Here is a 72,089-nt window from a genome sequence, read left to right on the forward strand (position 1 = left end):
CCAAGGTGGGTGGACTGCTTGAGCCCAGGAGTTTAAGACCAGCCTGAACAACATGGTGAAACCCTGTCTCTACAAAAATTACAAAAATTAATGGGGGCATGGTTGTGTGCACCTGTAGTCCCAGCTAGCCTGGAGGCTGAGGTGGGAGGATCACTTGAGCCTTGAGAGCTTGAGGCGGCAGTGAGCTGTGATTGCACCACTATACTCCAGCTTGGGTGACAGAGCAAGACCCAACCTCAAAAAATAAAATAAGATAAAATAAAAAACCCAAGAGAAAGAAAAGTTAGATTTTCGTGAAGTTCACTGATCTAAGGTAACCATTCTTCATCAATGTGGCTATGGCAAAATATGACAGAATAAGGGGAGCTAGATTTCAGTCTCAGGATGGAGACTTTTTTTCTTAGTTTCAGAGATATGGTCTAAGGAATATCGTTGAAACGTGTCTGAAGGGAAAAAAATCTAGCTTTCCTGGACTTTAAAAAAAAAATGCTTGTTTTTCTTCAAAGTTGATAGAGAAGCATTTGTCGAGGGCTCACTATGTGAATGTGGTCCTAAGTCCCGAGAAAAAGACAGACAAGATTTTATTGACATTTATTATTTATTTTTTGAATTTTCAAACTCCTGAAAATACAGAGAAAGACAGTTTTAAATTAAATTTTAAATTAAATTAAATTAATGCAGTACTCTTCATGCTGCCAAAGTAGGGCATTGTAATAGAAGACGTAATGATCGCAAAATGTGAAATGTAGTTCAAAGTACGTCCCTACTCCTTTTAAATTCCTTGTGGTTGGGAACTTACTTCTCTGCTTACCTTGAACTGCTTAATCTGCCAAAATTGAACAAGCCAAAGCATTTAGGCATGGTTAAGGTACGGAAAATTCAAAATTTGGATAAACTCTGAGGCAGATGGAAGAAATAAGTGCCAGCCCTACCACCTGCCTCAGCCCTTTCCTGTTTGGGTTCATACTTTTCCCGCAGGCCTGGCTTACTGATTCATGGCTTATTTTTTCCCTATAGTATATGTTAAGTCAGTTTCTTCTATACCATAAATCACCCCAAAGGAGCAAGGCAGTTTGCTTTGGAAACCAAATGAATATTCTCAGGTCACTTGCTGTCTTGTGAAACATTTGTAACCATATTTTGGAGTATGGAATTATTGAGGGAAATGAAAGTAGTTAGAGGTGACATGCCTAGTTTGACTTGGAGAATCACTAACATTTTTCCTTCTTTGTAGCCTTGTGGTAGGAAGGTGAATTAAGCAGAAGGAGGAGAGGAGAGAAATGGTGTTGAAAGGGCTATTTCTCAGATGAGTTGGAGGTGGTGGGGGAGATATTGGGAATATTGAAAACCAAAGTCAATTTCAGATCAAAATTCCTTCTACCTACAAGGGTCTGAGGTTTCTGAAGTGGGCTAATTGACAATAGCCATCATTTTGTGATAGCCAGGTCAGGCTTCGAGACTGATTGATCTGCCAAGCATTTTAGATATGGGCCACTGACTCAGAAATTGCACAAAGAATGATTGCAGCAGTGAGTAGTTACAAGTTCATGCAGTTGCAGAATTCTCTTGACGAGAGTACTCTTGAAGCACTCTGATGTGTTCTTTGTGCAGCCTTTGATTGAATACCATTGAATGCCACCTGACGGAGAGAAAAGAGGTAAGGAAATTTCTTGGGAGGTACAACCTATGTGGCCTCAGATGCTAATAGGTTAAAAAGAATACTAAGCAAAACTTTAGTTTTATCAAGATACGAATCTAGCATTTCCACCATTAAGAATGGTTCATTTCATTATTTTACCTTTAAGAACTCCCATTTAGACTATTGTAGTTGGATACATTGCATACGCAAGATTTGAAACCATAAAACAAAAAAGCTTTCAAACTCAGATTGTAAAAGCCATGCAGTTGCCATTGACTATGTAGAATTTCTGAAGTGCAAGCTGTTTTGAAGCTTCCTGATAATCATCCCCCAGTTTTATCCAGGTTGTGAGTTATTCAAAGGGCTGAATGTACAGAAGGATCCTTTAGATGTGTTAAGCACCTCTCAGAAATGGAGGCGTATGTATGACCTCACTTAATTCCTTCCTTGATTAAAGAAGTAATGCATGATCACTGTAGAAAACACAAAAAATGCACACAAGAACAAAATAAGCGACAGTAACATCCTGTAATTCTACCACCCCAGTTTCAGTTGTAGGTAGGAGGACAAAAGGAGCTATTCCCCAAAGACAGCAAAACGTGATGACTGGAAACTTGGACAAAATGGTGGGTTTTCAGCTGGGGATGATTTTGCTCTCCCTTTCCCAGCACATCGGGTAATACCCAGAGACATTGTTATTGTCAGAACTGGTTGGGGCGGCAGGGTGGGGTTGGAGGTGCTCTTGGCATCTGGTGGGTAAAAGCTATGATGCTGCTGTACATCCTACAATACAAAAGACTGCCCTCCATTACAAAGAATTCACCTGCCCAAAATGTCAATAGTGCAAAAGTTGAGAAACCCTATTGATAAAACTATCAAAAGCATGAGGATCAGTTGTTTGTCTTGCATTAGTGTAAATGGCAAATTTCCCAAATTAGGAAACTGCTCTTCCGAACACCGTAGTCGTTCCAGGCCTTCGACCCATCAAGAACTATTGTTAATATTTTGTTGAATAAGCTTCCAGGCTCTTTCTTATACATAGAGTATTTTAATCCTAATTCTGGTGTCCGTCTGGCTAGATGACTCTCTGGCCACATTCAGGAAGAGAAGAGCCAACATCTCATGGGCCCAGGGAGTCTGGATATCTTTCCCATTCCATAAAGAAGGGGATGTGACTAGCAGAGGGGAGAACTGACCTTGGAGAGGGGACCTAAACTAGAAAGACTGAACAGAACCCAAGTAACCCTCTTACTACCAAAACGCCTTGCGATGTGACCCCATGATTCTCATCCTCTCTCCAAACTAATTTTGATCTCCTCTAATTTTTGTTCTTCCCTTCCAATTCCACAGAAAAATTTAGAGTTTTGTTTTGTGGATTTTTATTCACCAGTGGTATACTGAACGTACTTGTTGGCAACTGAATTTTTTCCCACTCAATATGTTTAGAGATTCCTTCATGTTAACAAGGGGATCTGGTTCATTTTGAGTGTTGCATAGCACTCCATGACCTGCATATAACACAGTTGAATGAATAGTTCCCTATAGATGAACGTTTAGGTCATTTCTTTTTTTATTTTTCTGAGATGGTGTTTCGCTCTTGTTGCCCAGGCTGGAGTGCAATGGCACGATCCTGGCTCACCGCAACCTCCACCTCCCGGGTTCAAGCAATTCTCCTGCCTCAGCTCCCCAGGTAGCTGGGATTACAGGCATGTGCCACCATACCTGGTTAATTTTGTATTTTTAGTAGAGATGGGATTTCTCCATGTTGGTCAGACTGGTCTCGAACTCCCCACTTCAGGTGATCTGCCCGCCTTGGTTTCCCAAAGTGCTGGGATTATAGGCGTGAGCCACCGCACCTAGCCTACTTAGGTCATTTATATTACTTTACTATTAAACGTAATGCTGCAGTGATAACCTTGATACATGTGTTAAATGTAAATATTTTTCTGCAGTAGATACCAAGAAATAGAATTGCTTTGTCGAAGGCTGTGTTTATTTAAAATTTTAATGGAAATTCACAAATTGTCTAAAAAGATGCTGAACCAATCTAAGCTGTCATTGAAAATGTCTGAGCGTTCCCATTTCCCCATACTAACTCCTGATATAATAAAACTTTTATATTTTTTACCAGTCTGATGCGTTAAAAATATTATATTGTTTTCATAATTTGCATTTCCTTGATTTTTACTAACAAGGTTGAGTAGGCTTTTATATTTGTAGGTTACTTATATTTATCCTTGTGGGAATTGCCTTCCTACTTCCTTTAATAAGGTATTTACTCTTGATTGTTGGTCTTTTTAAAATTGTTTTTGAAGTTTTTTATTCTGGATAAATATTAATGTTATCCATGTTTCTTATATTTTCACCCAGTTAATTCCTTATCTTTTACATTTTGGAATTATCACACATTTTATAAATGTTAAACTCTTCATATATTCAAATGTATTCATTATTTCCTTTACAACTTTGGGGTTTGGGATTTTTTTTTTTTTTTTTTTTTTGAGACAATGTCTTACTCTTGTCACTGAGGCTGCAGTGCAGTGTTTCAATCTCAGCTCCCTGCAACCTCCGCCTCCTGGGCTCAAGCAAGTTTCCTGCCTCAGCCTCCATGCTGAGTAATTGGGAACATGGTGGTGCAAGCCACCATGCCCGACTAATTTTTATATATATATATTTTTTTTTGTAGAGACAGGGCTTCACCATGTTGCCCAGGTTGGTCTTGAACTCCTGAGTTCAAGCAATCCACGCACCTCTGCCTTCTTAAAGTGCTAGGATTATAGGCATGAGTCACTGTGCCCGGTCTGGATTTTGGATGTTAAAGAGCCTCCGTTGTTTCCTGCCTTCCTTCCTGCCTTCCTTCCTTCCTTCTGTCCTCTTTCTCTCTTTCTTTCTCTTTCCTTCCTTCCTTCCTTATTTCCTTCCCTCCCTCCCTCCCTCCCTCCTTCCTTCCTTCCTTCCTTCCTTTTCGAGACATGGTCTCACTCCATTGTTCAGGCTAGAGTGTAGTGGTGTGATCACAGCTCACTGTGGCCTCAACCTCCTGGGCTCAGGTGATCCACCTGGCCTCCCTGGTAGCTGGGACTGCTACAGGTGTGTGCTACCATGCCTAGCTAACCTCCATTCTTTCAAACTTAAAATGTTTCCCAGTATTTTCTTCCAATGTTTCATTATTTGGATTTTTATGTTTTGGAGAAGGACAGTTTCACGGGCATGCAACTGGTGCACAGGGCCCAAGTTTAGAAGGGCTCTGAAAATTGTGTATTACTTTTTTGTGAGTATGTGAGTGGTGTGAATGAGAAAGTATATAGATTATTAGGAATGTGTGCTCTGGAGTCAAAGTACTCACATTTGAATCTTGTCTGTAAGACTCATTAGCTATGTGACTGTGCAAATTACTTAATCGTTCGTGTCTCAGCTACCTCATCTTTAAAATGGGGATAGTGACAGGACCCATCCAGCTCTTTTCATTGTTTTGTTGGTGTAATGTAGCCCTGGCAAAGCCCTTAGTGTAGCATCTGGCATTTGAAAGTTTGTTGTGATGAGCATTTTCCCTGTGCTTATTTTAGTTAAAATTTTTAAAGTGTCAAAACTTACCTTGAATGTGGACCTCTTCTTTGCAGTACTGACCAGGTTCTGCCTGGCAGGTTCCCAGGTCTAAAAGACATCCATGGAAGGGCAGTGAAAGATTGCATGCTCTGCAAATCAAACCTCCAACATCTCCAAGTACAGGGGCAGAAAAATGAGAAAGTAGTGATAGATACGAGAGAGAAAACGAGGAAGGAAGAGAGATCAAAAAAATAAAGTAGTGATTTTTGACTTTATATATATATATTTATGTTATATATATATTTTATGTTATATATATTAAATATATATATTTTATTTTTTTTTATGTTTTGGAGAAGGCCAGTTTCACGGGCATGCAACTGGTGCACAGGGCCCAAGTTTAGAAGGGCTCTGAAAATTGTGTATTACTTTTTTGTGAGTATGTGAGTAGTGTGAATGAGAAAGTATATAGATTATTAGGAATGTGTGCTCTGGAGTCAAAGTACTCACATTTGAATCTTGTCTGTAAGACTCATTAGCTATGTGACTGTGCAAATTACTTAATCGTTCGTGTCTCAGCTACCTCATCTTTAAAATGGGGATAGTGACAGGACCCATCCAGCTCTTTTCATTGTTTTGTTGGTGTAATGTAGCCCTGGCAAAGCCCTTAGTGTAGCATCTGGCATATGAAAGTTTGTTGTGATGAGCATTTTCCCTGTGCTTATTTTAATTAAAATTTTTAAAGTGTCAAAACTTACCTTGAATGTGGACCTCTTCTTTCCAGTACTGACCAGGTTTTGTCTGGCAGGTTCCCAGGTCTAAAAGACATCCATGGAAGGGGATTGAAAGATTGCATGCTCTGCAAATGTATATATATATATGTATACTTTTTTTTTTTTTTTTGAGACAGGGTTGCACTCCTGTTGCCCAGGCTGGAGTGCAGTGGCACAATCTCGGCTCACTGCAACCTCCGCTTCCCAGGCTCAAGTGAGTGATCCTCCCACTTCAGCCTCCCAAGTAGCTGGGACTACAGGCACACACCCACCGTGTCCAGCTTTTTGTATGTTTAGTGGGGAGGATGGGGTTTCGCTATGTTGCCCAGGCTGGTCTCTCTGCTTTGGCCTCCCAAAGTGCTGGGATTAAAGGTGTGGGCCATTGTGCCCAGGAAGTAAGCAATATTTTAAAAATTCTAAAACCTAACGTAAATTATTATTATTTTTTGAGATGGAATTTCACTCGTTGCCCAGGCTGGAGAGCAATGGCGTGATCTCGGCTCACTGCAACCTCCACCTCCCGGGTTCAAGCGATTCTCCTGCCTCAACCTCCTGAGTAGCTGGGATTACAGGTGCACACCACCACGCCCGGCTAATTTTTTGTATTTTTAGTAGAGATGGGGTTTCACCATATTGGCCAGGCTGGTCTCAAACTCCTAACTCAGGTGATCTACCCACCTCGGTCTCCCAGAGTGCTGGGATTACAGGTGTGAGCCATCGCACCAGGCTAAAATTATTTTTTATTTTGAGAGTTTAATGAGGGAAATTTCGAAGCATATGCTGTATTTATGAATTGGAAGCACCTTGAACTGTGGTAATCAGTCAGGAGCCCAGGTGGTCTAAACAACTTAGTTGGTTAAAATTCATTCAGTTCCTCAGTGCTTAATTAAATCACCCCAAATTTATTTTACCAGAAAATTTAATTTCAGCCACATATTCACTGTTAGGGCTTAATTTCAGTGCCTAAGGTAGCATATTATATATAGTCTATTCTTCATGAATATTTATTGCTTCATTAATGTTTACATATTGGTTATCTTCCATACTCAAATTCAGTGGCTTGAAAATATTATTCATTTTGTTTATATAGAAATAGCCCAGAGATTCTTGAACTGGTCAATATTGGTAAGGTTGGAAGACATTATCTAGAAGATTGTTTTCCAAATTCTACTGTGCATCAGATTTCTTTAAGCAGATAAAATAAACTCACAGATTCCCAGGGCCCCCAAAAACCTGAGTTAGAATCTATGGAAGGTGGGGCTTGAGAATTTGTATTTTAGATCTGCAGAAATAGCTGAGGGGATATGATTTAGCAATCAATGTCTAGACCAATGTTTGTGAATCGTTGATGCTTCCAATTCAGGGATCTTTCTTTTTTTTCAGAGACAGAGCCTTGCTCTTTTGTCCAGGTTGGAGTGCAGTGGTGCAATCTCATCTCACTGCAACCTCTGCCTCTCGGGTTGAAGCAATTCTCCAGCCTCAGCTTCCCAAGTAGCTGGGACTACAGGCGCCCACCTCCAAGCCCAGCTAATTTTTTGTATTTTAGTAGAGATGGGGTTTCACCGTGTTGCCCAGGCTGGTCTTGAACTCCTGAGCTCAGGCAATCTACCTGCCTCAGCCTCCCAAAGTGCTAGGATTACAGGCATGAGCCACCGCGGCCAGCCTTAGGGATCTTTCTTATAGCTTCTGCAGGGAGCTTTGGCCAGTGATAGAGAACTGATCACCATTAAAAACAGCTCAGATTGTTAAAAGATTCTTTTGAAACTGAGCCAGAATTTCTCTGAGTGCTCACAGTTTCCATCTTCCACTATATGATGACCACTGCCATGTCACTCCTATTCATTGATGGCCCCAAAGAAGGGTTTACCAGATGTTTTCTGCAATGTGTTTTATATCTCCCTCTGCCATATTGGGAGATAGAAGAGAACATTTTTAATAGAAAACAGTCTGGCTGATGAGGCTAATTAACCTTTGTTGATGATTTTCCCCAGGCTCAACCTCATCTAAAGACACTTGGGAAATTTCACATTGGTTCTGCCACTAAGCGTGACAGACTTTCCATTCATAATCAATGATCAATCAACATTTTTTTTTTTTTTTTTTGAGACAGAGTTTCACTCTTGTTGCCCAGGCTGGAGTGCAATGGCATGATCTTGGCTCATCGCAACCTCTGCCTCCTGGGTTCAAGCAATTCTCCTGCCTCAGCCTCCCGAGTAGCTAGGTTTACAGGCATGCACCACCACGCCCAGCTAATTTTGTGTTTTTGGTAGAGACAGGGTTTCTCCATGTTGGTCAGGCTGGTCTTGAACTCCCGACCTCAGACCTGATCCACCCGTCTCAGCCTCCCAAAGTGCTGGGATTACAGGCGTGAGCCACCACGCTCGGCCCTACAATTTCTTAATAATTTTCTATCCTTTTAACTTATGCTTTCCTAATGACTTACCACCTAAGCGGCCGAATAAGATAACACCTAAGAGGCGGAATAAGATAACACCTAAGAGGCGGAATAAGATAACACCAGCAAAAACAATCCTTCTCATTCTGATTTCCAAGCCGAAAAGGAGATGAAAGGAAAGACACGTCCCACTGATTTCTGGGGAAGCAATAAAGTTACACATTTATGTTAGCTATTTTAAAAACGGAAAGGACTGGTTAAGTTTTATTGATTTCATTAAGACAATATAAATAAGTTTATTTTGTGAAGGAGGAAAAATAAGGTACCTGTCTTTATAAAAAAGTCACCATATGGCTGGGCGCAGTGGCTCACGCCTGTATTCCCAACGCTTTGGGAGGCCAAGGTGGGCAGATCGCCTGAGGTCAGGAGTTCAAGACCAGACTGCCCAACATGGTGAAACCCCGTCTCTACTAAAAATACAAAAATTAGCCAGGTGTGGTTGTGGGTGCCTGCAATCCCAGCTACTTGGGAGGCTGAGGCACAAGAATCACTTGAACCCAGGATGCAAAGTTTGCAGTGAGCTGAGATCAGGCCACTGCACTCTAGCCTGGGGGACAGAGCGAGACTGTAAATAAATAAATAAATAAACCCATAAAACTTCTAGTTCCAGAACATTTTAAGTTATTTTATTACCAAATATCACCTTCTCTCTTCAGTTTTTCCTCAGAATTATAATGGTTTCATACAGAAATATGAAGTGAAATAGATGATATTTCTAGAATAATATCCTGTTAGAAATCCTTTTAACTATTGGCCAAAAGGAAAATACACATATTCATTCATGCTCCTTTATGAATTATTATTATTATTATTTTTGAGATGGAGTCTCACTCTGTTGCCAGACTGGAGTGCAATGGCATGATCTCAGCTCACTGCAACTTCGGCCTCCCGGGTTCAAGCGATTCTCCTGCCTCAGCCTCCCGAGTAGCTGGGATTACAGGCGCATACTGCAACACCCGGCTAATTTTTGTATTTTTAGTAAAGACAGGGTTTCACCATGTTGGCCAGGATGGTCTTGATCTCTGGACCTCATGATCCACCCACCTTGGTCTCCCAAAGTGCTGGGATTACAGGCGTGAGCCACCACGCCCGGCCTATGAATTATTAATAATACTTTCACTGCAAAAGACCTTATTTATGAGGGAAAAGCATTATGTGATAGTTAACGATAGTTAATACTTATTAAAATGAAGGGGAGAAATTGTAAGATTGGGTAAAGTATAATATTTCAGTTGTTCATGACCTACCTATCTTTTTCATTAAGGTACTATGGAAATTTTCCTGGGTCTGAACTTCCTTAAAAGGATGAGAATGAGTACAATTTCTGATGTGATGAAGTCCGTTACAACTGAAAGCGACACTCTGATCCACTAGATTCCAAACGGTTTAAACAGTAAAAACTGACTGAGTAAATGCGAATATTTTTTCACTTGAACACTCTGATCTGTTTGGAACTTAATTTCCTTACTCATGAAATTAATATAATAAGGCTAAGTTGGTCAGTAGTTAAACTAACTGTAAATTTGGCTGAAGATTGCTATGTTCACTATGCAAAGATTAGGTAATTCAGAAATAGATTGCCTTGCGGGCATACTATCTATTTATTATGTAAAGTACTTGGTCTTAATTTAAAAAAAAATTCCATATAGCCTTTAAAGCAGCACTTAGTGCATTCAGAAAGCAATTTGAATTTTAAAAAAGTTTATTTCCAAATTAATATATAGTTCCAAATTAATATACATTATTTTTTAAAAAATGAAAGTATTAAGAATGTTAAAATCCCCTTTGACCATGTTCCCATCAAACCCAGTGAGTGTCTCCTCCAAATGTAACCACATTATCAATATGTTGGGTATCTTTTTTTTTTTTAATCATTTCCTAAAGTTTATTCAAGGGTACTTTTTCTTCTGTGCATTTTCATCATAACACTTATAACATAGGATTGTGTATAATAATACTTTCTCTTTTACTTTTACAAAATAATATAATACTCTACATATTATTTTCCCCCTTATATTTCATTCAAAAATATGTTAAAAATCTTCTTATGTCAGTCTTTCAAACTTTCATTATTTTTCATTGCTATATAATATTTTCTGGTATGGATACATCATATTTATCCATTTCCTGGTTGATGAGCACATACCTTCTTTTTTTAAAAATAACAAACAATGCTGTAATGTGTGTATATGGACTTGGGCACATATGCAAATTGTTTCTCTAAGACAGATCCTGAAAATTGGGATTGCTTTTCCCAAGGCCTATCAAATTGCCCCTGAAAGTAGCTATAGAAATTTTGCCATCCACTGGCCGGGCACGGTGGCTCACACCTGTAATCCCAGCACTTTGGGAGGCTGAAGCAGGCAGATCACGAGCTCAAGAGTTCGAGACCAGCCTGGCCAGCATGGTGAAACCCCCTTTCTACTAAAAATACAAAAAAATTAGCCAGGCGTGGTGGCAGGCGCCTGTAATTCCCGCTACTCAGGAGGCTGAGGCAGGAGAATCTCTTGAAACCGGAAGGCAGAGGTTGCAGTGAGCCGAGATTGCGCCACTGCCCTCCAGCCCGGATAACAAGAGCGAAACCCCGTCTCAAAAAAAAAAAAAAAAAAAAAAATAGAAATGTTTCTACCCACCAGCAGAGGATGAATACTTTCCCCCCATATCCTCATTAATATTGAATCAAAGATTTGCAAAATAATATTTATTAATAGCTAAAAGTCTAGATTAACATTATCTTTTGCCTAGCAAGTTGCAGAGATGAAGAAATAGATGTATTATTATTGACAAAGGGTGTTCTCAAGTATGCACTTTTAGTCAAAGGGTGGGGAAATGTAAATGAGTGTGTGTGTGTGTGTGTGTGTATTAATACATATGTTAGTACCTATACTCAAATATACATACATACATAATTTGTATCACCCCATAGCTATAACTTTGTAGCCTGTTCTTTTTAAAACTTAACTTCATATTTTGAGTACTTATTTTGTCATTAAATATTTCTTTCTTTTCTTTTTTGAGACGAGTTTTGCTCTTGTTGCCCAGGCTGGAGTGCAATGGTGCGATCTCGGCTCACCGCAATCTCTGCCTCCCAGGTTAAAGCGATTCTACTGCCACCGCGCCCGGCCAAGAATACATTTTTAAAGCTCCTGTAATATTCAACCACATAGAGTTACTACAATTTATTTAATAATCCCCTCGTGTTTGGGGATCTTTCATTATAATTTTATTTGTGTTTAAAATTTTCTTTAGGGTAAGTTCATAGAAACGAAATTATCAGAACAAAAACATAAACCTTTTATATAAGTTGGCCGGGCGCAGTGGCTCACGCCTGTAATCCCAGCACTTTGGGAGGCTGAGGCGGGCGGGTTACCTGAGGTCGGAGTTCAAGACCAGCCTGACCAACATGGAGAAACCCCATCTCTATTAAAAATAAAAAATTAGCTGGGCGTGGTGGTGCATGCCTGTAATCCCAGCTACTCAGGAAGCTGAGGCAGGAGAATTGCTTGAACCCAGGAGGTGGGGGTTGCAATGAGCTAAGATCATGCCATTGCACTCCAGCCTGGGCAATGAGAGTGAAACTCCGTCTCAAAACAAAACAAAACCCTTTTATATAAGCCTTTTGATACACATTGGAAAATAGTTTTCTAGAAAGATAATACCAATTTAGAGCTACAGTGTGGCATGTTCATCTTCAAATTCATGACCAGACCATAATAACCCCTCAGTTAATGCTACTTTTGCTTCCATTCCTTCTTGAGATTTTCCTCTTGTTTAAATGTCTTCATTACAAGTTTTTCTTTGGCTCTAATGTGCCACTATTAAAAATTTATTTTCTTGAATGAAAGTGACATTATCTGATTAGTCGATCAACAAACATAATGTTCATACAAATATAAACTCGTAGGTATAATGATGATATTTTTCATGATATATATTATCTGTTTTTCCTTTCCTTTAGTGAAAATTGTTTTTCTGACACCTCCTAATTGATATCTGTAGGAAATAGGTTTTGGTAAAAACAAAGAAATCAATATGGAATATGGAGCCCTGAAAGTGGCCACTGGTATCTTGGAGTTATAGGTGGGCATTTCATCTGAGATGCTCTAGCAAAGCTACCTGGATACAAAATAGTAATACTCAAGTCAATAGCAGTATTTACTGTATGATTCCATTGAATGTATGAAGTTCAAGATAGGTGACACTTATGTGTAGTGATTAAAGATAGAGTAGTGGTTATCTCTGAGCAGGAGGACTGAATGAGAAGGGGCATAAGAAAGCCTTCTAGGCTGATGAAAATGTCTTATATTTTGGGATGGGGGAGGTGAGCACATGTGTTTTTGCAAATATAAAGTGTTATTGAGCTGCACATCTTAGATTTGGACATTTTACAGAATAATACCTTCAGGAGTGTATTTGTTTTCATTTCCCTCCTCATTAGCGATAAATCAGTGGAAAAATATTGCAAGCACCTCTGTATGAGTTAGGAATTTACTGAATGGTGTTAAGCACAGGAGTGACATTATTTATTCAAAAAATATTTATTCTCAGTCTGCTATGTTCCAGACAGGCTGATTTCTTTTCTTTTCTTTTTTTCTTCTTTCTTTCTTCCTTTTTTTGTTTTGAGATGGAGTTTCGCTCTTGTTGCCCAGGCTGGAGTGCAGTGGCGCGATCTCAGCTCACTGCAACCTCTGCCTCATGGGTTCAGGCGATTATCCTGCCTCAGCCTGCCAAGTAGCTGGGATTACAGGCATGCGCTACCATGCCTGGCTAATTTTGTATTTTTAGTAGAGACGGGGTTTCACTAGGCTGATCTCGAACTCTTGACCTCAAGTGATCTACCCACTTCGGCCTCCTAAAGTGCTGGGATTACAGGCATGAACTGCTGCGCCCAGCCGATTTCATTTTTTTTAAAAAGAAAATAATTCTGCCAGAAGAGTGAATTTTAGGTTGGCAAAGATGAAAAAGGATGCAGGGAAAAAGGCAGGTGATGCATGAAGGGATGGCAAGGAAGAAACAGGTGAGAGGAATGCTGAGGGCTCAGTGTTCAACATCTTAACTCTATTGGTCTGTGTTTGAGGGAAAAGCTTAGTCTTAATATTCTCTACCTCTAGTACTCCACTTAACATCCTTTAAAGGAATGATCTCTTTATATTCTCTCTCACCAGACTGTTAGTTCCCTGAGTGAAGAGATGCTATCTTGGTATCTCCAGCTTCCAACCGGGGGCTTGGCACAGAATAGGGGCTTGGTAAATGTTCTCCAAATGAATGGGATGTTTGATGGAAAGAAGACAAGGTGAAGGAATTCCTGGGTAATATGGAGATGAGAATCTGTGAGAAGGGTAAGTGACATTGGGTGACAAAGATGAATGTGAGGTTGGATGGAGTGCCCTTGGGCTGGTGCGGGCTTTGGTTCCAAGTGGTGTTTAAGACCTGAAGGGATGAGCTGGCATCAGTTTTTTCTAAAGATTGCTGAATGGTTTTGCTGCCTGTTAAGACGCTTCTCTTTTGGCGGTAGGAAGAAAGAATTAGCTGGTGTCTGGGATGTAACCTTCCCAGTGAAATCCTAGAATCCAAGTCAGCAAGGAGTTCAGAGTCGAATTTAAAGTTGGACAGGCTGGGGCAACTTGGGAGAGTCTCTCCGGGCAAATCAGGACCCAGTTGTCTGCCTTCCTGGGTAGTCACCTTTGTGTTAACACAAAGAACCCTGGTGATCTTAACTTACTCCATCATCCTGGGCTTCAGTGTACTCATTTCTATAATGAAGGTACTGGAATATAGTATTCTGTCATTCCACTAACTCACAAAGAAGGCAGCTCTTTCTGTTTTATTCCACCAGTTTTTAGTGAGCAGAATGAGATATTCTAAAATCACAGTGTAGATAAGAACTCCTTCGTAGCAAGAAATGTCATTTTTAGTCTACGAACTTTAATTTCTCATTCACAAGTCAAAGTGTATTTGCAGATACATGTACTGATGCCTGTCGTGGTGGACACACAGACGCACGCATTGCGGAACACCACCAGTGAGTCACATTTTGGATGCTTGCCCTTGTATTCTGGTAGATACTGTGATGATAAAAAACATGAAGAACATAATTTGAATTTTATGCTGGTGAGGGTTAAAGCAGACTTCAAAAGCACTGTAATATTTATTGCAAGAGGAGCAACTTACCTGTGGAGTCACTGTCATCCTAGTCTCTGTTGATTGATAATGAATTATATTGCTTTAAAGCTGGAAAACATTGCCAGCAACTGGCTTGCATCTAGACCTGGCAAATTCTTTTCTTTTCCAGTTTTGGTGTAAAAATCTACCATGTCTTATGACTTTAATTTGTCTAGCTTAGATAGAAGTCCCCAATTTATCATTTCTCATTCCTAATCCTTCGAGATGTTTTGAATAAAAAAATGTTGCACTGACAGGTAAGTTTGGAAACAAGCTATATATGTTATTCTGTAATGAAAAACTTAAATGTGCTTTGGAATATTAAAAAGTCCTAAGAATTACTGACATAAAGAAACTTTGTTTAAACCTGGTCTTTCCTGAATTTACTTGACCAGCTGGCTATTTTTTTCCCTTTAACCCCCCACCTTTTTTTTTTTTTTGAGATGGAGTCTTGCTCTGTGGCCCAGGCTGGAGTGCAGTGACACACTCTGGGCTCACTGCAACCTCTGCCTCCCAGGTTCAAGCGATTCTTGTGCCTCAGCCTCCTGAATAGCTGGGATTACAGGAGTGCACAACCACCCCCGGCTAATTTTTGTATATTTAGTAGAGACAGGGTTTTGCCATGTTGGCCAAGCTGCTCTTGAACTCCTGACCTCAAGTGATCCGCCCGTCTCAGTCTCCCAAAATGCTGGGAGTACACGTGTGAGCCACTGCACCCAGCCTCCTTTAATGCTTTTTAATATCCTTAAAAACAAGTCCTGGTCCAAATGGTGTCCCACTAATAACTATAGTCACTATAATGATGATGATAGCTTGCAATTGTCTCTCACTTTACACTTTAAAAGCATGTTTGGCTTCATAATTACCTTTACAAAGCCTTCTGATATTAGAGATAGAAACTGTTTCTATTCCCATTTGAGGAATTCAGGCTTAGAGAGATTACAAGATTTCCTTGATATGACACAATGAGTCAATTGTAGATCCGGGGAGAAAAAAACAACCAAACGTCCTCATTTTTCACGATGTTGTTAGAAATAAGGTGTATCGGCCAGGCGAGGTGGTGGTCACGCCTGTAATCCCAGCACTTTGGGAGGCGGAGGCGGGCGGATCACGAGGTCAGGAGATCGAGACCATCCTGGCTAACACGGTGAAACCCCGTCTCTACTAAAAAATACAAAAAATTAGCTGGGCGTGGTGGTGGGCACCTGTAGTCCCAGCTACTCCAGAGGTTGAGGCAGGAGAATGGCGTGAACCCGGGAGGTGGAGCTTGCAGTGAGCTGAGATCACGCCACTGCACTCCAGCTTGGGAGACAAAGCGAGACACCGCCTAAAAGAAAAGAAAAAAGTATTTGTAAATCATGTGTCTGATAAAGGCCTTATATTCAGAAAACATAAAAAAATTTCAATAATATGAAAACAACTCAATTAAAGAAAAATAAGCAAAGGGTCTAAACAGACATTTCCCCAAAGAGGGTACATGGATGTCAGATAAGCATATAACAAAATGCTCAATATCATTAGTCATTAGCAAAATGCAAATTGAAATTATAATTAGATACCAATATATACCTATATTGAACGGCTTAAATAACTTAAAAAGAAACTTGACAATACCAGGTAATGGTGAGGATGCAAAACACTTGGAAATCTCATTTATTGCAGGTGAGAATGCAACATGGCACAGCCTCTTTGGAAAAGAATTTGGGAGATACCCAATAAAGATAGACATATACTTACCATGTAACTTAGGAATCTCATGCCTATGTATCTACTCTGGAGAAATGAAAGTGTACATTCATTCAAAAACCTGTATGTGAATGTTTACAGCAACTTTATTCATAATTGCCTCACACTGGAAATAGTCCAGATACCCTTCAATTGATGAATGGATAAACAAATTGTGCTTTGTCCATACAATAGAATACTACTCAACAATGAAAAGTAATTAACTACTGATGCACAAACAACATAAATGGATCTCAATTTCATTATACTGAATGACAGAAGCCATACCAAAAAGGCTACATATTCTTGGATACCATTTACCTGACACTCTTGAAAAGGCAAAAACTTTTTCCTGGAGAGTGGTTGACAGGGGTTAAGGGTGAGAGGAAGGATTGACTGTGAAAAGACAGCATGGCTGGGCATGGTGGCTCACGCCTGCAATCCCAGCACTTTGGGAGGCCAAGGTGGGTGGATCATGAGGTCAAGAGATCGAGACCACCCTGGCCAACATGGTGAAACCCTGTATCTATGAAAAATACAAAAATTAGCTGGGCATGGTGGCAAGTGCCTGTATTCCCAGCTACTCGGGAGGCTAAGGCAAGAGAATTGCTTGAACCCAGGAGGTGGAGGTTGCAGTGAGCCGAGATCATGACACTGCACTCCAGCCTGACGACAGAGTGAGACTGTCTCAAAAAAAAAAAAAAAAAAAGAAAGAAAAAAGAAAACCCTAAAGACTCATCCAAAAAGCTCCTAGATCTAATAAATGAATTAAGTTTCAGGATACAAAATCAATGTACACAAATCAGTAGCACTGCTATACACCAAGAATGACCAAGCTGAGAATCAAATCAAGAACTCAATCCACTTTACAACAGCTGCAAAAAAAAAAAAAAAAAAAAGTTAGGAATAGACCTAACCAAGGAGGTGAGAGATTTCTGCAAAGAAAACTGCAAAACACTGCTGAAAGAAATCGTAGATGACACAAACAAATGGAAATACATCCAATGCTCATATATGGTTAGAATCAATATTGTAAAAATGACCATACTGCCAAAAGCAATCTAGAGATTCAATGCAATTTCTATCAAAGTACCATCATCATTCTTCATGGAAGTAGAAAAAACAATCCTAAAATTCACATGGAACCAAAAAAGTGCTCACATAGCCAAAGCAACACTAACATAAAAGAACAAATCTGGAGGCAGCACATTACCCAACTTCAAATTATACTACAAGCCTATAGTTACCAAAACAGTATGGTACTGGTATACAAATGGGCAGGTAGACCAATGGAACAGAATAGAGAACCCAGAAATAAAGTCAAATACTTACAGCCAACTGGTCTTCAACAAAACACACTAAAACATAAAATGGGGAAAGGACACCCTATTCAATAAATGGTGCTGGGATAATTGGCAAGCCAAATGTAGAAGAATGAAAGGGGACCCTCATCTCTCACCTTATACAAAAATCAACTCAAGGCTGGGCATGGTGGCTCATGCCTGTAATCTCAGCACTTTGGGAGGCCAAGGCGGGTGGATCACAAGGTCAGGAGATTGAGACCATCCTGGCTAACACGGTGAAACCCCGTCTTTACTAAAAATACAAAAAATTAGCTGGACGTGGTGGCGGGCGCTTGTAGTCCCAGCTACTCAGGAGGCTGAGGCAGGAGAATGGCGTGAACCCAGGAGGCGGAGCTTTCAGTGAGCCGAGATCACACCACCGCACTCCAGCCTGGGTGACAGAGCGAGACTCTGTCTCAAAAAAAAAAAAACTCAAAATGATCTGAGACTTAAATCTAAGACCTGAAACCATAAACATTCTAGAAGATAACATTGGAAAAACTCTTCTAGACATTGGCTTAGGCAAAGAATTTATGACCAAGAACCCAAAAGCAAGTGCAACAAAAACAAAGATAAATAGATGGGACCTAATTAAACTAAAAAGCTTCTGCTCAGCAAAATAATAATGATAATAATCAGCAGAGTAAACAGACAACTCACAGAGTGGGAGAAAATCTTTGCAAGTTATGCATCTGCCAAATGACTAATATCCAGAATCTATAAGAAACTGAAACAAGTCAGCAAGAAAAGAGCAATCCCATCAAAAAGAGGACAAAGGACATGAATAGACAATATCTCCGAAGATTAAAAACAGCCAACACATGTGAAAAAACCCTCAACATCACTAATTATCAGAGAAATGCAAATTAAAACCACAGTGAGATACCACCTCACTCCTGCAAGAATGGCCATAATTAAAAAATCAAAAAATAATAAATATTGGCATGAATGTAGTGAAAAGGGAACACTTTTACACTGCTGGTGGGAATGTAAACTCATACAACCACTATGGAAAACAGTGTGGAGATTCCTAAAGAACTAAAAGTAGAACTACCATTTGATCCAGCAATCCCACAACTGGGTATCTACCCAAAGGAAAAGAGGTCATTATATGAAAAAGACACTTGCACATACATGTTTATAGCTGAACGATTCACAATTGCAAAAATATGAAACCAGCCTAAATGCCCATCAACCAACAAGTTGATAAAGAAAATGTGGTATATATACACCGTAGAATACTACTCAGCCATAAAATGAAACAAAATAATGATCTTTGCAGTAGCTTGGATGGAGTTGGAGGCCATTATTCTAAGTGAAGTTAGCTCAGGAATGGAAAACCAAATATTGTATGCTCTCACTTATAAGTAAGAACTAAGCTATGAGGATGAAAAGGCATAAAAATTATATAATAGGAGGGGGGCTGGCAAGATGGCTGAATAGGAACAATTCTGGTCTGCAGCTCCCAGCAAGACCAATGCAGAAGGCAGGTGATTTGTGCATTTCCAACTGAGGTACTTGGTTCATCTCACTGGGACTGGTTACACAGTAAATGCAGCCCATGGAAGGCGAGCACAAGCAGGGTGGGGCATCGCCTCACCTGGGAAGTACAAGGGGTCGGGGAACTCTCTCCCCTAGCCAAGGGAAGCCGTGAGGGACTGTGCCATGAGGAATGGTGCACTCCAGCCCAGATGCTATGCTTTTCCTGTGGTCTTCACAACCCATAGACCAGGAGATTCCCTCGGGTGCCTACACACCCAGGGTGCTGAGTTTCAAGCACAAAAGTGGACGGCTGTTTGGGCAGACACTGAGCTAGCTACAGGAGTTGCTTCTCCTACCCCAGTGGCATCCAGAACACCAGTGAGACAGAACCATTCACTTACCTGAAAAGGGGGGCTGAAGCCAGGGAGCCAAGTATTCTAGCTCAGTGGATCCCACCCCCATGGAGCCCAACAGGTTAAGATCCACTGGGTTGAAATTCTTGCTGCCAGCACAGCAGTCTGAAGTCGACCTGGGACACTCGAGCTTAGTGCGGGGAGGGACATCCACCATTACTGAGGCTTGAGTAGGCAGTTTTTCCCTCACAGTGTAAACAAAGCTGCCAGGAAGTTCGAACTGGGTGAGGAACCCACTGCAGCGCAGCCAAGGGGCTATAGCCAGACTGTCTCTCTAGATTCTTCCTCTCTGGGCAGGGCATCTCTGAAAGAAAGGCAGCAGCCCGTCAGGGACTTATAGATAAAACCCCCATCTCCCTGGGACAGAGCACCTGGGGAAAGGGGCGGCTATGGGCACAGCTTCAGAAGACTTAAATGTTCCTGCCTGCCAGCTCTGAAGAGAGCAGTGGATCTCCCAGCACAGTGCTTGAGCTCTGCTAAGGGACAGACTGCCTCCTCTAGTGGGTCCCTGACCCCAGTGCGTTTTGACAGGGAGATACGTCCCAGCAGGGGTCAACAGACACTTACAGGAGAGCTCCAGCTGGCATCTGGCAGGTGCCCCTCTGGGATGAAGCCTCCAAAGGAAGGAGCAGGCAGAGCAATCTTGGCTGTTCTGCAGCCTCCACTGGCGATACTCAGGCAAATAGGTTCTGGAGTGAACCTCCAGCAAACTCCAGCAGACCTGCAGAAGAGGGGCCTGACTGTTAGAAGGAAAACTATCAAACAGAAAGCAATAGCATCAACATCAACAAAAAGGACTCCCACACAAAAACCCCATTGGAAAGTCACCAACATCAAAGACCAAAGGTAGATAAATCCATGAAGATGAAGAAAAACCAGCACAAAAAGGCTGAAAATTCCCAAAACCAGAATGCCTCTTCTCCTCCAAAGGATCACAACTCCTCACCAGCAAGGGAACAAAACTGGACAGAAAATGAATTTGAGAAATTGACAGAAGTAGGCCTCAGAAGGTGGGTAATAACAAACTCCTCAGAGCTAAAGGAGCATGTTCTCACCCAATGCAAGGAAGTTAAGGACCTTGATAAAAGGTTACAGGAACTGCTAACTAGAATAGCCAGTTTAGAGAAGAACATAAATGACCTGATGGAGCTGAAAAACACAGCACGAGAACTTTATAAAGCATACACCAGTATCAATAGCCGAATCAATCGTGGAAGAATCAAAAGTGGAAGAAAGGATATCAGAGATTGAAGATCAACTTAATGATATAAAACATGAAGACAAGATTAGAGAAAAAAGATTGAAAAGGAATGAACAGAGACTCCAAGAAATATGAGACTATGTGAAAAGACCAAATCTATGTTTGATTGGTGTACCTGAAAGTGATGAGGAGAATGGAACTAAGTTGGAAAACACTCTTCAGGATATCATCCAGGAGAACTTCCCCAACCTAGCAAGACAGGCCAACATTCAAATTCTGGAAATAAAGAGAACACCACAAAGATACTCCTCGAAAAGAGCAGCCCCAAGAGATATAATTGTCAGATTCACCAAGGTTGAAATGATGGAAAAAATGTTAAGGGCAGCCAGAGAGAAAGGTCAGGTTACCCACAAAGGGAAGCCCATCAGGCTAACAGTGGATCTCTCTGCAGAAACCCTACAAGCCAGAAGAGAGTGGGGGCCAATATTCAACATTCTTAAAATAATGTTCAACCCAGCATTTCATATCCAGCCAAACTAAGCTTCATAAGCAAAGGAGAAATAAAATCCTTTACAGACAAGCAAATGCTGAGGGATTTTGTCACCACCAGGCCTGCCTTACAAGAGCTCCTGAAGGAAGCACTAAACATGGAAAGGAAAAACCAGTACCAGCTACTGCAAAAACATACCAAAATGTAAAGATCATTGACACTATGAAGAAACTGCATCAACTAATGGGCAAAATAACCAGCTAGCGTCATATGACAGGATCAAATTCACACGTAACAATATTGACCTTAAATGTAAATGAGCTAAATGCGCCAACTAAAAGACACAGACTGCAAATTGGATAAACAGTCAAGACCCATCGGTGTGCTATATTCAGGAGACCATCTCATGTGCAAAGACACACATAGGCTCAAAATAAAGGGATGGAGGAATATTTACCAAGCAAATGGAAAGCAAACAAAGGCAGGGGTTGCAATCCTAGTCTCTGATAAAACAGACTTTAAACCAACAAAGATAGAAAAAGACAAAGAAGGACATTACATAATGGTAAAGGGATCAATGCAACAAAAAGAGCTAACTATCCTAAATACATATCCACCCAATACAGGAGCACCCAGATTCATAACACAAGTTCTTAGAGTCCTAAAAAGAGACTTAGACTCCCACACAATAATAATGGGAGACTTTAACACCCCACTGTCAATATTAGACAGAGCAATGAGACAGAAAATTAACAAGGATATTCAGGGATTGAACTCAGCTCTGGACCAAGTGAACCTACTAGACGTCTACAGAACTCTCCACCCCAAATTAACAGAATGTACATTCTTCTCAGCACCACATAGCACTTATTCTAAAATTGACCACATAATTGGAAGTAAAACACTCCTCAGCAAATGCAAAAGAACAGAAGTCATAACAAACAGTCTCTCAGACCACAGTACAATCAAATTAGAACTCAGGATTAAGAGACTCACTCAAAACTGCGCAACTACATGGAAACTGAACAACCTGCTCCTGAATGACTACTGGGAAAATAGTGAAATTAAGGCAGAAATAAGTAAGTTCTTTGAAACCAATGAGAACAAAGACACAACATACCAGATTCTCTGGGACACCACTAAAGCAGTGTTTAGAGGGAAATTGTTAGCACTAAATGCCCACAGGAGAAAGCGGAAAGATCTAAAGTCAACACCCTAACATCACAATGAAAAGAATTAGAGAAGCAAAAGCAAACAAATTCAAAAGCTAGCAGAAGACAAGAAATAGCTAAGATCAGAGCAGAACTGAAGGAGATGGAGACACAAAAAACCCTTCAAAAAATCAATGAATCCAGGAGCTGTTTTTTGAAAAGGTTAACAAAACAGATAGACCACTAGCCAGACTAATAAAGAAGTAAGGAGAGAAGAATCAAATAGAGACAAAAAAAATGATAAAGAGGATATCACCACTGATCCCACAGAAATACAAACTACCATCAGAGAATACTATAAACACCTCTACACAAACAAACTAGAAAATCTAGACGAAATGGATAAATTCCTGGACACATACACCCTCCCAAGACTATACCAGGAAGAAGTCAAATCCCTGAATAGACCAATAACATGTTCTGAAATTGAGGCAGTAATTAGAAGCCTACCAACCAAAAAAAGTCCAGGACCAGATGGATTCACAGCTAAATTCTACCACAGGTACAAAGAGGAGCTGGTACCATTCCTTCTGAAACTATTCCAAACAATAGAAAAAGAGGGACTCCTCCATAACTCATTTTATGAGGCCAGCAGCATCCTGATACCAAAGCCTGGCAGAGACACAACAAAAAAAGAGAATTTTAGATCAGTATCCCTGATGAACACCGATGCAAAAATCCTCAATAAAATGCTGGCAAACAAAATCCAGCAGCACATCAAAAAGCTTATCCATCATGATCAAGTTGGCTTCATCCCTGGGATGCAAGGCTGGTTCAACATATGCAAATCAATAAACATAATCTATCATATAAACAGAATCAAAGACAAAAACCACGTGATTATCTCAATAGATGCAGAAAAGGCCTTCAACAAAATTCAACAGCCCTTCTTGCTAAAAACTCTCAACAAACTAGGTATTAATGGGACATATCTCAAAATAATAAGACCTATTTATGACAAACCCACAGCCAATATCATACTGAATGGGCAAAAGCTGGAAGCATTCTCTTTGAAAACTGGCACAAGACAAGTATGCCCTCTCTCACCACCCCTATTCAACTTAGTATTGGAAGTTCTGGCCAGGGCAATCAGGCAACAGAAAGAAATAAATTGTATTCAAATAGGAAGAGAGGAAGTCAAATTGTCTCTGCAGACAACATTATTGTATATTTAGAAAACTCCATCGTCAGCCAGGCATGGGGGCTCATACCTGTAATCCCAGCACTTTGGGAGGCTGAGGCAGGCAGATCACGAGGTCAGGAGATCAAGACTAGCCTGGCCAATATGGTGAAACCCTGTCTCTACTAAAAATACAAAAATTAGCCAGGTGTGGTGATGTGTGCCTGTAGTCCCAGCTACTCAGGAGGCTGAGGGAGAAGAATTGCTTGAACCCGGGATGCAGAGGCTGCAGTGAGCAGAGATCACACCACTGCACTCCAGCCTGGGCAACAAAGTGAGACTCAATCACAAAACAAACAAACAAACAAACAAACAAAAACATTGACTCAGCTCCAAAACTCCTTAAGCTGATAAGCAACTTCAGCAAAGTGTCAGGATACAAAATCACTGTGCAATAATCACAAGCATCCTATACATCAATAGCAGACACACAGAGAGCCAAATCATGAGTGAACTCCAAATCACAATTGCTACAAAGAGAATAAAATACCTAGGAATACAACTTACAAGGGATGTGAAGGACTGCTTCAAGGGGAAATGCAAACCACTGCTCAAGGAAATAAGAGAGGACACAAATGAATGAAAAACATTCCATGCTCATGGATAGGAAGAATCAATATCTTGAAAGTGGCCATACTACCCAAATTAATTTATAGATTTCATGCTATTCCCATCAAACTACCACTGACTTTCTTCACAGAATTAGAAAAAACTACTTTAAATTTCATATGGAACCAAAAAAGAGCCCATATAGACAAGACAATCCTAAGCAAAAGAACAAAGCTGGAGGCATCACAATACGTGACTTCAAACTACACTACCAGGCTACAGTAACCAAAACAGCATGGTACTGCTACCAAAACAGATATATTGACAAATGGAACAGAACAGAGGCCTCAGAAATAACACCAAACATCTACAACCATCTGATCTTTGACAAACATGACAAAAACAAGCAATGGGGAAAAGATTCCCTATTTAATAAATGGTGTTGGTAAAACTGGCTAGCCATATGCAGAAAACTAAAACTGGACCCCTTCCTTACACCTTATACAAAAATTAACTCAAGATGGATTAAAGACTTACATGTTAGACCTAAAACCATAAAAACCCTAGAAGAAAATCTAGGCAATACCATTCAGGACACAGGCATGGGCAAGGACTTCGTGACTAAAACACCAAAAGCAATGGCAACAAAAGCCAAAATTGACAAATGGGATCTAGTTAAACTAAAGAGCGTCTGCACAGCAAAAGAAACTGTCATCAGAGTGAATAGGCAAGCTACAGAATGGGAGAAAATTTTTGCAATCTATCCATCTGGAAAAGGGCTAATATCCAGAATCTACGAGGAACTTAAACAAATTTACAAGGAAAAAACAAACGGCTCCATCAAAGAGTGGACGAAGGATATGAACAGACGCTTCTCAAAAGAAGATATTTATGCAGCCAACAAACATGAAAAAAAGCTCATCATCACTGGTCATCAGAGAAATGCAAATCAAAACCACAATGAGATACCATCTCACACGAGTTAGAATGGCGATCATTAAAAAGTCAGGAAACAACAGATGCTGGAGAGGATGTGGAGAAATAGGAATGCTTTTACACTGTTGGTGGGAGTGTAAATTAGTTCAACCATTGTGGAAGACAGTGTGGTGATTCCTCAAGGATCTAGAACCAGAAATACCATTTGACCCAGCAATCTCATTACTGGTTATATAACCAAAGGATTATAAATCATTCTGTTATAAAGACACATGCACACGTATGATTATTGCAGCACTATTCACAATAGCAAAGACTTGAAACCAACCCAAATGCCCATCAATGATAGATTGGCTAAAGAAAATGTGGCACATATACACCATGGAATACTATGCAGCCATAAAAAAGGATGAGTTCATGTCCTTTGCAGGGACATGGATGAAGCTGGAAGCCATCATTCTCAGCAAACTAACACAGGAACAGAAAACTAAACACCACATGTTCTCACTGATAAGTGGGAATTGAACAATGAAAACATATGGACACAGGGAGGGGAAAAACACACACCAGGGGCTGTCAAGGGGTGGGGGGACAAGGGGAGGGATAGCATTAGGAGAAATACCTAATGTGGATGACGGGTTGATGGGTGCCGCAAACCACCATGGCACATATATACCTATGTAACAAACCTGCACATTCTGCACATGTATCACAGAACTTAAAGTATAATTTAAAAAAAGATTATTTAATTTAAAATAATTTAAAATTTAAATTTAAATAATTTTAAATAGTTAAAAAAAGACTTCGGGGACTCAGGGGGAAGGGTGGGAGGGAGGTGAGGCATAAAAGACTGCACATTGTGTACAGTGTACACTACTCAGGTGATGGGTGGATCAACATCTCAGAAATCACCACTGAAAAACTTATCCATGTAACCAAAAACCACCTGTTCCTCAAAAACTATTGAAATTAAATTAAAAAAAAAGAACTGATTACAAGGAAGACATCTAACCATAGACTGTACTTGATCCGAGGTTTGAAACACAAAAAGAATATAACAGTAAAGTAAGACAAGTCAAGACAGAGCAATTGCTCAAATGAATTCAGCATGCCATGTTGACAACTCAAAATGCTAAAAACAAAACCCAAACCGTTGATTGCTCAAAAATATAGCTTTTCATAATTTTGCATTGTAATTTATGTTTCATATGCATGAATGCACAATGTGTCTTCTTCTTACAGCTAGGCTATTATTAGGTGAGATTTCTGAAGGCACGGTCTAGGTGACTGAAAAGAAGTACACTTAGCAGGGAATTGTCTAGCTATTTACAGCAGCAGCTGCCTTGACCCAAAAGAATATTACCATTCTTGGAAAATGCCACGGTCTGTTTTTCCTCCTCCCTTACTGGCCTCTCCTGCTCAGCCTCCTTTGTTTGCAACATCTCCTCTTCTGGATTACTGAAATTTGGAGCCCCTCCAGAATTCTTTTCTTAGCCTTCTTTTCTTCTTTATTTTTTAAATTTAATTTTGAAAATTTGTAATATTGGGTACATTCAAAAGAATACTTATAAGAATTTTGCAAGTTACGAAGCATAATTGTAAAACCAGCCCATTCAGGGCCAGGACAAGGGTGAGGCAAGTCAGGCGCTTGTCTTGGGGGCAGAACGTAAGAGGCCACCAAAAAACTCATAATCAAGATAAAGCATAGGTTAATACGATATTTTAAAAATCAAAATTAATATGAAAAAATCTGTGATGAACAGAATGTGACAATTTTAAATAAAGACAGAATCTGACTCTGTAGTTTTACATCCTTGACTTAATTGTCTTACTCTAACCCCAGCCTTGGTTCCTACATAGGAGAGGAAATTAATTCTTTTAATTCTTTTTTTGTTTGTTTGTTTTTTGTTTTTGTTTTTTTTTTTGAGACAGGGTCTCCCTCTGTCACCCAGGCTGGAGTGCAGTGGTGTAGTCTCGGCTCACTGCAATCCACCTCCAGGGTTCAAGCGATTCTCCTGCCTCAGCCTCCCAAGTAGCTGGGATTACAGGCATGTGCCACCATGCCCAGCTAATTTTTTCTATTTTTAGTAGAGATAGGGTTTCACCATGTTGGCCAGGCTGGTCTTGAACTCCTAACCTCAGGTGATCCACCCACCTTGGCCTCCCAAAATGCTGGGATTACAGGTGTGAGCCACCGTGCCCAGCCAATAAATTAATTCTTAATATATCACGTGGAAACCACAATAATTTAGCAAAGCATATTAGTTTTCTGTCCTGAATTTATAAGTCTCCCAAGAGTAAGAGGCTATAAAGAAACATGATTTATGGTGGGAGAGGATAGAATTAAAATGTGTCCGTTTAGTAGTTGCATTAATGTAATTCCATTTGTACTCATTCTTTTTTTGGTCTTATTCCTTTAGTAAGAATATTGAGAATATTGAGAACACTTCAGTATTCCAAACTTCAATGGAAATATACGTAGGTTTCACCTAACTATGGTCCTGATGGCTTTTTTGAAATAGAAAGAAAGAAAAAATGTTTTCATCGTATTAAGAAAATGTCCTAGTCTTAGTTCAGAGATTTCATCAGAAAATGATGTTGATTTATATAAAAGCTTTTTCATAGATATATCAAACCTATAGAAATTATAATGCATTTTTCTCCTCTTTTGATATATTGATATAATACTGCAGATCTTCTAAGATTGAATGATCCTTGCATTACTGAAATAAGTATTGTCATAGTGTATTATCATTTTATTACAGTATGCGTTTGATTTTTCTGGTGTTTTATTTTTGCCATTTCTGTCTATATAAAGTAAAATTAGTCTACATGGGGTATATGTGTGTGCATGTGCATGTGTGCATGTGTGTGTGTGTGTGTATTCGCTATTTTGGTCAGGTTTGCTATTAGCATTATGGAAGGTTATAAAATAAGTTGGACAGCTGTCTATTTTTTTTTAGATGCTGTAAAATTTCAAATTCATGCTCCACTTCTTATAAAAGGTATGACTTTGTGAAAGTTGCTTTGTTTTTAAATTTCTTTTGTCAAAATTAAATACTTGAGCTTTTCCCACTTTTGAGGTACATTTAAACATTTTATATTAATGAATTTTACATGTATATTTATAACTTATATTTTCCTTTAAGAATTTTAAATATATACTCAGGTGCATATAAAAGATTTTAAAATAAATTATAATATCTGTCAAATCTATGGTTATAGATTCATAATTTTGCATATTTTGCTTTTTAAAAATATTTTCTTGTTTAGGCTTTCTAGTAGTTTGTATGATTGGTCTTTCTACAATCTAGCATTTAGGTTAATTTATCTAATATTTTCAGGTTCTCCAATATATTAATATTATATATTTATTTATTTTAAACTGACTCTGACAGTACTATTATACTCGTATTGGATTGCCTGGATTTATTCTCCACAGCTCTTTTCCTTTGTCCTTTTTCTTTCTTTGTTTTCTTCCCCTAAATTCTAGGAGGATTGCTTGGAGCTTGGGTTCTAATTCATTGATTTGTTTGAAACTTGACAATAAAGTTTCCTATTTCCTCAGTATTTTCTCATCTCAGGTTTCCTTCTTTTTAATGACTACTTACTCTGTCGTCCAACATGTAAAATCCTGTTCAACTAATCAGAAAGTTTCTAAAATTTCATAAAGGATTATTTTATGTCATTACTCAAATCATCACTCAGATTGGCATCTTTTTTGACTTGCACTGTCTTTTCTTATTTTCAGTCGTATACTGAATTAAAGATTGAGATTAGAGTTTGTCCAGTATTGGTTTAAGTTCTTTTAGAAATTGTGTGAGTTTGAAGTTCCAGACCACTCAAGATAAGGGGAAGGGGGAAATATTTCAACTTATTGTACTTTTACTTATTTGGTTCAGAAATCCAGCAGCTTAAGGGTAGAAGAAAGATAACAGGAGTCTGTCCCTTCGGCCAAAGAGTTTCTTTTCAAAGTTCGTGGTGGCAGCCTGATGTCAGCTGGGGAAGAAGCTCCATTCTTTTTCTGGCAGAACTGACTTCTTTGCGGGAGAGCTGTGGCAGCCCCTTTGCTTATTCCCAGCATGGAAAGACCACAAGATCCCTGCTCCTTATGGCTCTGGCATGCAATGCACTCCCTAGAGGGACCCCTTACAAGGCTACCAATAACCTATCAGCACCTCCAACTCTTACTACTGCACTGAAGGTTAGAGTCAGATTTTGATGATGTCTCTTTTCATTAAATTTCCAGACTACATAGAAACCTGGGGTGATAGGCCTTTCTTCATGCTTTTAGCTGTATGATCTTTAGCAAAAATTCCTTCAATTCTTAATGATCAGCATTGCTATAAGATGTTCCCTATTTATGACATCTGCAGATTATTTCGATGGAAAACTTGGATGGAATAAAAGGTAGTTAAATGCATCCTCAAGTTGCCATTTTTAACTGAAAGCCATCTCTGCTTTTATGAAATCTGGGACAGCTACCAAATTAACACCCACATGTACTAGTAATGGCTGGCAGAGTAGAGAATCGGGGGCAGAAAATCTAAGCTGTGTTCTTAATCCATTTCTCAGTCATCACCTACAAGCAGATGTCTCCTACAAGAACATCAATTTAGTGGCCAAGAGTATCTTGGAAAGAGGAAGCCAAGATATTTTTCTAATGCATGGCTTTCCAATATTTTTGACATCTAGAAGTCACCAGATCAATTAAATACTCGATCATGTTCTGCTGCTTTTTCCATAGTGCAGTGCCATTTGTCAGGGCCCTTCAGGAACACAGGCAGATACCTTTATGAAACCTCTGTTATCCCACTGTAAGCTGTCTCGCGTTAATAAGATTTACCTTCAGGTGGAAGGAAATTCACATAATTCCTCCCATATGTGAGTTTCTTCTCTAAGTTTATATGGTCAACATCTCATTGCACATGCCCATCAAACTAGACTAAGGAATTTTGACAAACATTCCTAGGTTGTAAAAGTTATATCAAAGTTTTCTTTTAAAATTCTACAAACACATAAATAGCCCATCATTTTATATTTAGGTTTTATTTCCCAGATAATTTCTTCTTTGGGTTCTGACTGGATTTCCTCTTACCTCCCACTAACCACCTAGTGCTCAAATTCAGTAAATTAGGAGCAGAAATTTCAGAAGCTTAGTATTTGGCCAAAGCCTCTGAACTGCAGCAAGAGGAGAAAGTATGCCAAGATTTCAGTTATTTCTGAGAAGCACATGGGAGAAAGGGCACTTGATCAGAAAAGCCTGTCGATGACTGAGATTTGATACAGTACTGCTAGGAGAACTTAGTGCAGGAATACCTACATGGCATGACTCTGAATGTGGAGTACACAGTCTTACAGGTGAAGACTGTCTTACAGATGAAGGCCATTGTATTGCCAACACCTCTGAACAAAATCAGAAACATTTTAATTTCATAGGTGGTTGAATAAATTTGATCACAAAAATAGTGTTTTATACTGACGTTAAAAGTGGTTATCAGCTGGGTGCCGTGGCTTACACCTGTAATCCTAGCACTTTGGGAGGTTGAGGCAAGCAGATTGCTTGAGTCCAGGAGTTCTAGACCAGCCTGGGTAACATGGTGAAACCCCATTTCTACAAAAAATACCAAAAAAAACAAATAAAAAAGTAGCCAGGTGTGGTAGCATGCGCCTGTAGTCCCAACTAGTTGGGAATCTGAGGTGGGAGGATGGTTTGAGTCCGAGAAGTCAAGGCAGCAGAGAGCTATGACGGTGCCACTGCACTCTAGCCTGGGCGACAGAGTGAGATCTTATGTCAAAAAAAGAGTGGTTATCATTTAATAAACACTTATTGAGTGACTACTATATGGCAGTCACTGTGCTAAGACTAAAGTATACCAAGATGCATAAGACCTCCTCACCAAATAGGGAATAATTTAGGGAAAAGATTATAGTAAAAGGAGGAGCTTAGGCCAGGCGTGGTGGCTCTCACCTGTAATCCCAGCACTTTGGGAGGCCGAGGTAGGTGGATCACCTGAGATCAAGAGTTTGAGACCAGCCTGGCCTACATGGTGAAACCCGGTCTCTACTAAAAAAGTACAAAAATTAGCTGGGCGTGGTGGCGTGCACCTGTAATCCTAGCTACTCGGGAGGCTGAGGCACGAGAATCACTTGAACCTGGGAGATGGAGGTTGCAGTGAGCCGAGATCATGCACTGCACTCCAGCCTGGGCCACAGAGTGAGACTTTCTCTCAAAAAAAAAAAAAAAAAAAAAAAAAAAAAGCTTATAGAATTCTGTGATTCTGCCAATGGTGTTTTATCTAGCTCCTTAATAAATATTGGTATTTTAAAATATTTATTTTAGGAAATTACAAACATATATAAAAGTAGAGAAAATAGTGTAATGAAACTAGTGTATTCATTACTCATCTTCAAAAATCATTAATACATCGTCAAGCTCTTTTTTATCTACATGCTCTTAACTCCCCCATCTTTGAGATTATTTTGAAGTAAATCCTGAGTATCATATCATATCCTCTGTGAATACTTCAGTGTATATCTGTAGGAAATAAGGACTCTGTTTTTTAAACACACCCGCAATACTATTGTTACCACATGTAGACAAATCTACAATAAATCATGAGTATCATCACATAAATATTCATGTTGAACTGATTGTCCTATTTAAGCAATTTTTATAGTTTTTTAAAAATTATAATTTAAATAAGGTCCATAGTGTGCCACTGGTTGATAAGCACGTGCAGTCTCTTTTAATCTGTAATATCCTACTCCACCTCTTTTTCTTGACTTTTTTGTTGCTTATTTTATACTTTCCCATAGTCTGGGTTTTGCTGATTGCATCCCCGATGGTATAGTTGAACATATTCCTCTATTTGCCATATTTTCTATAGATTGGCAGCTAGATTTAGAGGTTTGATCTGCTTCAAGTCAGATTTTTTTTTTCAACACTACTTCATAGGTGGTTTTTCCATCATGAAGAAAATGTTGTCTCAGTGTCTCTCGTTTTTGTGACATCATTAGAGGTTACAAAATGGTAATACTCAAGCGGTGCGGTGGTTCACAACTATAATCTCAGCAGTTGCAGGGAGATTGCAGGGAGTTGCTGGGAGGCAGTGGCAGGTGGATTGCTTGAGCCCAGGAGTTCGAGACCAGCCTGGGCAACATGGTGAAACCCTGTGTCTACAAAAAATACAAAACAATTGGTTAGGTGTGATGGTATGCACCTGTAGTCCCAGCTTCCTGGGAGGCTGAGACAGGAGGATCACCTGAGCCCGGGAGGTTGAGGCTACAGTGAGCCATGATCGTGCCACTGCATTCCAGCCTGGGTAACAGAGTGAGACTGTCTCAAACAAACAAACAAACAAACCAAACAAAAATTGTAATACTCTAATTTTATAATTCCTTTTCATTTGGTATTAGAATACTTCTATACAAAAAAAACCTTCCCCTCATAAATTATTTGGCAATTCTGAAATACAGACTGTAAAAGGCAGAAAAGGTACAATTCTTTCCCTTTATCATATTTCAAAATAATGAGATGCTCCCTTGACATCTTTCAAAGGTGACCAATTAGTTTAGTTTTAGTACAGTTATAAATTCATGGTTTTAAACATATTTGAAGCACTTCAATCCATTAAGGTTATTATGCTCTTTGGTGCTCAGATTTCCTCTTTTAACCCAGCAGAGGTTATTTAGGTTGTCTACTGAGTATTTTTGATACCACCCTGATGGCCTTCAATAGCTTCCTTGATTTTTTTGAGTTACAAGGTGTTCCAGCATATCTTTTTTACATTCCTTGCCCTAGATCCAGAATTAATCATTTTTTTCAAAGCACCTTGGTTGCTTTAATAGGGAAATAACATTTAAGATCATAATCTGGACACTGGGGTGCTCATTCCTACTGGGTTGGTCATTGGTTCTTTGCCTTTTCAGTGGTTAGGGAATATATTTGTTTTATGTTGTTATTAAAATATTAATAATATTTAATATATTGTATACAGTGTAACAATATATTAAATATATATTTAATATAATATTAACCTCATGAATGTATAATTATACTTCAGGTTTCAAGGTATGACTTGGCTTTTATTTAACTTCATCAATTATGCACCTGTATTTCCTAGCAATCACAAAAAAACCCTCAGTTCTCTACGAGACCAGCCTAATCAGATATTTGGTTTTTCCCACAAATTGCACATAGCCATCTCAGAAAACAATACGAATGCTACTGCCACCAACATGATTTGGTTGAAAATGTCTGAAAAAATTTTTTGTACCTCTTTTTGTCTTTAGGAAATATCTCTAATGTACATCCCTAGAGATATATAGTTACTGTGTTTTAAAGTTCTTTGTTATAATTTCTCTGTCTCTGATTAGTCTACCAACTAGATATATAGGTGGGTTAATTTGTTTCCTATTACTTCAAATTCAGAGGTTGCTTTTATTATTTAATTTTGTTTTTATTTTTATGTAAAATATTTAGATATTTCTAAAGCTAAGTCTACAAAACAAGGTGTATTTAGAGAAGACTTATTCTATTTCTGCCCCTCTGCTGTGTTCCCTCTCTCTTCCTATAAGTAACCATTTAAATAATTGTTTATCTTTTCATTGTTTTTAAGATATTAGCAATATAAAAATACATATGAATATATAAAACTTTTTAATATATCAATATTTATAATAATAATAATAATTATTATTATTATTATATTATCTATCTATCTATCTATCTATCTATCTATCTATCTATCTATCTATATTTTGAGACAGGGTCTTGTTCTGTCGCCCAGGCTAGAGTGCAGTGGCATGATCACAGTTCGCTGCAGCCTCTACCTCTTGGGCTCAAGAATCCTCCTGCCTCGGACCTAAGAGTAGCTTGAACTACAGACACTGTCACCACTTGCCTGGTTAATTTTTTTTAAAATTTTTTTGTAGAGACGGGGCCTTGCTATGTGGCCCAGGCTGGTCTCAAAATCCTAGTTGCAAGCAATCCTCCTCACTCAGCCTCCCAAAAAGCTAGGATTACAAGCATGAGCCACCATGCCCGACCCATCAATATATATTTATTTGGACCTTTGAGCCTAACCCAACTCCAGATAGATACAACTGAGTCAAAGACCCACATGGAGAAAACTACCCAGCTAACCCCTACCCAAATCCCTGTCTTACACAATCATGAGAACCAATAAATTATTGTTTTAAGTAATTATGTTTTGGAGTAATTTGTTATGTAGTGATAGATAACTGATACAACAATATATCCTGGCGTTCATGTGGTAACAGTATAGAGATAGTGGTATTTATTTATTTTAAAGACTTAAATTTTTAAAAGAGGTTTTAGATTCATGGCAAAATTGAGAGGAAGGTATTCCAGATACTTCCTGCCCTTCCACAGGAATAGCCTCCCCCATTTTCAATGTGTCAGATGTACAGAATAGTACATTTGTTACAACTGATGAACCTACACTGACACATCATAATCACCCAAAGTCCATAGTTTACATTAGGGTTCACTCTTGATATTGTCCTTTGGGGTTGCACAAATGTATAATGACATGTATCCTCCATTATAGTATCATACAGAATAGTTTCACTGCCCTTAATATTTTTTGTGCTCTATCTCTTCAACCCACACTCCCCTTAATTCCTGGCAACCATTGATATTTTTATTGTCTCCATAGTTTTTCCTTTTGCAGAATATTATATAGTTGACATCACACAGTGTTTTCAGATTAGCTTTGGTAACATGAATTTCAGGTTCCTCCATGTCTTTCCATGGCTTGATACCTCATTTCTTTTTTAGCACTGAATAATATTCCATTGCTTAGATGTACTACAGTTTATTTATCATCCATTCACCTACTAAAGGTGAATTGATTGCATCCAGGTTTTGGCAATTATGAATAGAGCTGCTTAAATGTTGTGTTCAGGTTTTTGTGTGGACATAAGTTTTCAACTCCTTTAGCAAATATCAAAGAGTATGATCACTGGATTATATGCTAAGAGTACATTTAGTTTTCTAAGAAACCACCATCTTCCAAAGTAGCCATACCATTTTGCATTCCAACTAGCAATCAATGAGAGTTCCTGTTGCTCCACATTCTCACCAGCATTTGGTGGTGTCAGTGTTCTGGATTTGGGCCATTCTAATATGTGTGTAGTGGTACCCCATTGTTCTTTTAATTTGCATTTTCTTGGCCGGGCGCGGTGGCTCACGCCTGTAGTCCCAGCACTTTGGGAGGCCGAGGCGGGCGGATCATGAGGTCAGGAGATCTAGACCATCCTGGCTAGCACAGTGAAACCCCGTCTTTACTAAAAATATAAAAAATTAGCCAGGCATGGTAGCAGGCGCCTGTAGTCCCAGCTACTCGAGAGGCTGAGGCAGGAGAATGGCATGAACCCAGGAGGCAGAGCTTGCAGTGAGCCGAGATCTTGCCACTGCACTCCAACCTGGGTGACCGAGCGAGACTCCGTCTCAAAAAAAAAAAAAAAAAAAAAAAATTGCATTTTCTTGATGACATATGATGTGTAGCATCTCTTCATATGCTTATTTGTCATCTGTATATGTCTTTTTAATGAGGGGCTATTAAGGTCTTTGGTCTACTTTTTAGTTGGATTGTTTTCTTATTGTTGAATCTTAAGAGTTATTTGTATATTTTGGATAACAGTACTTTATTAAATATGTCTTTTACAATTGTGCTTCCCCCAAACATCTGGCTTGTCTTTTCATTCTCTTGACTGTGTCTTTTGCAGGGCAGAAATTTTTAATTTTAGTAAAGTCTAGTTTATCAATTCTTTCTTTCATGGATCATGCCTTTGGCATTATTGATATTTACTTTCAAAATGTGTGTCAGATGATATCAGTCTTTTTTTTTTCTTTGAGAGTGACAGGCTGAAGAATCATCGATATCATCTTTAGGCTGATTTATCAGATTGTTTTGCCTTGCAAGCAAATGTGATCCCAAAGATAGTCTCTATGGAATAAGCGGCATGAAAAGACACCATTTACTGGATTTGTTTGATAGTCTAGTGGAGATGATACTACAGTCTGGTTTAGAATTGAATTTCTATATATGGCCTCCAGAAGAAGATTAGACTTCCTCCAAGTTGCCATGACATGTTAGTGTTCTTACCATTTATTTAGTACATAGTATTTATTGCTGGCTTTTGAAAATTCTTATTTAGCATATGTATTAATTTCCTAGGTCTGCCATAACTACCATAAATTGGGTGGCTTACAAAAACAGAAATTTATTAGCACTTAAACCAACAAAGGAGTTTTTAGGGAGGAGTATTTTATCACTGACATTATTTAGAGCCACCATCTCATAGTGATAATAAAAGGCAGACTATTTTCTAATCACTTGTATTATTGTTTTAGATTATTTACAGGCTATACCCCCTTACTGGCTGTCCCAGATGGACTGCTTGAAGCTCCACCCTGGAATGCCTTTGATGTGGAATAAAATGAGTTGTAACTTTAGACTTCAGGAGGGGACATCTGTGGCAGCTTTACCATGTATTTAGGTTAGCAGGACAGCAAAAGTATCCCAGCTGCAGTGGACAGGTGTTCTCTGTTGAACTTTATAGGACTGATATACTACAACAACCCCATGCAGCAGCAAGAAACCATGACACTATTGAATTGATGAGGCTTCCTCCTTTTAAATTTATTGTTTGCATTATGCCACCTTTCTTTAGTTTGAGTAAGTCTTCTTAGACAATACAGGTTGTGATGATTAATTTTGGGCGTCAGCTTGACTGGATTAAGGAATACCTAGGGAACTGATAAAGCATTGTTTTGGGTGTGTCTGTGTGAGTGTTTCCAGAGGAGATTTGTGTGTGAGTCTGAGTGGACTAAGTGGGGGAAGATCCACCCTCAGTGTAGATGAACATCATTTAATAGGCTGGGGGTGTGATAGAACAAAAACAGAGGAAAGTTGAATTGGTTGCTCTGTCTCCAGGAACTGGAGTACACTCTTCTTCTGCCCTTGGACATCAGGCTCTCTGGCCTTTGGACTCCAGGACTTATACCAGCGCCCCTCTGGGTTCTCAGGCCTCTGTACTTGAACTGAGCCACACTGCCAGCATGCCAGCTTCTCCAGCTTGCCAGGCCTGCTGTGGGACTTCTCAGCCTCCATAATCATGTGTGCCAATTCCCCTAATAAATCTCCTCTCATCTATCCAGGTATCTATATTTGCATTCTGTTGGTTCTGTCTCTCTAGAGAAGTATTACTAATACACAGGTAGAGGAAGTCCCCAAGAGGAATACTGAACTGACACCAATGGAGTGATTATTGAAAAACAAAGAAATAGCCGGGCACAGTGGCTCACGCCTGTAATCCCAGAACTTTGGGAGGCCGAGGCGGGTGGATCACAAGGTCAGGAGTTTGAGACCAGCCTGGCCAATATGGTGAAACCCCGTCTCTACTAAAAATACAACAATTAGCCAGGTGTGGTGGCATACACCTGTAGTCCCAGCTACTCGGGAGGTTGAGGCAGGAGAATCCCTTGAACCTGGGAGGCAGAAGTTGCAGTGAGCTGAGATCACGCCACCGCACTGCAGCCTGGCAATGGACAAGAAAAAAAAAAAGAAAGAAAAGAAAGAAAGAAAGAAAAGAAAGAAATATAATAAGAAAGTGATGTGAGCACAACTTTCCTGAGTTTGTAGAAAAGGCAATACTCGTGATATCTAGAGTATAATGTTCCATAACCAAGAGACCAAATTGCATACCTCCTCATGCCTGACTAAGTATTTAGTACATATAGGACATTTAAAAATATTGCATTGATCTATGCCAGGTTTTCCAAAATGAAGAACCAGGGTTCAGCTATCAGAATCACCAGAGCAACTTTCTAAAAACACAAAAGTATAGGCTTAAACAGATCTACTGAATCAGAAATTTGGGGATATGCAGTCTGAGAATCTATATTAAATAAAAGCCTCTGACAGGCACAATGGCTCATGCCTGTAATCCCAGCACTTTAGGAGGATGAGGCAAGAGGATGGCTTGAGCCCAGGAGTTCAAGGCCAGCCTGGGCAACATAGTGAGACCCCTCATCTCTAAAATAAATACAAAACTTAGCTAAGTGTGGTGGCACGTGCCTGTAGTCCCAGTTACTCAGGAGGCTAAGATGGGAGGATCAATTGAAGCAGGAGGACTGATTGAGCCCAGGAGGTTGAGGCTGCAGTGATCTGTGCTTGCACCACTGCACTCCAGCCTGGGTGACAGAGTGAGACCCTGTATCAAAAAAAGAAAAGAAAAAAAAGTCTCTCAGGTTGATTCTAATGCTCACCTACCTATGATGGGGAACAGTAGCACATATTGAAAATATAAAAAGAACTTATTCTGAACTACTGGGAAAGTGGAAGGGATCCTGTTCCCTACCAACCTGGTTAGTGTTTCCAAATTCACTTTCTTCCCTTTGACCCTCTTTATGTAATATCCACAAATCAAAATGGAAAGCCAAGAGATCATTGACGTGGTAGCTGTGTATCATGCCTTCTGTTTAAGAATGTTTCCAGGTTCTCGCTGATGTTTGGCAGTCTTGCCAGCACATCCTAAATTAAATAGAATAGCTGTTTCTCCTAGCAGGACATTGGAATGACTCCAGCTAAGAACTGATCCAGCTACAAACAATTTAATTTACGATGGTATTAAAAACCTCAGCCACAGAATATCTATAATTAGGAAGAATCCAACAGAGATTGAGGTGTAGTAAGATGAATATTCTCCTCTCCTTTCTTTGCCCATCACACACATATCTACCTCTTATTTTCATAGATTCTCACAGCTAGAATGCTCAATAAGAAATCACCTGGTCTATCGGTTGGGTGCAGTGGCTCACGCCTGTAATCCCAGCACTTCAGGAGGCTGAGGCGGGCAGATCACGAGATCACGAGATGGAGACCATCCTGGCTAACACGGTGAAATCCCGTCTCTACTAAATACACAAAAAATTAGCCGGGCATGGTTGCGAGCACCTGTAGTCCCAGCTACTCGGGAGGCTGAGGCAGGAGAATGACGTGAACCAAGGAGGCGGAGCTTGCAGTGAGCTGAGATCGCGCCACTGCACTCCAGCCTGGGCAACAGAGGGAGACTCCGTCTCAAAAAAGAAAGAAAAAAAAAAAAAAAAGAAAGAAAGAAAGAAATCACCTGGTCTATCATGTGAGCTTTTAGAGTTTTTGAATGAATAAAATATCTTGAAACTGTGATAATCTCCAAGGATGAAGATGTCTCAACAGTCCTTGCAAGGTAAGAGAAACTCAAGAAAAAAGAAGACAGAGTCCTTTATACAGAGATTCTTGGTACTGTTCATACTCAGCCATGTTTCTGAACTATATAATGGACTCATTAATAAGAGTCTAACCCAAAGTCACCTAGCTCCCCTCTTGAATCAGTTTGGGTTAGCTTTGGCTATGAATGACATAAACTCTCTCATACTAATGATTTAAACAACATAGACATTTATTTCTTTCCCACAAAAACAAATTCCAGAGGCAAGTAGTCCAAAGCTGGCATGATGAGGCCACCCATCATTGTTAGGGACTCTAACTCTTTCTGTCCTGTTTCTTTGCCATTGTCAAAATGTGGTTTTTATCTCATGCTCCAAATAGATTGCTTGAGTTCAGGAATCAGGTCCACAATCTGGCCAGCAGGAAGAACGAGGAGAAAAGAGCACAACTCCCTTTTTAAGGACATATCATCAGCTGGAACTGAGCCACACTTAGTTGCCAAGAAAGCTGGGAAATGGAATGTTTATTCCAGGTGGTCATGGGGTTAGCTCACATCCCGGGTTCCATTGCTAAGAAATAACTTGTGATTAGATAATAGAGGACAGGGCCAGGCATGGGGGCTCATGCCTGTAATTAGGGAGGCCGGGGCAGGCGGATCACCTGAGGTCAGGAGTTCGAGACCAGCCTGGCCGACGTGGTGAAACCCCGTCTCTACTGAAAATACAAAAATTAGCTGGGTGTGGTGGCAGGTGCCTGTAATCCCAGCTACTCGGGAGGCTGAGGCAAGAGAATCACTTGAACCCAGGAGGCAGAGGTTGCAGTGAGCCGAGATTTCACCATTGCACTCCAGTCTGGGCAATAAGAGCAAAACTTCATCTCAAAAAAAAAAAAAAAACACCACAAAATAATAATAATAATAATAATAATAGGCCGTGGGCTGTGGCTCGCACCTATAATCCCAGTACTTTGGGAGGCCGAGGTGGGTGTGTCACCTGAGGTCAGGAGTTCCAGACCAGCCTGACCAACATGGTGAAACCCCTTCTCTACTAAAAATACAAAAAATTAGCTGGCGGTGGTGGCAGGCACCTGTAATCCCAGCTATTCAGGAGGCTGAGGCAGGAGAATGGCGTGAACCTGGGAGGCAGAGGTTGCGGTGAGTGGAGATCGTGCCGTTGCACTCCAGCCTGGGCAACAAGAGTGAAACTCTGTCTCAAAAAAAATAAATAAATAAAAGGAGATATTCTATATAATTATACAAGAACAGATTGAACTTCCCTAATCTAAAAATCCAAAATCTGAAATGCTCCAAAACTTGAGTACCAACATGATACCACAGGTGGAAAATTCTACGTGTGACAACTTTGCTTTCTGATGATTCAGTATACACAAACTTTGTTTCATGCACAAAATTATTAAAAATATTGCATAAAATTACCTTCAGGCTATGTGCATAAGGTTTATGTGAAACAAATGAATTTCATATTTAGAATTGGGTCTCATCCCCAAAATATCTCATTATGTACATGCAAATATTTTAAAATCTGAGAAAACACAAAATTCAAACACTTCTGGTCCCCAGCATTTTGGCTAAGGAATGCTCAGCCTGTACTGCATCTATGCGTGCATATACACACCCCTGGTTCTTTTTAAAAAAAATAAGTAGAAGCCTATAAATTACACTTCACTGTTTATTGTTTTTTTCTTGCGTAGAATATATTTAGTATACTACTCCATAACGCTAATATAGATTTATTCATTTTGAATGGCTAGAGGGTTTCTCATTATAGTGATACACTATAATTAAAGTCCTATTAATGGCATTTAACTGTCTTTTTGGTCTTATAAATATGCTATCATGGCTATCATTCTAAGTTTGTTCACATGTGTAAACAAATCTGTAGAATATGTATACTCCTAGAAGGGATTGCTGGGTCTAAATTGCTGGAGGCTATTATCACATTGCCTCCAGAGTGTGTGTTCCATATTATACTTCCTCCAAAAAAGTGTGATAGATACCTATTTTCTTTTAACATTCTAGACTTAGAGTGTGCTATAAATATTTTATTTTTTTATTTCTCTAGTAGGTGAAAGATGCTATCTTTTTTTTTTTTTTTTTGAGATGGAGTCTTGCTTTGTTGCCCAGGCTGGAGTGCAGTGGTGTGATCTCAGTTCACTGCAAGCTCTGCCTCCCAGGTTCACACCATTCTCCTGCCTCAGCCTCCTGAGTAGCTGGGACTACAGGCACCCACCACCATGCCTGGCTAATTTTTTTTGTACTTTTTAGTAGAGATGGGGTTTCGCCAGGTTAGCCAGAATGGTCTCGATCTTTTGACCTCATGATCTGCCTGTCTCAGCCTCCCAAAGTGCTGGGATTACAGGTGTGAGCCACCGCGCCCGACTGAAAGATGGTATCTTTATTTCACCTTACATGTAATTATCATCTCATTTGTTTTAAAAGCTGTTTGTATCTTTTGTTTTATGAACTCTGTTTATGTTATTTAATCTTTGTTATTGGAATGTAGATTTTTCTTTTATTGATTTGATGTCTCTATATATTAAAAAAAAGATATTCTCTTCTGTCATATGTACTGCAAATGTTTTCCCCTGGTTTGTCCCTTGAACTTTATTTTTATTTTTAAAAATTCTATTCCTTAAAATAAAAAACAAGTCCCTTGAATTTTAATTTATGGTATTTTTTTCATGCTGAAATGTATAATTTGTGTGTTTTCAATATGTTCATTATAATTTGTATGTTGTAAATATGCTTAATCTCTCCTAGGTTTTTTCATTTTATTCTTTTGTTTCTTGCTTAGAAAGATCTTGCCCTACTCCACTATTATAAAAGCATTCTCCCACATTTTCTTCTAGTACATTTATAGTTTTCTTTTTTTGGTTTAGTTCTTTTATTTGTCTGAAATTTATTTTCTTATAAAAAATGAGAAACAGATACAATTTTACTTTCTACTGGATGGTTAACCAGTTGTACCATTATTATTTATTAAACAACCCATCTTTTCTACCCTGAATTAAAATGCTGTCTTTATCATATTCTAAATTCTTACATATTTCTCAGTCTATTTCTGGACTCTTCATTCTGTTCCACTGATTTGTCTATTCAGGCATCATTACCAAATATTTTAATTAGTTATATATTTATAATGTATTTTCATAGACAATATATGAGTCATTCATATTTATTTATTTATTTATTTTGAGACAGAGTGTCACTCTTGTCACCCAGGCTGGAGTGCAGTGGTGTGATCTTGGCTTACTGCAACCTCCGCCTCCTGGGTTCAAGCTATTCTCCTGCCTCAGCCTCCTGAGTTGCTGGGATTACAGGTGCCCCCCACCACACCTGGCTAATTTTTGTACTTATAGTAGAGACAGGGATTCACCATGTTGGCCAGGCCGGTCTCCAACTCCTAACCTCAGGTGATCTGCCTGCCTTGGCCTTCCAAAGTGCTGGGTTTAGAGGTGTGAGCCACCGTGCCCAGCCAGGGTCGTTTATCTTTAATATTCACCAAATTTCCATTTAATTTATCAGAGTTACTTATTTAAAATCTTTCAGAATTTTTCTAGCTATTCTGGCTTGCTTATCTTTCCAGTAAAATGTAGGATCTACTTGTTTACTGTGAAAAAAAGTCCTTTTGACATTTATGGATAAAATATTAAGGGCAGCCAGAGAGAAAGGTTGGGTTATCCACAAAGGGAAGCCCATCAGACTAACAGCGGATCTCTGAGCAGAAACTCTACAAGCCAGAAGGGAGTGGGGGCCAACATTCAACATTCTTAAAGAAAAGAATTTTCAACCCAGAATTTCATATCCAGCCAAACTAAACTTCATAAGTGAAGGAGAAATAAAATCCTTTACAGACAAGTAAATGCTGAGAGATTTTGTCACCACCAGGTCTGCCTTACAAGAGCTCCTGAAGGAAGCACTAAACATGGAAAGGAACAACTGGTACCAGCCACTGCAAAAACATGCCAAATTGTAAAGACCATCGATGCTATGAAGAAACTGCATCAACTAACGAGCAAAATAACCAGCTAACCTCATAATGACAGGATCAAATTCACACATAATAATATTAACCTTAAATGTAAATGGGCTAAATGCTCCAATTAAAAGACACAGACTGGCAAATTGGATAAAGAGTCCAGACCCACCAGTGTGCTGTATTCAGGAGACCCATCTCATGTGCAGAGACACACATAGGCTCAAAATAAAGGGATGGAGGAAGATCTACCAAGCAAATGGAAAACAAAAAAAAAGCAGGGATTGCAATCCTAGTCTCTGATAAAACAGACTTTAAACCAACAAAGATCAAAAGAGACAAAGAAGGCCATTACATAATGGTAAAGGGATCAATTCAACAAGAAGAGCTAACTATCCTAAATATATATGCACCCAATACAGGAGCACCCAGATTCATAAAGCAAGTCCTTAGAGACCTGCAAAGAGACTTAGACTCCCACACAATAATAATGGGAGACTTTAACACCCCACTGTCAACATTAGACAGATCAACGAGACAGAAAGTTAACAAGGATATTCAGGAATTGAACTCAGCTCTGCACCAAGCGGACCTAACAGACATCTACAGAACTCTCCACCCCAAATCAACAGAATATATATTCTTCTCAGCACCACATCACACACACTTATTCCAAAGTTGACGACATGGTTGGAAACAAAGCACTCCTCAGCAAATGTAAAAGAACAGAAATTATAACAAACTGTCTCTCAGACCACAGTGCAATCAAACTAGAACTCAGGATTAAGAAACTCACTCAAAACTGCTCAACTACATGGAAACTGAACAACCTGCTCCTGAATGACTACTGGGTACATAACAAAATTAAGGCATAAATAAAGATGTTCTTTGAAACCAATGAGAACAAAGACACAACATACCAGAATCTCTGGGACACATTTAAAGCAGTGTGTAGAGGGAAAGTTATAGTACTAAATGCCCATAAGAGAAAGCAGGAAAGATCTAAAATTGACACCCAAACATCACAATTAAAAGAACTAGAGAAGCAAGAGCAAGCACATTCAAAAGATAGCAGAAGACAAGAAATAACTAAGATCAGAGCAGAACTGAAGGAGATAGAGACACAAAAAACCCTTCAAAAAATCAACGAATCCAGGAGCTGGTTTTTTGAAAAGATCAACAAAATTGATAGACCACTAGCAAGACTAAGAAAGAAGAAAAGAGAGAAGAATTAAATAGACACAATAAAACTGATAAAGGGGATATCAACACTGATCCCACAGAAATACAAACTACCATCAGAGAATACTATAAACACCTCTATGCAAATAAACTAGAAAATCATGAAGAAATGGATAAATTCCTGGACACATACACCCTCCCAAGACTAAAACAGGAAGAGGTTGAATCCCTGCATAGACCAATAACAGGCTCTGAAATTGAAGCAATAATTAATAGCCTACCAACCAAAAGAAGTCCAGGACCAGACAGATTCACAGCCAAATTCTACCAGAGGTACAAAGAGGAGCTGGTACCATTCCTTCTGAAACTATTCCAATCAATAGAAAAAGAGGCAATCCTCCCTAACTCATTTTATGAAGCCAGTATCATCCTGATACCAAAGCCTGGCAGAGACACAACAAAAAAAGAGAATTTTAGATCAGTATCCCTGATGAACACCGATGCAAAAATCCTCAATAAAATGCTGGCAAACCAAATCCAGCAGCACATCAAAAAGCTTATCCATCATGATCAAGTTGGCTTCATCCCTGGGATGCAAGGCTGGTTCAACATATGCAAATCAATAAACATAATCTATCATATAAACAGAATCAAAGACAAAAACCACATGATTATCTCAATAGATGCAGAAAAGGCCTTCAACAAAATTCAACAGCCCTTCTTGCTAAAAACTCTCAACAAACTAGGTATTAATGGGATATATCTCAAAATAATAAGACCTATTTATGAAAAACCCACATCCAATATACTGATTGGGCAAAAACTGGAAGCATTCCCTTTGAAAACTGGCACAAGACAGAGATGCCCTCTCTCACCACTCCTATTCAACGTAGTATTGGAAGTTCTGGCCAGGGCAATCAGGCGAGAGAAAGAAATAAAGGGTATTAAATTAGGAAAAGAGGAAGTCAAATTGTCCCTGTTTGCAGATGACATGATGATTGTATATTTAGAAAACCCAATCGTCTCAGCCCAAAAACTCTTTGAGCTGATAAGCAACTTCAGCAAAGTCTCAGAATACAAAACCAATGTGCAAAAATCACAAGCGTTCCTATACACCAATAACAGACAAACAGAGAGCCAAATCATGAGTGAACCCCCATTCACAATTGCTTCAAAGAGAATAAAATACCTAGGTATCCAACTTACAAGGGATGAGAAGGACTTCTTCAAGGAGAACTACAAACCACTGCTCCACGAAATAAAAGAGGACACAAACAAATGGAAGAACATTCCATGCCCATGGATAGGAAGAATCAATATCGTGAAAATGGCCATACTGCCCAAGGTAATTTATAGATTCAATGCCATCCCCATCAAGCTACCAATGACTTTCTTCACAGAATTGGAAAAAATTACTTTAAAGTTCATATGGAACCAAAAAAGAGCCCGCATTGCCAAGACAATCCTAAGCCAAAAGAACAAAGCTGGAGGCATCACACTACCTGACTTCAAACTATACTACAAGACTACAGTAACCAAAACAGCATGGTACTGGTACCAAAACAGAGATATAGACCAATGGAACAGAACAGAGCCCTAACTAATAATACCACACATCTACAACCATCTGATCTTTGACAAAGCTGACAAAAACAAGAAATGGGGAAAGGATTCCCTATTTAATAAATGGTGCTGGGAAAACACTGGATCCCTTCCTTACACCTTATACAAAAATTAATTCAAGATGGATTAAAGACTTAAATGTTAGATCTAAAACCAAAAAACGCTAGAAGAAAACCTAGGCAATAACATTCAGGACATAGGCATGGGCAAGGACTTCATAACTAAAACACCAAAAGCAATGGCAACAAAAGCCAAAATTGACAAATGGGATCTAATTAAACTAAAGAGCTTCTGCACAGCAAAACAAACTACCATCAGAATGAACAGGCACCCTACAGAATGGGAGAAAATTTTTACAATCTACCCATCTGACAAAGGGCTAATATCCAGAATCTACAAAGAACTTAAGCAAATTTACAAGAAAAAATCAAACAACCCCATCAAAAAGTGGGCAAAGGATATGAACAGACACTTCTCAAAAGAAGACATTTATGCAGCCAACAGACACATGAAAAAATGCTCATCATCACTGGCCATCAGAGAAATGCAGATCAAAACCACAAAGAGATACCATCTCACACCAGTTAGAATGGCGATCATTAAAAAGCCAGGAAACAACAGGTGCTAGAGAGGATGTGGAGAAATAGGAACACTTTTACACTGTTGGTGGGACTGTAAACTAGTTTGACCATTGTGGAAGACAGTGTGGCAATTCCTCAAGGACCTAGAACTAGAAATACCATTTGACCCAGCCATCCCATTACTGGGTATATACCCAAAGGATTATAAATCATGCTGCTATAAAGACACATGCACACGTATGTTTATTGTGGCACTATTCACAATAGCAAAGACTTGGAACCAACCAAAATGTCCATCAATGATAGACTGGATTAAGAAAATGTGGCACATATACACCAAGGAATACTATGCAACCATAAAAAATGATGAGTTCATGTCCTTTGCAGGGACATGGATGAAGCTGGAAACCATCATTCTGAGCAAACTATCGCAAGGACAGAAAACCAAACACGGCATGTTCTCACTCATAGGTGGGAATTGAACAATGAGAATAGTTGGACACAGGGTGGGGAACATCACGCACCGGGGCCTGTCGTGGGGTGGGGGGAAGGGGGAGGGATAGCATTAGGAGATATACCTAATGTAAATGATGAGTTAATGGGTGCAGCACACCAACATGACACATGTATGCATATGTAACACACCTGCATGTTGTTCACATGTACCCTAGAACTTAAAGTATATATATATATATATATATAAAAGAATATAACACTATACGCTAGTAGTCTAGGGGAGGGGTCAGCAAACTATATCCCACAGGCCAAAATTTATCCTACTCGCTGTATATCTATAACCCATGAACTAATAATAACTTTTTTTTTTTTGAGACAGAGTCTCGCTATGTTGCCCAGGCTGGAGTGCAGTGGCACGATCTTGGCTCACTGGAAGCTCCGCCTCCCAGGTTCAGACCATTCTCCTGCCTCAGCCTCCCGAGTGGCTGGGACTACAGGTGCCCACCACCATGCCCAGCTAATTTTTTGTATTTTTTTAGTAGAGATGGGGTTTCATTGTGTTAGCCAGGATGTCCTCAATCTCCTGACCTCATGATCTGCCCGCCTCAGCCTCCCAAAGTGCTGGGATTACTGAGCCACCGTGCCCGGGCAGAATAAAATTTTTTTAAGTCTTAAATGCTTGAAAAAAACTTTGAAAGAAAAATGATATTTCATGACACAAGAAAATTATATAAAATTCAAATTTCAGTATCCATGAATTTTTTTTGGACCACAACCATGCTCACTCATTTATGTATTAGTTATGACTGAGTTCTTGCTACAAAGGCAAAGTTGAGTAGTTGTAGCAGAAACCTTGTGGCCCACAGAGCCTAAATTATTTACTATCTGGCCCTGAAAAGTTTGCCGATTCTGATCTAGGGCATGATTCTCAAAGTGTCAGAATCCTTGAGGTTAGCCTAGGATTCTATTTTGAATAGGCTCCTCCCCTCCATTCTTATGCCCATTAAGTGAGACAATCATGAAAATAAATAGAAGCAATATGAGATGATAATTGCTTCAATGGCTGTGGGTGGGCAGTGGAAATAGGTTAGATAGCACCTAGATCCACCTGGAGGGAGCCAGGAAGTCTTCATCTTACATATTGTCAGTGAAGAAGGAAAGGAAGGCATTTTCCTGCCAGAATAGCAGAAAATGAGAATTTCAGAGGAAGGCCAGAGGTAGTCCAGGATGTTCACAGAACTTAATATTGTTTCCAAGAGACCATATAAAATAGTGTTGAGGAATGTCAATACTGAAGTCTGTTTGTCATTTATTATCAGAGGGACTTGGGGCAAGTCACTTAACTCTTGGTGCCTCAGTCTCTTCACTGCAATTGGGTCTAATAAGTATGCTTCAGTTTATTCATCTGCAAGAGGAATTGCTGTGGTGGTCATTAAGACTTGTTAGAACAATGCCTGGCCCATACTAAGTGAGATGTAAGAGTTAGTTATTGTTATGATGGATACAGAGTAAAGTCAGAGGGTGGAGTGGGGAGAGGTAGGGTTGGAGAGGTAAGGGCTAGATCTTGAAAGGCTTGTGAGTGTATATAGTATTTCAGCAAGTGATGGGGCCTGCCACAGTGGCTCATGCTTGTAATCCTAGCACTTTGGGAGGCCCAAGGCGAGCTGATCATGTGAGCTCAGGAGTTAGAGACCAGCCTGGGCAACATGGCAAAACCCCGTGTCTACTAAAAATACAAAAAATTAGCTAGGCGTGGTGGCACATGCCTGTAATCCCAGCTGCTCAGGAGGCTGAGGCACAAGAATCACCTAAGCCCAGGAGGCAGAGGTTGCCGTGAGCCAAGATTGTGCCACCGCACTCCAGCCTGGGCAACAAGCAAGACTCTGTCTCAAAAAAAAAAAAAAAAAAAAGTTTGGTAAGTGATGAGCATCTGCAGCAGACTGTTACACTGGTAGCTTCCAGTGAACCACAGCTCATAGTATTCATATCCTTGGGTAATCTCCTCTCACATTGACTCTGGATGTTGCCATGTTACTTGCTTTAACTAATTGGACATTGGCAAATGTGATGCAAACAGAAGCTTCATAGGTACATTAGGGCTTATCCTCCTGAAACGCTTTTTCTTAAAATCCTGATCCAGTATGTAAAGAGGTCCAATTATATGCTGGAGAGACCATATGAACAGAGAGACATACACAGCCAGTCCCCAGCATTTTCAGCCATCTCAGTGGGGATGTCCGACCTATGAGTAATGTCATCTTGGATTTCTAGGCCCAGTTTAACAGTGTGAGGACTGCAGCCACAAGAGTGACCCCAGGCGGGAACAGCAGAAGAACCACTTCACTGAGCCCAGCCCAGATTGCAAAATTGTGATCAAATACATGGTTGTTTGAAGTCACTGTGGAAATAGATAACTGAAACATTAGCATTAAGGAATTTTGTTCATGGAAATTATCAGATTTGTATCTATCAAGGGGACTTTGTTGACAATGTGTGAGATGATATGAGACTAGAAGAAGGGATACTGGTAAGAATGTTAGTTCATTGGTCAAAAGAAAAATCATAAATAGTTGAATTAAAGCAGTGGGAAAGAGGATGGAAAAGAGAGAAATGAGAAGACTTTCTTCTCTGCTGAGTGCCTCTGCCCCAGGTCCTGTGCCTTCCTCTTTCTTGCTTTGCTCCCTGATTCTGAGGTGTGAGCCACTGTGCCTGGCAAGACACCCAACATTTAATAAGTACTTAGTAGATTCCAGGTACTGTAATAACTAGTCACAATCAACTCAATAAATTTTAGCTCCTATGATTATTTAGCAGAGTACCTGACACCTAGAAAGCACACTGTAGATATTAGGTCTTCAAAGATACATTCAGATACAGATGACTTTAAATAAGAAAAAATATATTTAACCCCTGATAATCTGTGTCTTCTTTGTGAAACAGGAATTGAAGAAATCTGGCAAGAGTATGAGTGAGGGTATTGGAGACAGCCATGGGGGAGTGAGAAATAAGCTTAGGTCTATGCAGTATCACGTTGTTAAGTAGTGGTAAGGACCTGTTGAGATTAGACACCATAATTAGTAGTGGCTCCTTCCTATATCATTAAGAAAATTAAGTCACTTTTCTCCAGCAGCCCTCTACATGCTAGAGGCAAACATTTGGATTAATCCAGGTTGGAAATTGGAGGATGAGTGTCATATAGAGAGACAATGGAATCAAATATATTGGCAAAATAATGGTCAAAACAAAGTTCCATATGGCCTAGACTAGATGAGGAAGGATGTGAAGCCAGGAGCGCATGGTATGCTTAGAGAAAGAGAGGGGTCAAGATGGACAAGGGGAAAGACTGCAGACTTGGTGAAAGTATGGAGGGGAGAACATCGATACCTAAATCTCCAGTTGTGTTAGTCCAGAGTCTGCTAGTCTAGTCTAAAGGACAAGAGCATTGATATGGTTTGGATCTGTGTCCCTGCCCAAATCTCCTGTTCAATTGTAATCCTCAGCATTGGAGGTGGAGCCTGGTGGGAAGTGACTGGATCATCAAGGTTGATCCTTTATGAATAGTTTAGCCCCATCTCCTTGTGTTCTGTTCTCCTGAAAGCGAGTTCTTGCAAGATCTTGTTTAAAAGTATGTAACACCTCCCTCCTCTCTCTCTTGCTTCTGCTCCCATCATGTGAGACACCTTGCTCCCTCTTTGCCTTGCACCATGATTGAAAGTTTCCTGAGGCCTCCCCAGAACTGAGTGGATGTCAGCTTCATTCTTCCTGTACAGCCTGCAGACCTGTGAGCCAATTAAACTTATTTTCTTCATAAATTACCCAGTTTCAGGTGTCTCTTTATAGCAACGTGAGAACAGACTAATACAAGCACCATCTTGGATCAAGAATTTAAGAACCTTTAAAAAATTAACCTCTAAAACTCTATGACTTACTGTAATGGCACAAATTCATAAGAATGATCAGTCTGTGGTTTGTTTTGGAGAAATCACTTATGTATGTTTCACAGAAGAGAATAATGCTGTGACTTTGACTTCTTATGATCATAAAAACTTGAAAAGACAACAAAGTGACACAGGTACGAAAGTTTTAAGAGTAAATGTTTCCTTCTCTCTAATCCTAATTATGAGAGGTAATCACCCTTACAGGTGGGTGTTGTCCTAGCTTGGGTTCCCCAAAAAGTAGAGCCTGAGACAGGGACTTGAGGACTTAGGTGCAGTTAGGCCATGTGAAAGTCACAGGGAGCAAGAGAAAGAGGGAGAGAAGCAGGAGGCGGCAACATAGGGACATATCATCAAAATTCTGAGGTTCAATTCCACCAGGACCTGTGAAAGTTAAACTTACTAAAAATAAAATAAAATAAAATAGGACTGGGCATGGTGGCTCACGCCTGTAATCCCAGCACTTTGGGAGGCCGAGGCAGGTGGATAATGAGGTCAGGAGATCAAGACCATCCTGGCTAACACGGTGAAACCCTGTCTCTACTAAAAAATACAAAAAATTAGCTGGGCATGGTGGCGGGCGACTGCAGTCCCAGCTATGCTGGAGGCTGAGGCAGGAGAATGGCATGAACCCGGGAAGCGGAGCTTGCAGTGAGTGGAGATCCCACCACCGCACTCCAGCCTGGGTGATAGAGCGAGACTTCGTCTCAAAAAAAATAAATAAATAAAAATAAATAAATAAATAAATAAATAAAACAAAAAAATAAATAAAATAGTTTTTCCGTGGAGCATGTTAAATACAAGCAAACACAATAAACTTAGAATTAGCATATGACCCAGCATTTTCACTCCCTAGCATATACCCCAAAGAATTTAAAGTTGGGACTCAAACAGATACTTGTACACTAATGTTCATAGTGGCGTTATTCACAATATTCAAAATGTGGAACAACCAAATGCCCCCTCAGCAGATGAATGTATCAACAAAAGTTGATATATACATACAATGGAATATTATTCAGCCTTTAAAAGGAATGGCTGGGCACAGTGGCTCACACCTGTAATCCCAGCACTTTGGGAGGCCAAAGTGGGCAGATCATGAGGTCAGGAGATCAAGACCATCCTGGCCAACATGGTGAAACACCGTCACTACTAAAAATACAAAAATTAGCCAGGCATGCTGGCGCATGCCTATAGTCCCAACTACTGGGGAGGCTGAGGCAGGAGAATTGCTTGAACCTGGGAGGCTGAGGCTACAGTAAGCTGAGATGGTGCCACTGTACTCCAGCCTGGGTGACAGAGCAAGACTCCATCTCAAAAAAAAAAAAAAAAAAAAAAAAAAAGATTACAGTGGTAAATTTATATTGTGTATATTTTACTGCAATTTTAAAAAGTGTACAGGATGACTCCCACACTTGTCCACTTGAAGGCTGTGGGTTGTGGTGGGGCTGGGGAATTTATGCATTAGCTCTCATTCTACATTGGTAGAGTGTTGCTCACTCACTTTTCCTAGGTGGCTCTTGTTTGCAAGGCTAAGTGGGCTTCCTTGAGAAGCCCCCAAGGCAGAGTATGAAAAGACCACAGGCATGCTCTTTTGGTGGGACATCACCACTACACTCAGAGCATGTGTGGAACCACCTACACAGCTGTGGCTGAAATCAGAGATGGACTGAGGGTATGCAATCTGAGGCCTCAAAAGGCCTCTGGTACAAATATGTATTCTTTTAGATAATTCTCTCATGCATTTACAAATATACAAATAAGGCTCTATCTATATCTACACATATTTTTATATACTGATAATTTTACTTTTGCAAATCATGCTATTCATGTTGTTTGGCAAACTTGCTTTCCTCATAGATATATTTCTAGCTTTGTACTTATAGATGCACCTCAATCTGTTTAGCCACTGCAGAGTAATCCATTGTATATGGAGGTACCCTAATTTTTTTTAACCCACTGCAATTGTACCTTCGCATTCATCAATAACAAATGCGTTTTGCTAAGGTCACGAGTGACTTTCATATCTTTAAACCCAATCAGTCATTTTTAGGGACTTCTATGGCCTTCACTTGCTTTCATCTTCTTTGATGTGTTTGCTTTGACATTTGCATCGTGATGGTATATTCTTTGCTTCAAGTCACACATTTTCAGATGTAATTTTAAAAGAATTAGTAAATATGGTGACAGATTCAAAGTCAAATCATCATATAAGATAGAACAGGGATTGTTTTCCTTGTCTTTTTATAAAAAGCATTTTTCCAAGCTGTTTGCTCCTGAATTTTCTGTAAGCAAGAAAAAACTCTCAAAAATGTTTGACTTGATGTTTGAAGAAAATATCTGCTAATTATAGTTTGCAGGCATGTGCAACAAAATAACATACATGTGGATTACAGCATTCTGTATTGTTTGCTGACGCTGAGTGAAATAGGCTATTATTAGTTGAGAATTATGTGGGCAGGATATAGATGGGGTGATTTTAACAATTAAGTGAAAAGACACTTTTTTTTCATTCAATGTCAATACATTTTAATGTCTCTCAAAATCCAGTTTTATTTAATTGAAATCATTTCAGGAGATTTAGGAGTATTTATGTTGAGCTTCTATTAACCTTTCAAATTTAGGGTTGACACTTGGGACTTAGATTACAAAGTATAACATTTGTATTAGTTCGCATGCAAAAAGCACAAGTTCGTCCATCCTGGGTGCCTCAGTCTGTTTAGGCTGCCATAACAAAATACCGTAGACTGGGTGGCTTAACAACAGACATCTATTTCTCACAGTACTGGAGGCGGATTATGATCAAGGTGCCAGGCCAGGCACGGTGGCTCACACCTGTAATCCCAGCACTTTGGGAGGCCAAGGTGGGCGGATCATGAGGTCAAGAGATCGAGACCATTTTGGCCAACATGGTGAAACTCTGTCTGTACTAAAAATACAAAAATTAGCTGGGCATGGTGGCACATGCCTGCAGTCCCAGCTACTTGGGAGGCTGAGGCAGGAGAACCCAGGAGGTGGAGGGAGGCGGAGGTTGCAGTGAGGTCGCACTGCACTCCAGCCTGGCTACAGAGCGAAACTCCGTCTCAAAAAATAAATAAATAAATAAACAAACAAACAAACAAACAAACATCAAGGTGCCAGCAGATTCAGCAACTGGTGAGGACCCTGGCCCTGCTTGTTGACAGCTGCCTTCTCATTACATATTCACATGGCAGAGAAAGGAAGCTTTTGTGTCTCTTCCTCTTCTTCTTTCTTTTTTCTTTCTTTCTTTTTTTTTTTTTAACTAGTCAAAGAACTTTATTAACCTTTGTTTCAAACTTTATTCCCAGGCTTCTTCGGTTTAATTAGCTGCAAAGAATGAACTGTGTATAAGCAAATACTGAAAAGAGCTGCAGTGTCAAAGGGGCTTGGGCTTAAAGATATTAGAGATCTAGATTTTATCAGATCCATAAACAAATATTTCTTAAAAAGCAGTCATAATATAAAATGGCAGCTCCCAGTAACTTCTTCATGTTTTATCTTCAGAAGTTGACTCAGTTCAGTTTGCCTCATTCTTGGAAGCCTCATCAAAATTCTCCACAAGCTCTGGAACTTCATTATCATCATCATCATCCTCTCCAGTAGCAAGTGGTGCTTTTCCATCCACAGATTGTTTGGGCAGAGCTTCAGCCAGTCTCCTTAAACTAGGCGGACTGTCTGCACCAAGCTGGTTTAAGACGCTGGCTAGCATTTCTGTCAGCTGCTTTGTCCCAGCATGGCCTGTAATGGTGAAGTGTTCGCTGCCAGAGATGCCTGAACCTTAGGGTGGTTAAAGGGGATCACTGTTCCTTGGTTTGTAAACATAGTCACCTCTTCAATACGAGAGATATTGTTTACCCCTCACTTCTTTAAGGAGAACTGAAGTTTTTGAACATCTGCTGTGGCTGTTCTATGAACCACCTTCTTCTTTCTGTGAGCAGTTCCTTTCCCACCAATGCACATTCGTGCCTGCAGTTTGGCGAGTTTTTCCTGGTTCATGATCGTTTCTTTCATCTTGTCCGAGCAGATAAGGGGTCGCGCGGGGGACTAGGATTGGTCCTCAGGGGGTCTCCCGTGGACCAGCTGAGATGAAGCGCACACATGCTAGAACGCAAGATGGCAGCCCTTCCTCTTCTTAAAAAGGCATGAATCCCGTTATGGGGGCTCTACATCCGTGACCTCATCTAAATAGAATGACCTCCCAAAGGCTCACTCTTTAGTACCATCACACTATGGGTTTAGGGCTTCAACATATGAGTGATGGGGGCACATGAGCATCCAGTCCATAAGGCAGGGATATGTGTTTTGCCGCTTATTATGTGTGTGACCATGGTTGTATCACTTAACCTTAGTTTTCTCATCTACAAAATGAGTCATATTTTATAATCTCGTACAGCTCATGTGAAGATGAAATAGGATAACATTTCTTTTCTTCCTTTTTTTTCTTTTTTTTTTTTTTGAGACGGAGTTTCGCTCTTGTTGCCCAGGCTGGAGTGCAGTGGCACAATCTTTGCTCACTGCAACCTCCACCTCCGAGGTACAAGCAATTGTCCTGCCTCAGCCTCCCAAGTAACTGGGATTACAGGGGCGTGCCACCACGCCTATCTAATTTTTGTATTGTTTTAGTAGAGATGGAGTTTCACTACGTTGGCCAGGCTAGTCTCCAATTCCTGAGCTCAAGTGATCCGCCCTCCTTGGCCTCCCAAAGTGTTGGGATTACAGTCGTGAGCCACCACACCCAGCCAAAATGGGATAACATTACTAAAGTGTTTGATGATGCCTTTTGTGTAGACAGCTATTATTAGGATACTTCTCTGAGTATAAAACGTTACTCACTCTTTACGGTTCTTCAATATCATGGTGGTCAGATGGGTTGGAAGGGCATACTTTCAGTAGGACTCAATGGAACATGAAACTATTAATTGTGTCAGCAAGGCACCCTAATTGGAAAGGTGATTTGTCAGCACTGAATCCATCTACACTTGCTAGATTCTGATAAGGATTAGGGATGTAGTCAGGGATTCACACAATGCCAACTGACCAGGAGGTAGGTCAAAGTCATGGGCTTCGTTTCATTTTTATCACATTCTTACCTCCCAAGGATACTAGAGTCCAGAGACTGATGTAAGAGCTTTAAGCCTAGGGTCCCTCTGCTTCCAAGATAGAGCGTAGTGAATGGGCTTCCGATATACTCTTGCAAATGAGCTTTTCCTGTAGAGAAACTTAGACTGTCCTAAGAGTCTCAAAGGGGGTCTATGACCCAACAGACATTACAAGCGTCTAACCATAAAGAAATTTCTAGTATTTTCCATAGCATCCTCCTCATCTAAATATCTTTTGACCTGTGCTTTCTAGTTAAAATTTTTATTTCTTTTCTCTAGGAAAAGATTAAATTTGGTTGGGATACTCACAATCTAAAATTGAACAAATGAATATATGTACTTTTTTTTGGAGGGATTGTTAATTAAGAAACAGAGAAGAGCTATCTGTAAAGTAGAAAATCATGAAAGATAGAGAAGTTGCAGTCATTTTCCATAATTTTAATAGTGCCGTGTAACCTAAACACCCTTGGCCTTCACAGCCAGTGGGTGTAAACAAGGTCATAGGAACATTAGTAAGACCTGAATTTAGCATCCTTATTATCCCTTCCTGACATATTTCAGGACCCCAGCTCATCTCTGATTTCATGGATGTTTAACTTGTGCTCAGGAACACGTCCATACATGCTCTAATTTTGTATCATTACTGAAGTCCGTTACTAGGAACCATTGTATTGTGGTTCTTCAATATTGCCACTGTGGCCAGGATCTCCAGTGGGAATGCTACTTCCTGGCACTTCTGCTCCACTGCTGTGCTGAGATTCCTGCCAGATGCCATCCTGTGCTGTGCAGAGATTGGGGACATGCTCGTCTCTTCTCTAAGCAGCAATTTGGCACCTAAGCTCCATAGTGCTATTGTGTATGCAGTTTGTCTTTTTTTTTTTTTTTTTTGAGACAGAGTCTCGTTCTGTCACCCAGGCTGAAGTGCAATGGTGTGATCTCGGCTCACTGCAACCTCCGTCTCCTGGGTTCAAGCAATTCTCCTGCCTCAGCCTCCCGAGTAGCTGGGATTACAGGCACCCGCCACCATGCCTGGCTAATTTTTTTTTTTTGAGACGGAGTCTCACTCTGCTGCCCAAGCTGGAGTGCAGTGGTGCGATCTCGGCTCACTGCAACCTCCATCTCCGGGGTTCAAGCGATTCTCCCGCCTCAGCCTCCTGAGTAGCTGGGATTACAGTTACGTGCCACCACACCCGGAAAAGTTTTGTATTTTTAGTAGAGATGGGGTTTCACCATGTTGGTCAGGCTGGTCTCGAACTCCTGACCTCGTGATCCGCCCACCTCGGCCTCCCAAAGTGCTGGGAATATAGGCGTGAGCCACCATGCCTGGCCTATGCAGTTTGTCTTGTAAGCCTCTTGTCATAATGCTTTTGCTTTTATTTATAACCCCTGCTTCTCTACAGGGTGTCCCTGAGGGTTGGATAATGGACACTTTTCTATCCTTCTTTTCCACATCTTTCTTTTCTCTGTTTCAGATTACTATGCAAAACCACCTTGACTTCCTTTTTTTTGTTTGTTTGTTTTTTTTTTTTTGAGACTGAGTCTTGCTCTCTCACCCAGGTTGGAGTGCAGTGGCACGATCTCGGCACACTGTAACCTCCACCTCCAGGGTTCAAGCGATTCTCCTGCCTCAGCCTCCCTAGTAGCTGGCACTACAGGCACCTGCCACTAAACCCAGTTAATTTGTGTACTTTTAGTAGAGATGGAGTTTCACCATGTTGGCCAGGCTGGTCTCGAACTCCTGACCTCAAGTGATCCCCCTGCCTCGGCCTCCCAAAGTGCTGGGATTACAGGCATGAGCCACCATGCCCGGCCACCTTGCTTTCTTTTCTGCAGGGGTGGGGTAGGTAAATTCTGCATGTAGAGTAATGAATGCAGATAAATCTTTGAGGCTGGAAATCTGGGGAAGTTACCAAAAGGTTAATGAAGTGCCTATGCTTAGCTTAGGCACTTCATTAAACTTTTAATAATAGTAATAATAAATGTTTTATGTCAGTTGGAATTCTTTGGGCTCAAAGTAATAAAATATTTAATTTATAGTGTCTTAAGCAATAAAGGCATTAATGTCCCTTCTGCTCCAAAATATTAGGGCTCTGGATAAATGCCCAATGTAAGACTTTGTCTGTTTTATTTATTAGTGTATCCCCCAAAGTCTAGAAGACCTGGCAATAGTAAGCGCCCAGTAAATACTTGCTGAATGGACAAATGAATGTCTTTTCCACTCTCCTGACTTTTCACTCACAAGCATGACACGGCTGCAGCTGCTCTATTATGTTATCATAAGGCAATGACCAGAGCAAGAATAAAGGGTGCTCAAGATAAAATACTCTATCCACACATATCTTTGTTAGGAAGGACAAAAATTTTTCTGAGAAGACATCAGCAGACTTCTCCTTTTCATTGGCCAGAAATGGAACATCAGCTCACCCTTAGACCACTCAACATATGAAGAATATGAGGTTGTCATAATTGACTTCAGTTGGTCTTGATTCATTTCAGGAGGTTGGGTACTATTCTGCAGCCCAAACCAAATCAGGGCCCTGCTAGCAAGAAAGAAGAGAATGTTGGGGACCAACAGGTGCCTGCTACACCCTTTCCAACATTCCCAGCCCCAGTTTTCATATTTGTTGCATTTCCTCCCATGCAGCACACTTTGGTCATTGGAACAAAATAATTGGCCATGTCCTCATTTTTAAAGAGTCTTTCATAGAAAAGTTAGCAGAATATCTGGCCTGCATATTATTTAAATGAAGGGAAAGCTTAGCAGTTCAGAACATCACCATCTCTGAAACTAAAGTATATTTAGGCTGGGCGTGGTGGATCACACCTGTAATCCCAGTACTTTGGGAGGCTGAGGCAGGCGGATCACCTGAGGTCAGGAGTTCGAGACCAGCCTGGCCGACATGGTGAAACCCCGTGTCTACTAAAATTACAAAAATTAGCCAGTATGGTGGCGAGCGCCTGTACTCCCAGCTACTCGGGAGGCTGAGGCATGAGAATCTCTTGAACCTGGGAGGCAGGAGGTTGCAGTGAGCGGAGATCATGCCATTGCACTCCAGCCTGGGGAATGGAGCAAGACCCTGTCTCTAAATAAATAGATAAAGAAAGAAAGAAAGTATATTGAGAGCCTCCAAGTTGCCAGTGTTCTTTCTTGAACATTACACTACAATTCAAATTTTTCATTAATTCTGGCTGACCTCCCTCATACCTAGCCCAAGTTTTTAAGACATATGGATTGAGAAGTTTGTATTCAAAAGTTCTTTTTTTCCCCCGTGTGATGCTTGAATAGATAACATTGAACTGACATTCTATTAGTACTCTAGTAATGGGCCAGCTCATTCCTTCTTTAATCCAACTTCATGAAGCAACCTGTGTACCTAGAAAAGAAATCTTTGCATCATTAAATTGAAATGAATTAGACTTTTAGACACAGTGGGTGGTTTTAGCTGTGTCATGCAACGTTTTGAAGAAGGGGCTTCTGTAGACATAGACACAGAGATATCAAGGAGGCATTAAAAAAAAAGCAGGTGCAAAATGAAGAAATAAATTGTACCCTAAGAGCTCTTGTCCATCTAGAACATGCAGCTTTATATTCTAGGGACACAAAGTACTCTTTCTCAACTTAAGGAATAGTCATGTATAATTTCCCCCAGACAGCATGAACATCCAGATGCCTAGTCCTCTTAGGGGTTCAGAAACCCTGAACCAGTGGTTGAAAAATCACTGGTATTAATAAAAGGCCTCCTGTCAGTAAAAGGTTATTAGAGAGTAACCGGGGAGCACTTTCCTTTAGAAGAGTGTGTTCAGAGCCATTAGAATGCCCAGAACTAGTTAACTGAGGGCATTTTAACTGTCACTGAAGAGGCAAAATGGCAGTCATGCTGGGCTCCAATCACTGTTGGCCACCATGGAAACCATCTCTCAGAACTGGCTTCCAGCTGCTTACATTTCACATCTTGGTGACCTCAGGACAAACACAGGAGCATTTTTATGTTATTTTAAATCTTCAAATGCAGGCAGCTTCAGACAGAGTCTCAAGTTATCACCAGATTAATTGGAAATATTTGGACAGTCAGGAAGTGGTAAAGTTGTAGAAATTAGTAGGATATTGAATTCAGAGGTACATCCTTTTACATCTTAGCTCTCAGTCATCTTGGATAAATTATTATTATTATTATTATTTGAGACAGAGTTTCACTCTTGTTGCCCAGGCTGAAGTGCAATGGCACGATCTTGGCTCACCACAACTTCTGCCTACTGGGTTCAAGCAGTTCTCCTGCCTCAGCGTCCCGAGTAGCTGGGATTACAGGCATGCGCCACCATGCCCAGCTAATTTTGTGTTTTTAGTAGAGACGGGGTTTCTCCATGTTGGTCAGGCTGGTCTTGAACTCCCAACCTCAGGTGATCCACCCTGCTTGGCCTCCCAAAGTGCTGGGATTACAGGTGTGAGCCACTGCACCCAGCCTTGGATAAATTATTTAATAAATCATTGAATCACTCTTTCCTCCCCCATGAAATGTGGATGAGAATGTTTATGTGGTTATTTTCTGGGGATTAAATGCAGTAACCAGAAGGAGCCAAAACATGGTAGGTACTCAATAATTATTTATTTCTTTATCTCCTGCCCTTTCCTTTCCTCCAACCTCTACTCCACTCTTCCTCTCTTCCTTGCATTCCCGCAACTCCTTCTTTCTCAGAAAGCTAACATACTTAGGCCAATTAGCTTTCTTTTTCAGAGAGCTAGCATATGTAGGCCAATAAACCTACTATATGTAGGCCCAATTCATTGATCAATTTTTGGGTACCTACTAAGCACCAGATACCCTTCTAAATATGTGAGCTACACAGTGAAAAAGGTAAGGTCTTGGCAGGGGGGCTTTTGTGTAAACAAATGTAGAATAAGGATTTATTGATATTCTAGTGCTGTGCTATAACTTAACAGGCAAATTTAAATTGTGTAATGTTTTTGTCACAAAATGCTCAAAAAGTCAGACCTGAGCTTACAGGGCTAAACTTCCGCTTCCTTCTTTTTTTTTTTTTTTTTTTTTTGAGACGGAGTCTCGCTCTGTCGCCCAGGCTGGAGTGCAGTGGCGCGATCTCGGCTGACTGCAAGCTCCGCCTCCCGGGTTCACGCCATTCTCCCGCCTCAGTGTGACTGCAAGCTCCGCCTCCCGGGTTCACGCCATTCTCCCGCCTCAGTGTGACTGCAAGCTCCGCCTCCCAGGTTCACGCCATTCTCCCGCCTCAGTCTCCTGAGTAGCTGGGACTACAGGCCCCCGCCACAACACCCGGCTAATTTTTTTTGTATTTCCCCTTCCTTCTTTGCTTTCAAAATCCAGGCTTAGAGGTACAAAAACCTATGTTGTCTGAGACAGGAAGCACTCCAAAGTTTGAAGAAGAGGGCAGCAGCCCAACTCAGAAGAACTGGACTCCCCAGCACTATAAGGAGAGAGGGTGGTGGTTCCACCAGAGGTGAGGACTTGCTTTCTGCTCTCTACAGCACCCCAAAGAGGGATGCCTAGAGAATCCGTACTGAGTACCACAGCCCTGTCCCAGGGGCTTAATGGGACAGAGAGAGAGTGTGTGCCTGGTACAGAGGTAAGTTTATTTTTGATGGACCTGGTATATCACAGGAACTGCCACTATGGCCTTAACCCACCCTGTGGATTGAGCAAGTAGGAGTTTGTGTATGATCTACCGGGAGGAGCAGGGGATAAAGGCCCTGAAAATTAAGTGGCATTTTATGTCCCCCCAGTGCTGGTTGGGGCAGGCTGTGGAAAAAACAAGCCATAATTAATTTGATTTAGAAAAATTAAGAAGTTTGTTCTTGTGCACTCAAGGGTTATGGAACAGGTCAAGCCATTCTCAAAAAACCATTGTCCAGTGTTGCTTGACCCAGTTAAAATCACCAGGTGTGTCTAAAAGTTTCTGACTAGTTTCAATCCAATGATATACGGATTTCTTTTTTGTGGTGCACAGGTTACATTATGAACCTGGACTAGAAGGGAATGAGTTGACCCATTATAGAGTATTAACAGAATGTTAATTCTGTGGCACTTACTCAGGCATCCTCTTGCAAGAAAAGAACTTTTTGAACGTAGACTTCTCAATCCACATGTCTTAAAAACTTGGGCTAGGTGTGAAGGAGATCAGCTATAATTAAGAAAAAATCTGAATTGTATTGTGATGTACAAGATAGAATATTTGTTATTTAAAATTTGCATCAAAGAAACATAATTCATTTGGTCTAAAGAAGTATTTCCAAGTCAAGATTCATCTAAGTCTGCTTTATTTGTAGAAACTATGCCTTATTGGTTAAGATCCCTAACTTATACTTAAAAAGTAATACCACAAAAACATAAAATACAGACAATTATCCTAAGTAAATTGATCCTAAGTAAACTGCTGATCTTGAATATTAGTTTAACAAAATCAGAAACTTGTACAAATGTAAATCAAAACTCAACAAGGTTGAGCTGCTGAAAAAGGGGGAGATGCAAATGAGCAGATCTTCCACAGATGAGAGCAATAGTTACTATTTTCATATGCCAAGGTTTTACCTACAACATAATAGTAAGAGACAATAACTATTGGCTGGGTGCGGTGGCTCACGCCTGTAATCCCAGCACTTTGGGAGGCCGAGGTGAGCTGATCACCTGAGGTTGGGGGTTCGAGACCAGCCTGACCAACATGGAGAAACCCATCTCTACTAAAAATACAAAAAATTAGCTGGCTGTGATGGTGCATGCCTGTAATCCCAGCTACTCGGGAGGCTGAGGCAGGAGAATCACTTGAACCTGGGAGGGGGAGGTTGCGGTGAGCCAAGATCATGCCATTGCACTCCAGCCTGGGCAACAAGAACGAAACTCTGTCTCAAAAAAAAAAAAAATTTATGAAATATGTTCCTTATTTTGTTCTGTGTTTCCTATATAAGCATCAAGTCAAAGTAGATTACAAAGCACCTTACAATGCCTACTGACCACATGCCACATGGCTAAATGACTCTACACCTCTATGAAGGTTCCCCAGCCTTTTTTTTTTTTTTTGAGATGGAGTCTTGCTCTGTTACCCACTGGAGTGCAGTGGCACAATCTCGGCTCACTGCAACCTCCGCCTCCTGGGTTCAAGCAATTCTCCGGCCTCAGCCTCCCGAGTAGGTAGGACTACAGGTGTGTGCCACCATGCCCAGCTAATTTTTGTATTTTTAGTAGAGACGGAGTTTCACTATGTTGGTTGGCCAGGAGGGTCTCCATCTCTTGACCTCATGATCCACCTGCCTCGGCCTCCCAAAGTGCTGGGATTACAGGCGTGAGCCACCGCGCCCGGCCTCCCCAGCTTTTCTATCCTCAGTGATCTCTGATTTTTCAGAACCCTTATCTTATATAGAACTAAAAATATATTCATATCGTTATTTATTTATTTATTTATTTTTATTATACTTTAAGTTCTAGGGTACATGTGCACAATGTGCAGGTTTGTTACATATGTATACATGTGCCATGTTGGTGTGCTGCACCCATTAACTCATCATTTACATTAGGTATATCTCCTAATGCTATCCCTCCCCCCTCCCACCACCCCACGACAGGCCCCAGTGTGTGATGTTCCCCATCCTGTGTCCAAGTGTTCTCATTGTTCAATTCCCACCTATGAGTGAGAACATGCAGTGTTTGGTTTTCTGTCCTTGAGATAGTTTGCTCAGAATGATGGTTTTCAGCTTCATCCATGTCCCTACAAAGGACATGAACTCATCATTTTTATGGCTGCGTAGTATTCCATGGTGTATATGTGCCACATTTTCTTAATCTAGTCTATCATTCACATCATTATTTGTTTTGTGAGTATATGACTTGTTTAATTAAATGGACTCTGGACTCTATCCAGAGTCTGTAGGAATTTTTCACTTCACAAAGAAATAAAGAAAATAAGACAGAATATTAAGGTTTTAAAAAAGGTTTAATTAATTCAACCTTTGATTTTTTTCCTGAGTGTATGTCTTTTTTTTAATGTTAAAATGACCTTTATAAAATGATAATTTGAGAAATACAGAACAATCTCTCTCTTTCTCCCCATCTCCCAATGAAGAGACTGAATTCAGAGAGGTGAAGTAATGTTGCCAAGGGTAAGCTCAAACTCAAGTGCATCAGTCAGCCATATGCAATAGGGTGGCTTTGATTTCAAGGTGGTAGTCGTGGTTCTAGATATCACAAGGAGACATGCCAGTGTTTGACAACATAAGAAGAGATGCTCTCTTTCTGTGTTCACCTTTTGTAAAAGTGAGGAAATCTTTCCCAGAGGACATCCAGTGGACTTCTCCCTCATCTCACTTGTTAAAATGTGTCAAATGTTGAGAACCAGCCCAATCACTGTGGCAAAATGAATGGGACATCCACCTCCCAATTGGCGAGGAGGTACCACTGAGTTGGGTGATAGTTACTTTCTTTGAGGGATAGCTAATGGAACAAAAGTGGGTTCTGCAAGCACAAAAGAATGGAGGATTTGGTTGTCAATAAACAGTCACTGAGGTCAGCTACTCCGGGATAATTCTAGGGGTCTTTGTACTGGACAAAATATTGGTTGAATGAATAAATAGAAGTATATATGTAGGCGAAAGATATTAAGAATATAAATTCAGGCCAGGCGCGGTGGCTCACGCCTGTAATCCCAGCACTTTGGGAGGCTGAGGTGGATGGATCATGAGGTCAGGAGATCAAGACCATCCTGGCTAACATGGTGAAACCCCGTCCCCACTAAAAATACAAAAAATTAGGCGGGCATGGTGGCAGGTGCCTGTAGTCCCAGCTACTCGGGAGGCTGAGGCAGGAGAATGGCGTGAACCCGGGGGGCGGAGCTTGCAGTGAGCTGAGATTGCGCCACTGCACTCCAGCCTGGGTGACAGAGCAAGACTCCGCCTCAAAAAAAAAAAAAAAAAAAAAAAAGAATGTAAATTCAGGCATTCAAAGAAAGAAAATTAATTCCTTACGTCTTTCTTTAGAACCACTAAATACCTTGATAATTTATGGTAATGTCCACTCAAATGTACTGTATAAAAATTTCTTCCTCATTCATACTTACAGTGCTATAAAGGCAAGTGAACTCTAAAGTCACACTATAAATACGTTTTTATCACGATATTGATTATTTCAACTCTATCTCTAAAGAGTTGTGGAAATTTAATAGAAAAGAAAAATAAAGCTCTAGGAGATGCATAGAAAAGCCAAACAATTGCACAGATTTTTAACCAGCATTTTTCCCCAAAATATGTGAGAGCAGTATAAATATATGAAAAAAATGTTCAGTTTCATCAGTAATCACAGAAATGCAAATTACCCTGAGAAACATTTTCATCCATCAAACTGGCAATTTTTTTTCTTAAGCTTAGTGTTAAAGTTGATGAGCATGTAAAGAAATAGGCACGCTCATATACTGATGGTGAGAATGCACTTCCTGTAGTCTTTCTGGTTTTCATTTTAACATTGCATGACAAAGGATTGCTTACTTTCTGTCTGCTTTCCTACGCCTCAGGATCATTTAGTACAGGGACTGTATTTGTCCCACTTGAGTATTCCTAGTGCCAAGACCACTGATAATTCAATAAATGTATAATTAACTTTTACATATTTATTGAATGGTCACTAAATATTAATGAAATTGATAAGCAAATGATTAAAAAAGAAAACACAGTCTTTAACCCAGCATTAAGGTTTCTAGGAATATAAATAAAAAATATGAGTTATATGCCAAAAATTATCTATAAAGATGTTATCCTATTGTAAGTTGTAATATCAACTAGGAAAAAAAATGTCAGTGAAGGAAATACTGTTTAGGAATAAAGGATTAGCTTTCTAAATGTTAGCATATTTGGGCCAGGCGCAGTGGCTCACACCTGCAATCCCAGCACTTCAGGAGGCCGAGGCGGGCAGATTCCATGAGCTCAGGAGTTCGAGACCAGCCTGGCCAACATGGCAAAACCACATCTCTACTAAAAATACAAAAATTAGCTGGATGTGGTGGCTCATGCGTGTAGTCCTAGCTAGTCAGGAGTCTGAGTGGGAGGATCACTTAGGGAGGTCGAGGCTACAGTGAGCTATGATCGGGCCACTGCTCTTAAGCCTGGATGACAGAGTGAGACCCTGTCTCAAAAAAAATTTCAAAATTATCCCTTTTGCTAAATACATGGATATGTGTAAATGTTTGGAAAAAATGCTGAAAGAATATATAACAAAATATGAACAATCATTATTTCACTATAATGAGAAGGTAGCTGATTTTTAAGATGTTTTTCTATTCTTAACGTGTTGTTTTGGGGATAAGAAAGAGAATAAATTTTCTTTTAAGTGAGTGATTTGGAAAAAAATTCTTTTCATTTGATTACTCCTAATCAAATGTCATTATTTATTTTGGTAAATAATGATGGCTTGAGCAAGATATACACTTTATCAAACAAAGTAAGCACAGAGAACCAATTAGTCCTATTTTTTATGAGAGACCATGGGATGTTTTCCCTCTGTGACTTCTGCAGAAAAGATATACATTTTGAAATGATATTTTAAAGATTATTAAAAAGAGTCGCATTTCTGTGTAAATTGTGGAACCACATACATCTCTTAGAGCTGACCTTCAAAATATAATCTATTGTATCTAAAGTTAATCTTTAACCTTGTATAGCCTATAAGCAAGAACAGGAACTTAATGTGTTTCCAAGCTGCTTGCCTGCTTCTCTCTCCTTGCCAGTGCTATTTAAAGATCAGTGTAAGTGCACTTATCATTAGGATTTATGAGTCATATCAATAATTACAAACTACAGCAATAATTTTCCCAAAGAGATGCAGCATTCTTTTTTTTTTTTTTTTTTTTTTTGAGATAGAGTCTCCCTCTGTCACCTAAGCTAGAGTGTGGTGGCACGATCTCGGCTCACTGCAACCTCTGCCTCCTGGGTTCAAGCGATTCTCCTGCCTTGGCCTCCCCAAGTAGCTGGGACTACAGGCTTGCACTACCACACCCAGCTAATTTTTAAAAAATATTTTTAGTAGAGACAAGCTTTCACCATGTTGGCCAGGCTGTTCTCAAACTCTTGACCTCAGTTGATCCGCCCGCCTCAGCCTCCCAAAGTGCTGGGATTACAGGCATGAGCCACTGCACCTGTCCACAGCATTCTTTTAAAACTCTAAGAAAAATGGCATTTGCCATGTGACAATGAAATCAGGAGTCGTTTAGAAGCAGTGGGGTCTTTTCTTGTTTTCTTTGGTCAATCCATATCACTGCAGGTAAGAAATAAATCAAGTGATTTAGTAAGCATAAAATGTGACATTGTTAACATGCTTACTATGTTAACATTTGATGCACGTGATCCAACTTCTGTAACATGTTTTATAAGGCCATGTGTTCTCCGTGGTAGATATTTAAATTTTTCTACTCATATCAAGCCTATGCTTCCACCACCTACCCTTTAACACATGACTTCAACACTTCAGCATCATTCGGGAAACAGAAGGCAGCAGGCAGAAAATGACTCTACTTTGCACCACCGACCCTGCAAACTTACCAACCTTAGCACTCACCAATCCACTCTTCTTTCTAGGGTTAATTTCTCTACTTATGCTCTGGATCTCATCTTCCCCTGCCTTCTTGGGGACTTTACTCCATTAATGAGTCCCCTCTCCTTTATCTTCAGCTTCTTACTTCAACCACAAGCGTTTCAATACCCTCTCGAGAAGCATATAAATAGCATTAATAAAATGGCAACTCCCGTTTACTAAGCATTTAGTTCGTACCAAACATGGTAGGTACTAAAGCCTCTTAAATATATTCTTTTTCTCAACCTCTTTTTACGGTTGATGTTGTTTTCTACATTATGCACATGAGGGAAATGAAACTCCAAAAGGTTAAGCACCAACCAAGATTATGCAACATGCGTGTGGCAAAGCAGGGATTCAAACCAAACTCTGTCTGAGCATAAGATTCTATCTTGGCTGGGCGCAGTGGCTCACACCTGTAGTCCCAGCACTTTGGGAAGCCAAAGCGGGTGGATCACCTGAGGTCGGGAGTTCAAGACCAGCCTGGCCAACATGGTGAATCCTGTCTCTACTAAAAATACAAAAATTAGCTGGGCGTGGTGGCAGGCGCCTGTAATCCCAGCTACTCGGGAGGCTGAGGCAGGAGAATCACTTGAACCCAGGAGGCGGAGGTTGCAGTGAGCCGAGATCGTGCCATTGCACTCCAGCCTGGGTGACAAGAGCGAAAGTCAGCCTCAAAACAAGAAAAAAAGATTCTGTCTTAATCATTGTGTTATTCTGCCCTTGTTTGTCTCTATAAAGCTCCCTCTTTAACCCAATCATTATCTCTCTGCCTCATGATAGACAAACTTCCTGAAAGACTTGTATACACTTGCTATCTCCACTGTACCTTGCACATCTCAACGCATGGAAGCTTGACATACACCCAGTGACATCACCGAAACTGCTCTTGGCAGCATCACCAATTACCTTCTTGTTTCTAACGTCAAAGAATCTGAGTCCCTTTCATAACTTGACTTAGAGCAGCCACTGACTCTGTTGACAACCCTCTCCTTGAAACATTGACTTCCATGGACTTTCATGAAATACCACTTTGCTAGTTTTTCTCCTATTTTATAAATCTCTGGGGTTGAAGTTTGCTTCTTTTTCTCTGTCTACCCCTTATGTGTTGAGATAGATCAGACCTGCCTTAGATATCCTCTTCTGATTACAAGTACTGTCCTGGGATTTCATCCACTCATACAACTTTACTTCCATTTGCTGATCAAGCCCACAACTCTACCTGGAGCCCAGGTCTCTATCCTGACTTTCAGACATGAGAATCTTCTGCCTAATTGACATCTGATTTTACGTTTCTCACAGGCATGGGGGCAGAGCAGTGAAATGTTGAGAGCATCTTATTTAGACTCAGATTGCTGGGCTCAATTCTTGGCATGAGCAGCTAGAACTATGCATCTCTGGGCTCTGGGCATTCATCTCTTTGAACCTTCCTTTCCTCAACTGTAAGATGGGGAAAATAATCATTATTATTTGATAGGGGCATTCTAAGCATTAAATGAAAGAATACTTGGAAAGTACTTGGCACAATGTCTTGCACATAGAAAGTTCTCTGTTAATTGCAGCCTATTATTAATATTGTAACTCTGCAAATTTATGGAACGGAGAGTTAACGTATGTAATGGAACACACTATGTACACAAGATTACTCTTTGTCTTCCTCTTGCACTTCTTTATCTCTTATTTTCATTGCTTTTGGAAAAAATGTATACATTTACACACACACACACACACACACACACAGACACCTGATAGCAACAAAAGAGTTTATAATGGGATCAAGAGTAATCCTTTCCATCCAACTTTACAGTCTTTCTTTTTCACTGATGACAATGGAATCAGGTGCCTCCCCCATGTCTTCAAGATTATCCAGCCTTTCTATCATTTCCCTTTTTTGTAGTGGCCACCTTCCAGAACCTTTACTGTCCTGCTCCAAAGATAAGCTCTGCCCAGCAGGTGGGAGTGGGGAGAAGAATCCACTTTGACATTTTGGGAGATGTCCATGACCTTTCAGAACTCTTCGTGAAAAGCTTTTAAATTCTAGAATTTATATTTTCTAATCATTATTTTCTTTGACTGTGTATTCATATTTTAAGAAGGCACCTTCTCGATCTCACCAAGGCAGTATTTATAAATTTTTTAGAAGTTCTCTTTTGTTCCCTAATTACTTATCTTTCTTCAAGGCTGTTATTCTTCTTGCTTATCTCCCCATGATCGAGAATACTTGCCACTCTCAGAGCTGTTTTTTTTCTTTTTTCTTCCCCCCCCCCCTTTTTTTTTTTTTTTTTTTTGAGACCGAGTCTTGCTCTGTCGCCCAGGCTGGAGTGCAGTGGCGTGATCTCGGCTCACTGCAAGCTCCGCCTCCCAGGTTCACGCCATTCTCCTGCCTCAGCCTCCCAAATAGCTGGGACTACAGGCACCCGCCACCACACCTGGCTAATTTTTTGTATTTTTAGTAGAGACATGGTTTCACCGTGTTAGCCAGGAGGGTCCTGATCTCCTGACCTCGTGATCCGCCTGCCTTGGCCTCTCAAAGTGCTGGGATGACAGGCGTAAGCCACCGTGCCCGGCCTTTTTTTTTTTTTTGTTTGTTTGTTTGAGACATAATTTCGCTCTTGTTGCCCAGGCTGGAGTGCAATGGCGTGATCTCAGCTCACTGCAGCCTCCATCTCCCGGGTTCAAGCGATTCTCCTGCCTCAGCCTCCCGAGTAGTTGGGAATACAGGCATGCACCACCACACCCAGCTAATTTTGTATTTTTAGTAGAGACAGGATTTCTCCATGTTGGTCAGGCTGGTCTCGAACTCTCGACTTCAAGTGATCCACCCGCCTTGGCTTCCCAAAGTGCTGGGATTATAGGTGTGAGCCACTGCACCCAACCCAGAGCTGTCTTACTTGCTTTTTCCTGTGCTGTTGTGAAATAGACCTTGTGCAGTTTCTAAATAAATATAATGAAACAAAGAATTCATTTAATTTAATTTAATTTAATTTAAATTGCATCAAGCAGTTGTTTTGCATGAAAAACTCTGATTAAGTAGAAGAGGTCCAAAGACAGTGAGAAGCCAGTGAGGATACATTTAAAAATTGAAGGCTGTGCTGCCATTAGGTGAGTGGAACACTTGAGAGTATTGTACCATAGTTATGTAGAGAGGAAAACAAGGACCAAGATCTACTAGGACATACCAAAAAGGCCAACCTCTAGCAACAGGAAAAAAGAAGAGAAAGCATGGAAGAGAAAAGAACTTTTCCAGGCTATATAGTGGAAACCACCAATGCCCTTTACCTCTTTATTTGTATCAGCCATGGCACCTTCCTTGTAGCTACAAGAGCTATTAACAGCAGTATCAAAGGAAGCAAAGTGTTAAATATCAGAGAAGTTTCTGTTGCACCACATTTTATAACATAGAAGACACTTTATAAATTGCAAACGCCTCAGTATTTTATGTGTCACCAAGAAAGCAAAAAATGCTGCTACTCAAACTATAATATGCCATTGATCATAATTTACACTCAGATTTCAGTGATGTTAAAATGTGAGACATATGTCTTTAGAACCAATGAGAACCAGTGGAATTTAGTATCTGCTCTGTTTGTCTTGATTGTGGAGAAATCACCAATAATATGTAGAAAAAAGGGCTTTAATTTTTAAAAGAGTGTTGAGAAGTCTTGGTGGAAAGTACCTAGATGTTGGCACCTGTCAAACAGGCTGCCTTCCTAGTTACATTAGTTACAAGGTGTATGACATCCACTAAATAAGCTCCTTGAAGGAGTTTTTTTTTTTTAATTTCTAAAATGAAGACAGTGTTGCTTAGTATGTTGTTATATGATGGAGGTGGCTAATGGGTTATGGGAATAATCAGCCTGGCTAATTTTTGTATTTTTAGTAGAGATGGGGTTTCACCATGTTGGTCAGGCTGGTCTCGAACTCCTGACCTTGTGATCCACCTGCCTCGGCCTCCCAAAGTGCTGAGATTACAGGCTTGAGCCATCGCGCCTGGCCCTGGTGATCAGTCTTATTTGGAAACCACTGGTGAGCAGAGTTTTAACCTCCAAAATCATAAAACAGTCATTACCTTCTTTAAAACAAATGAATACTATTTTTAGGGCTGCCAATATTTTATGTTTGAATCCTGGATGATTTGGGAGAGAGGACTCAAAGGATTCTTTATTAATGGCATTGATCTAGATAAAGACTACATTTACCAGTCTCCTTTGCAGTGAGGTGTGGCCACGTGCCTAAGTTCTGACCAAATGGATGAGAGTGGAAATGAAGTGTGCAAACT

At 40.1% G+C, this 72,089-nt stretch overlaps 1 protein-coding gene, 1 long non-coding RNA gene and 1 pseudogene across 2 annotated transcripts; 1 reads left to right on the forward strand and 2 right to left on the reverse strand.

Moving 5' to 3' along the window:
- Positions 1–579: 579 nt before the first annotated feature.
- Positions 580–9,783, reverse strand: C13H9orf57 (chromosome 13 C9orf57 homolog). The gene is made up of 5 exons (XM_019033164.4): positions 9,661–9,783; positions 8,402–8,551; positions 5,944–6,003; positions 5,234–5,356; positions 580–1,639 (listed from the first exon to the last, which is right to left on the reverse strand). The coding sequence occupies exons 1-5, from the start codon at positions 9,671–9,673 to the stop codon at positions 1,500–1,502; spliced, it is 486 nt and encodes a 161-aa protein (XP_018888709.3). The 5' UTR covers positions 9,674–9,783; the 3' UTR covers positions 580–1,499.
- An 89-nt stretch (positions 9,784–9,872) lies between these two features.
- LOC129524626 (uncharacterized) lies at positions 9,873–37,262 on the forward strand. Its single transcript, XR_008668491.2, has 4 exons — positions 9,873–9,974; positions 13,579–13,752; positions 14,375–14,435; positions 37,072–37,262. It is a non-coding gene; the product is annotated as an uncharacterized lncRNA (long non-coding RNA).
- Positions 37,263–54,432: 17,170 nt separating this feature from the next.
- Positions 54,433–55,154, reverse strand: LOC115935820 (transcription factor BTF3-like; annotated as a pseudogene).
- Between the last annotated feature and the right edge of the window lie 16,935 nt (positions 55,155–72,089).

The sequence above is a fragment of the Gorilla gorilla genome, chromosome 13 (genome assembly GCF_029281585.2).
Source record: "Gorilla gorilla gorilla isolate KB3781 chromosome 13, NHGRI_mGorGor1-v2.1_pri, whole genome shotgun sequence".
NCBI lineage: Eukaryota > Metazoa > Chordata > Mammalia > Primates > Hominidae > Gorilla > Gorilla gorilla.

Coding starts and splice junctions, on each gene's coding strand:
- C13H9orf57 (XM_019033164.4), bottom strand. Junction 6,004..8,401: donor CTTATTCGGCCGCTTAGGTG/GTAAGTCATTAG, acceptor GATGTCTTTTAG/ACCTGGGAACCTGCCAGACA. Junction 5,357..5,943: donor AGAAGAGGTCCACATTCAAG/GTAAGTTTTGAC, acceptor CTGTACTTGGAG/ATGTTGGAGGTTTGATTTGC.